Source organism: Salmo salar, chromosome 28 (genome assembly GCF_965601325.2).
Source record: "Salmo salar chromosome 28, fSalSal1, whole genome shotgun sequence".
Classification (NCBI taxonomy): Eukaryota; Metazoa; Chordata; class Actinopteri; order Salmoniformes; family Salmonidae; genus Salmo; species Salmo salar.
The window spans coordinates 38,915,401-38,987,101 of NC_138318.1; the positions used below are offsets into that span (position 1 = coordinate 38,915,401).

The following is a 71,701-nucleotide window of genomic DNA, read 5'->3' on the forward strand; positions in this document are numbered from 1 at the left end:
TTTCAATCAAAAATAATTGTTCTGAAAGCAAAAACGAGGCTTCAAAGTAAAACAATTTTTTTGCAATCAAAATATTTTGTAATAGATCGCAAAACTGTATGCATTTTATTTCAAAAACATATTTCGACAACAAAAAAATATTTGAAAACTAAACTCAAATTTAATTTCCGTATCAACCACCCTCTATTTTGGCTAGACTGCCCCCTTTGCTTACAGTGTTCTTTTTTATTATTTTTTGCTTTTGAAACTTTTTTGTTGTTGATTGAAACACCAGTTCTTAGTTCTTAGTTTGCACTTTTGACCCCACAGCGTCCATCACAATTACATGCACAATTATGCAAATTAGGGGGTTAGCCAATAGCTACTTTCCTTACTGAGGAGTAGGCAACACTGCACCTAGGAAGGACTGTGATGATGGCATCTCAGGTAAGCAGCACTGGGCGTTCTTCCGTCCAACTTCTACATAGTTGGTAGTCAGCTCCTACGATTCAATGTCGGTTCATAACATTCTACTATATCACATACTGTACATACATACCGTAGAATGATAAATCATGCCATTATTATTCTCAAGCTAATCAAAAGCATTTAGCTACGAATGCCTGTTCTCGCCATTTTCAGTTGAATTCATCTAACTTTCTTTCATGGAAACTCATAAGCCATGTCCTATTAGTTTCATAGTGGATATATAATCATTTTTCATGGCAACTCATAAGCAGACCAGACCATGTCCTATTAGTTTCATAGTCGATATATAATCATATTTCATGACAGTGTAACGGTTAGCTTTTTTTGCAGAGAAATATTACTGGGTTTCCATTAGCTAATGAAACATAGGCCCACTTTAAAACACACACTTGCACTCAGTGTTGTCATATATGCATTGTTTTTAATTGTATAACATTAAATAATTGGGATATTGTTTCATTGCAGGGAAGAATGGGAAGAAAAGGGAAGAAAAGGCTATTGATCGGGTTGAGGGATAGGTTAAGATCTATCATCACCAGATTACCCATTGATTTTGAATATCTCCTGTTTGTGTGCACACAATAGTTAGTTTGTTCGAGCCGGGGTAAATTATATTGATATTCCCACGGAGGTGGTAGATGGTGTGCAACAGTTTATTGAAGTTGTCAGCACCTATCTCACACACAATGTAGTCCCTTCACTATTTAATGAAGTTGTTATCAGTTCTTATAGTGGGAATGTAGGACGGCCAAAACTAGAAATTACTCGTGAGACACTTCAAAGTATGCTAGATACTGTTCCTCTGGCTAACTTAGCTGACATGCATGGCATTTCAAGGTCGACCATTTACAGAAGTATGAAAGAACACAATATGTATGTCAGGGAATGCTATTCTGATATGTCAGATGAAGAGTTCGACCAGAAAGTCAGGGCCGTTGCAGAACATTTGTAGCACTGTATTTTGGCAAGGACCATAAACGGAGTGAATTGTATGTCATTTCATTTACATAATTCCCATGGACTAGGATGATACAAAAAAAACACATATTGTTGATACAGCGTAACAGTCTTTACTAGTAATGGAGACACCTAAGGTTTTGGTGTTCGAAGATATATTCTGATACCAGTGTATAAAACATAATGAAAAAACTTTACAAAAAGCCCAAATACTATATCAGTCCTTCTGACTATTATTTCCAATAGTCCATCCATTCATCCATTCATCCATCATCCATCCATTCATCCATCCATCCGCCCATCCATTCATCCACCATCCATTCATCCATTCACCCATCCATCCATTCATCCACCATCCATCCATCCATCCATCCATCCATCATCCATCTACCATCCATCCATCCATTCATCCACCATCCATTCATCCACCATCCATTCATCCATTCACCCATCCATCCATTCATCCACCATCCATTCACCCTTCCATCCATTCACCCATTCATCCATTCACCCATTCATCCATTCACCCATCCATCCATTCATCCACCATCCATTCATCCACCCTTCCATTCACCCATTCATCCATTCACCCATCCATTCATCCACCATCCATTCACCCATCCATCCACCATCCATTCACCCATCCACCCATTCACCCATTGATTTAAAAATGCATCGTAATCTCTCAGATGAGCTGTGAGAAATGTTATGGTGTTGGTGCGTACACTAACAACAGGGTAACAAACAGTGTGGTTAGGCATGCGTTGTAGACACGAGTGGTCCAAAATGACCACTATCTTGAACTGTTCTCTATCTGAGACAAGCAGGTGTGTGTGTGTGTGCCTGCCCTGTCAGCCACTGCATTACACTGGGAACAGAAGAATGGTTCTCCATTGTCTTCTTTCTCTTCATTGTCTTTAGCCACAGGCAGGCTCACTTTCCCATCTGGTTTAGCATATTTATATTGGGGGGGACGACAAATGTATAAAGGGTCAGTGCAATATAAACTGAAAACAAAATAACAGTTTGAAGTGTTACATTGACATCGTTCCTATGGTGCAGCTCATTTGAGTTTAAAGACAAAAACATGACATACTACAGTAACAAAAGCAAGGAGTAAGCACAAGTAGAAACATGCTAAAAAAAATACATACCATCAAGTTCTTGGAGGAAATCTTGAAAGAAATCCAAGATTTCCATCTCTGTTTTAGAGAACCACTTTCACTCATCTCTGGGGCCAGGTTTGAGATAACGTAGTGTGCATTAACCATAGACATTGAGTTCGAGTTTTGACTATCTAAAATTCCAAGACATATATTACTTTCACTATATTTCTGATACACAGGTCACCTGACCAAAACCAGGACCCCATAAATAACAATCAGATTTAGTAGGCAGAATATTAAACAGCCCAGTTTGTTAATTACCATGTACCCAATCACAAAGAGATTGCGACATTCCTTCTGCATCTTCTGCATCACCTCAATTAGGTTGTAGACTTCAAAAGCCTTCACGCAGCTGCTGAAGCATCAGAGTAAGTTTTGTGGTTGCATGTAGTAAAATGTCTCTTTACAAAATGAAACGGATAGAGACATGGACAGTCACTGAGATTTGTATATTTTACTAGAGAAACCTTGGTGTTCTTGTATGATTGGTCATGATAATGTACTCCCCAAAAAACATATAGAATGAAATCAGTTGACACAAATTGTGGGTTGTTGCAATATAAGAATAATTGAATTTTAAAAACACAATTTCAACTCAGATCAAATGTATCAACACACGAAGGCTAACGGATGCTTTGTTAAAATAAGAAAACATTGCACATACCTTATTATGCTCTCCTTGTGATCCAAGTTGATGGGGCTTGTGTAGCCACAGTTGAGGATTCCTTCAGTGTAGGGTGACAGGTCAAAGGTCAAAGGCATCTTCGATCTGAAAGCACAGTTTATTTTTCAAACACAACTAACTAATTGCTGAAAGATTAATGACAAGAATATGCTTTCAATTTCATCAACACACCGTTTCGCTTAATGGGGACAACTCTGTGTCATGTACACTACCCTTTTTGTTAAGGTCCTTCAGGGTCACGGTCACCAGTGTGGTAACACTACTCCTGCATAAATCGTGGAGACGGTCCACCTTGTACAAGGCTCACTGCAAATATTTCACCTGATACTCTGGATATAAGAGAAGGTGAAGTAAGAAAATGTTCCTTCATAGTATTGTTTTTACATTTAGAAACGTATGTGTTTTACAGAATTTTACATGTGCCTAACCCTTCTGTACAGTACTGTATGTACTATATATCGACTATGAAACTAATAGGACATGGCCTACTTATGAGTTGCCATGAAATATGATTATATATCCACTATGAAACTAATAGGACATGGCTTATGAGTTACCATGAAATATGATTATATATCCACTATGAAACTAATAGGACATGGCTTATGAGTTACCATGAAATATGATTATATATCCACTATGAAACTAATAGGACATGGCCTACTTATGAGTTGCCATGAAAGAAAGTTAGATGAATTCAGTTGAAAATGGCGAGAACAGGCGTTCGTAGCTAAATGCTTTTGGTTAGCTTGAGAATAATAATGGCATGATTTATCATTCTACGGTATGTATGTACAGTATGTGATATAGTAGAATGTTATGAACCGACACTGAATCTTAGGAGCTAACGACTAACTTAGCTATGTAGAAGTTGGACTGAAGAACGCCCACAGCTGTGGGGTCAAAAGTGCACACGAAGAACTGGTGTTTCAATCAACAACAAAAAAGTTTCAAAAGCACAAAAAAAAAAGAACACTAAAAATATTAAAAATTACTGCATTTCATTCGATGGTTTCATGTGTCTATAAGATGTATTAGAGCGCTGACCCAAATCCCAAAGGATGCAAAGGGGGCAGTCTAGCCAAATATATTATTTATTTGAAATACATTTTTTGTTGTATAACTATTTTTGTGGAATAAAATACATACAGTTTTGCATTCTATTACAAAATATTTGATTGCAATATTTTTTACTTTGAGGCCTCATTTTGGGTTTCAGAACAATTATTTTTGAAAGAAAATTAAAAAATGCTCTCGAAAAAAAAAGACACAAAATGTACTTCCATAGGCTATGCTGGCTATTTTAACAGTAAAGTTAGAAGAATGATTAATTTAGGTGGCAATGGCATCATTAACAGGACTTATCGGCCTTTTAATAGCGTTTGACCCAAACGGCTTTCCGTATTTCAAAAACTAGCTTGTTTCCATGGTTACATACAGACACTGAAATGTCAGTCCGTCAGTGTATGTGCGACTGTTTACAGAAATCCTAGAATATAACAACAAAAAAATAGTTTCAAACAGCTTTAAAGAAAAGCTAAAATGGACAATTGTGATTTGGAGAAACTTGCAATTTCGGGACAGACGTTGCAGCCTGCGTTCAAAGCAGATGTAACAACTTACAAAGTTACTGTAACAAGCGATGTCGACCGGGTTACATTGGACCTGCTCACAAGTGACTGCGGAGCCTGTTATAAAATAGTAAGTCTCAACAAAGTAACGTTTGGATGCGAATATTTGTTTAATACTATAAGATATCCTACACTGTGTACTACGCACATCATTGTTTTCTTCATGCTCTTGCAAATCTATACATTTGATATTTTCAGCGTTGTGGTGATGGCTCAAAGTCCATCAGACTGAATGATGGGTTGAATTTGGTTGAAATAGAGGTGGTAGCCGAGGATGGCACCTCCAAAAAATATTGCATTGAAGTCACCAAACTGTCTGCGAGGACTGCAGAGTTGAGTGACCTTACAATCGAAGGAAATGTTCAATTACAACCTACATTTTCGGCAAACATCTATGATTACTCAAGTAAGTGGATATGCATTTAAAAAAAAAAGATATGAAAATAAAGTATGTATTCAATTTTATTCTCATGACTTATTCTATGACTTATATAATGTGCAGGTTTTTTTTTTTAAACCTGGAAATCTTTTTTCATTTAGGCACAGTTCCTTTCTACTGTAACTCGGTGACCATACTGCCCAAGGTTCCTGATAGAAACATGAAAGTTTCAGTGAATGAAGAAAGTGATTCACAACCTTCTCTATTGACTGTTGGAGAAACTAGCCTCAGTATCAAGGTCTTATCAGCAGATGGCAGCAATTCTCAGGTAATTACACAAACTGCTACTGTACTGGCAACATTTTTATGGAAACCTTTGCTAAATCTTTGTGGACTTTAGATATAATGATACATCAAATATTCAGTGATTTCTGATGGATTAAAGAATGTCTCTTTCAAAACCACTCCTAGATGTACTATGTGTTGGTGATACGAGAGCAGATTCCCATGGCTGTGTCTTTCAGTGATGTGAAAGAGCAGGTGTACTATGAGTGCCCTGTCACTCTGACGGCCCTCTACAGACCCATATCCATCAACCAGAGGTAGAGTTACTATAGCAGGGGTATTCTAATCCTACCCTGGAGGTAGAGATACTATAGCAGGGGTATTCTAATCCTACCCTGGAGGTAGAGTTAATATAGCAGGGGTATTATAATCCTACCAGAGGTAAAGTTAATATAGCAGGGGTATTCTAATCCCACCCTGGAGGTAAAGTTACTATAGCAGGGGTATTCTAATCCTACCAGAGGTAAAGTTACTATAGCAGGGGTATTCTAATCCTACCCTGGAGGTAGAGTTACTATAGCAGGGGTATTCTAATCCTACCCTGGAGGTAGAGTTACTATAGCAGGGGTATTCTAAATCCTACCCTGGAGGTAGAGTTACTATAGCAGGGGTATTCTAATCCTACCCTGGAGGTAGAGTTACTATAGCAGGGGTATTCTAATCCTACCAGAGGTAAAGTTACTATAGCAGGGGTATTCTAATCCTACCAGAGGTAAAGTTACTATAGCAGGGGTATTATAATCCTGCCCTGGAGGTAGAGTTACTATAGCAGGGGTATTCTAATTCTAACCTTGAAGGAAGAGTTACTATAGCAGGGGTATTCTAATCCTACCCTGGAGGTAAAGTTACTATAGCAGGGGTATTCTAATCCTACCCTGGAGGTAGAGTTACTATAGCAGGGGTATTCTAATCCTACCAGAGGTAGAGTTACTATAGCAGGGGTATTCTAATCCTACCAGAGGTAGAGTTACTATAGCAGGGGTATTCTAATCCTACCCTGGAGGTAGAGTTACTATAGCAGGGGTATTCTAAATCCTACCCTGGAGGTAGAGTTACTATAGCAGGGGTATTCTAATCCTACCCTGGAGGTAGAGTTACTATAGGAGGGGTATTCTAATCCTACCCTGGAGGTAGAGTTACTATAGCAGGGGTATTCTAATCCTACCCTGGAGGTAGAGTTACTATAGCAGGGGTATTCTAATCCTACCCTGGAGGTAGAGTTACTATAGCAGGGGTATTCTAATCCTACCCTGGAGGTAGAGTTACTATGGCAGGGGTATTCTAATCCTACCCTGGAGGTAGAGTTACTATGGCAGGGGTATTATAATCCTACCCTGGAGTTCCAGAGTACTGCTGGTGTTCTGTTCTACCTGATAATTAGTGGCACCCACTAAATTAGTCCCTGTTAGAGGGGAAGAATTAAGAAAAAAGCAGTGGGACTGACTTCGAGGTCCAGATTTCAATTTGACGGTACTATACTATAGGTTCGAACCCAGGTCTCTTACTCTTCAGGGCCCATAGTCACACAGAAGCTCAGAGCAGTGCTGATCTAGGATCAAGTCCCCCTTGTTTATAAAATGTTATTCAATATTATCTGAAAGGAAAAACTGATCCTAGATCAGCATTCATACTCTGAGTCGCTTTATGAATATGGGCCCTGGTCTCAGGCAAGGTTATTTATCAATGTGCATGGATTCTTTCTCATCAATTGAGACTCAGACACTGTTTTCTGCAGTGATCCACAGCACCTGTTCTCAGCCCCCTACATTGACATGCTGGCGAGAAGGTCGAAGGTCGACCCGCTAAACGAGTGTCCCCTCGGAGACAGATGGAAGGTTCTGGAACACGATCTGGACAAGACCATGTCTTCTGCCCTGGTCAAGTGCTTCTTTGCATACCGAGGTACACTGTCACAAGCCAGAACGATGATTACTTTCTCAAATAAGATTATTTATTATATCGAAAGAATGTTGTAATGTTCGAATTTCACTCATTATCAATATCAGCTAATCAGCAGTTAGAGAAGGGACCACATCTACTGTGTGTTTGTCATTAATCATGGAATATGTCTCTGTTACCTCTTCAAAGGATGTGAGAGTGTGATGAAACTGGCTGAAGTGGGGTCACATGCACTGGAGTGTCCACACAAACCCTCAGCGGACCTGGACCAAAAGGTCAGCATGAAACATTGACGTGTGTGTGTGTGTCTGTGTGTGTGAGTGAGTGAGTGCGCACGTATGTGCAGAGGACTGAAATCCCAGCCATCGATATCTAGGCTCTTCTCGTGCTTTAACATTGGTGCTTACCTCAGGTACGTTTCAGCCTGTAGGTTGAAGTGCTTTAACCAAATGACCGTCCCGTAATAAAACTTGCCGCATTGCATGTCTGTGTGAAATATTAATGTAATCTTAATCCCTTATTAATGCAATCTTTAATGCTGGAATACGTAATGGTGAAACTTCCACGTCCGTTTGAGATATTACAACCACAACAAAGAATACCTTTAAACAACTTACACCGTTTCCCCCCCCCCCCCCCCCCCTGACATTGACAAAACAGCAGAATATGTACTGGATGTTGTTTTTAACATGATGCTGGATTTCTATTTAACCTTTATTTAACTAGGCAATTCAGTTAAGAACAAATTCTTATTTACAATGACAGCCTTGTTCAGGGGCAGAACGACAGATTTTTACCTTGTCAGCTCGGGGATTCGATCTAGCAACCTTTCTGTTACTGACCTAACGCTCTAACCACTAGGCTACCTGCCACCCCAATGTATGCTACTCCTCCTCTCCTCCTCATCCTCTCCTCCTCCTCTCCTCCTCCTCTCCTCCTCATCCTCTCCTCATCCTTTCCTCCTCCTCTCCTCCTCCTCCTCCTCCTCTCCATCAAAACAAAAACAATAACATAACATACTGTATGTGCTGGGTTGAATAGTGGCACAGTTTCCTCTTATGTGGATTTCAGCTTTAAATGTACCTTTCTTTCAGGACGTCACTGAGACAAGCTGGTACAAGAAGCATTTTGCATCCTCGACCTGCTTGGAGATAGAGACCAAACACACCTTGGAGGTAATAAGAACACTTTACATATGGTTACCTATGATAGAGGTTTAGACTTTGAAAATGACTAAAGCTATGTAATTACAGTGCAACACTCTAGTTATGGATTACTCACTGATACAAGGTATTTATATAATTGATGTCCTACAGAGAACTGAAATATTGTAAAGCGTTGCCTATTTTTCATATCTTGCTCTGTTCGCTATCATCGTTGTTGCTAAGATTGTTCAAACCTTTGTCATCTCATCAGATAGATAGATTCTCTGCTATTGTGTTGCTGATGAAGCATCATTCATTCTGCATAAGTGAGGATATTTCCTTTGTTCTCCACAGGTGCATAACTGGGAGAAGAGACTTCAAAAGGCAATAGGACAGGATAGTGCCGATAATCTGTGTTCCCTGGCCCAGGACAATCTGAAACTCTACAGAGAGCGTCTGCCCAAACCAGGTCGGTAAGAGTTTCCATCCAACGCAGCTAAGCCAAACCTCTGTGAGCATAGCGGATTAGCCTTGTCCATTGGAAAAATACACAAAGAGAGGCTAGTTAGCGTTAGCATAGCGAATTAGCCTTGCTTATTGAAAAATACATGAAGAGAGGCTAGTTAGCATTAGCGTCAAGGGCCTATCCAGACATGATGCAGGACACTGTTTGTCTTTTTTTTTGTCCACTTGTTCCTGACTAATCACTGAATCTGAGAAGTGATATCAGAGAAGTGTTGAATGGGAATCGTTGGTCCTCATTCTGAAATCTAATCCTAAATCTAATTCAAAGCCACCTTAACAGTCTTCCATGATGGTCTTGAATGAGGAACAGTAAAGAGTCTTTCAGAGTTCAAAGTGCAAGAAGTCTAGGGAAACAAGCACCAGTTTCCTCTTTTCTATCGTGCTGATTATTCATTTAGAACGTATGGCTTTGGGGTCAGTCCACTGGGGTCAGTCCACTGGGGTCATTCCATGTAATTTCAGCAAGCTATGACACTGACCATCTCAGATTGTTCTGAAATCTTTTCTGTCGTTAGAAACAGATAAAGTTAGCATTCCTGCAACATTATTTTGTTAAAATATCATTTGATCTTTGAAGAAATTAAGCTAATTGATTGCATCCACATTGGCCATTTTAATGTATAGGATTCATATAATAGTCAATGAATATATTACCTAACATCCAATTGTGGACCAAACTTGTTTCTAACAATGAGTAAGACATGAGGAATCCCATTTTTTTTTTGAAAAGCCAAACACGGACGCCCCACACCAATCCCACCCCAACAACCGGTATACAGTATCAGTTCTCCCTGTCTGACTAGTAGTATGGAGCTGCTGCTTGGAGTATTGTTTCTTCATACTATGAAATGTATTCTCAGTGAATTTGGTGATGTTACGTTTATGTTGTTAGGTCTTACATCCTGATATTTCCAGGTTCTGACCACTAGATGGTGCTGTTCCTGCTGTTAGGTGTTTTATTTCTTTCTTTAAGAATCCCGACGCTAAAAGGAGTTTACTCAAATGACTAAATTACATATTGGGTTCCTTCCTGTGTACTCGTTGTTGGTTGGGTAGGGGGGGGGGGGGTCCGTGGGTGGCTTCTCATTGGGCACACACTGGTTCAATCAACGTTGTTTCCACGTCATTTCAATTAAATTATGTTGAACCACTGTGGAATAGACATTGAATTGACATCCTTTCCCAGTGGGTTTTGACAATTCCTTTGGATTTCTCATGTCTTACTCATTGTTATAAAAACGTTTGGTCCCAATTGGAATGTTTGGTAATATATTTATTGACTATTATATGAATCCTATAACATTAAAATGGCCCATTTGCATGCAATCAATTAGCTTAATTTCTTAGAGATCAAATTATATTCCAACAAAATAATATTGCAGGGTTACTAATCTATTTTTTTTTTCTCACTACAGAAAGTTTTAGACCAATCTGTCACGCCCTGGCCATAGAGAGGGTTTTGTTCTCTATTTTGGTTAGGCCAGGGTGTGACATGGGCATTCTATGTGCCCTTTTCTATGTTTTGTGTATTTCTTTGTTTTGGCCGGGTATGGTTCTCAATCAGGGACAGCTGTCTATCGTTGTCTCTGATTGGGAACCATACTTAGGTAGCCTTTTCCCACAGGGTTTTTGTGGGTAGTTAATTTCTGTTTAGTGTTTTGCACCTTACGGAACTGTTTCGGTTCTTCTCTTTGTTATTTTTGTTTTAGTGTTCAGTTTATTAAAGAAAGCATGAACACTTACCACGCTGCGTTTTGGTCCGATGATTCTTCCTCTTCAGACGACAAATACTGTTACACAATCTGAGATGGTGGGTGTCCAAATCCTCTTTCTTGTGCTTTTTGAGGTGGAACGACCCTTTGGTGTGTCAGGGCTATGAAGCCATAGTTAGAGAGGGAGGCTTAGATTGTTCTAGAGTGTAAAAGGCTGTAAAAGAACATGAGCGGTGGCGATACTTCCCTCATGTGTGTTAAAATAGAAGCTCTTTATTTTACTCTGGGATGCAAAGGGCTTGACAACAATGTAAAGTGACAGGGTAGATATTGCAGAAGCAATTTACACCCATTTAATATTTCATGCAAAAAGATGCAGGCGATCTTTCACAAGTGAAAGTAAAAATTAGGCTGGCACGGAATAACCCTTTTCCTCATCATGTGTGCGTGTGTGCGTGTGCGCGTGTGTGTGTGCGTGTGCCGGACCTACCCAGGTGACCTGCTGCAGTATGAGGATGGTCAGTCTCCTCTGGACTGTCTGGAGCAGGCTGCTGTCCATTATGCCTCAGCCATCAAGCTCAAGCCCCGAGACCCCAGACTCCACTTCCTCCTGGGGCTGGCCCTGGAGGAGCAACACTATGCAGCAGAGATGTACGGACTGAGGAGGAAAGTAAGTAAGCCTTGGTCAAGCCAGAAAGGCTCCTGCCCTATGGGCCAATCTCCTAATTCTGTAGCGTGAGGCAGCTTGATGTACAGTCCCCTGGACAGGACGCTAGTCTATCGCAGGGCCAAACCACTCATTGTTGAATTTGTGATTTCCAACTTGTTGTGTAATGTTTATGTCCAATGGCCGATTAGCACCAATACGTTTTATCTATTGTTTCTCTTCATTATTTTTCTATATATGACAATGATTAAAAAGGATTTGCCAGCAGATTGTCAACTTGATTCATGATGATGACTGCTAGCTAAGATTTTGAAAGTATGATGTTGACATGATCAGTCCAATCAAAGCTGCTGTACATGTAACAGTGTAGGTTCCGTCCCTCTCTTCGCCCCAACCCGGGCTCGAACCAGGGACCCTTGCACACATCAACAACTGACACCCCACGAAGCATCGTTACCCATCGCGCCACAAAAGCCGCGGCCCTTGCAACGCAAGGGGAAACCCTACTTCAAGTCTCAGAGCGAGTGACGTCACTGATTGAAATGCTATTAGCGCGCACCACCGCTAACTAACTAGCCATTTCACATCGGTTACATACATATAACATGAATTGACATCATTTTATCTGTGGCCAATGAGCTTGAGCCTTCTTGGATGGGCACTTCTAATATAACTCTATGGCAGCACACAAGGAGCTAGAATTTTTGCGCTCTTCCAATAGACTTGGCGGTGACGTAGTGTCCCCATGAGTGACAGAACACTGAGCCAATCACGGCACAAACGTTCCGTATTTTCTGCTGGCTTGCCCCACCACCACAGAAAGCACTGAGCTAGAGTGAAACACCTGTATTTTGGAGTTGCCTTAATCAATTATATAATTGAGTTAATAAAGCTCCATACAAACATGGTTTCTTTTGTGTTTTCTTGATTAAGGCAACTCCAAAATACAGGTATATTATATATATATATATATATATATATATATATATATATATATATATATATATTTTTTTACATTGTTTGCAAACTGATATGTGACACGTATTAATGCCAAAATAACGTGCAAAACAGGCAAGCCCCCCAAATAATGTGAGGCTCAGAACAGGCTCTGCCCTGCCCGCCCTGAATAACGGGTCGCCACTGACTGAAAGTAATCAGATTACACTACTGAGTTTAATTCATCCAAAAGTTAGGCTTCTGATTACTATTTTGGACAAGTAACTAGTAACTGTAATGGTTTACATTTAGAAAATAACCTACCAACCCTGTTCCTGTATAACGCACCCTTTACTCCAAAACATGACCAATTTGAATATGTGTATTTTCTTCTTCTTCTGTTTCCTCCTCCAGGCTGATGGGGACGTTGAGGACCTAAGCAGTGCCAAGTACACGGCGCGTCAGGATGACATCCTGGCTGTGTGTAAGCTGCATGGCTTCCCTGGCACGCCTACCATGGAGAACCAGCTACAGGCCCTGGACACAGAGTACCACCAGCTGAAAGAGCAGGGCCAGTCGGGCAAGGCAGACTACATCCAGACCCTGTTCATCTTCCTCTCCAAGAAGGCAGGCAAGGTCAGAGACACAATACATACAATTACAAAGATCTATATTGAGAAAGTGGTATTCACTTTTTCAGCAGGGACCCCAACCCCCCCCCCCCCCCCCCCCCCCCCCCCCCCCCACCAGAATTGCTTGCGACAACAACCCATCCCAAATCTAATGACACAACTTTCAAATCTGAAAAAAACGAAATACCCAAATTCTCCAAGATATCAACTGATAACCGTCATTACATTTTCTCTTATTAAAGACAACCAATAAATACTTTCACTCAATAAAATGTAAATTGGTCTAATAGTCTTTCTCCAAAAAAAAGGGGCAGGAAAACCCCCACAAGGGTTTTGAATACCACACTGTATTAAGCAAATATAATTCCACTACATGTATGATGATTCTGGTGTGACTGGTATTCTAGTATCAGGGACTAGGTAATATAGTATCAGGGACTAGGTAATATAGTATCAGGGACTAGGTAATATAGTATCAGGAACTGGTATTCTAGTATCAGGGACTAGGTAATATAGTATCTGGGACTAGGTAATATAGTATCAGGGACTAGGTAATATAGTATCTGGGACTAGGTAATATAGTATCAGGGACTAGGTAATATAGTATCAGGGACTAGGTAATATAGTATCAGGGACTAGGTATTCTAGTATCAGGGACTAGGTAATATAGTATCAGGGACTAGGTAATATAGTATCAGGGACTAGGTAATATAGTATCTGGGACTAGGTATTCTAGTATCAGGGACTAGGTAATATAGTATCTGGGACTAGGTAATATAGTATCTGGGACTAGGTAATATAGTATCAGGGACTAGGTATTCTAGTATCAGGGACTAGGTAATATAGTATCTGGGACTAGGTAATATAGTATCAGGGACTAGGTAATATAGTATCTGGGACTAGGTAATATAGTATCAGGGACTAGGTATTCTAGTATCAGGGACTAGGTAATATAGTATCAGGGACTAGGTAATATAGTATCAGGGACTAGGTAATATAGTATCAGGAACTGGTATTCTAGTATCAGGGACTAGGTAATATAGTATCTGGGACTAGGTAATATAGTATCAGGGACTAGGTAATATAGTATCAGGGACTAGGTAATATAGTATCAGGGACCAGGTAATATAGTATCAGGGACCAGGTAATATAGTATCAGGGACTAGGTATTCTAGTATCAGGGACTAGGTATGCTAGTATCAGGGACTAGGTATTCTAGTATCAGGGACTAGGTAATATAGTATCAGGGACTAGGTAATATAGTATCAGGGACTAGGTAATATAGTATCAGGGACTAGGTATTCTAGTATCAGGGACTAGGTATGCTAGTATCAGGAACTAGGTAATATAGTATCTGGGACTAGGTAATATAGTATCTGGGACTAGGTAATATAGTATCTGGGACTAGGTAATATAGTATCAGGGACTAGGTAATATAGTATCAGGGACTAGGTAATATAGTATCAGGGACTAGGTAATATAGTATCAGGGACTAGGTAATATAGCATCAGGGACTATGTAATATAGTATCAGGGACTAGGTAATATAGTATCTGGGACTAGGTAATATAGTATCAGGGACTAGGTATTCTAGTATCAGGGACTAGGTAATATAGCATCAGGGACTATGTATTCTAGTATCAGGGACTAGGTATTCTGGTATCAGGGACTAGGTATTCTAGTATCAGGGACTAGGTAATATAGTATCAGGGACTAGGTAATATAGCATCAGGGACTATGTATTCTAGTATCAGGGACTAGGTAATATAGTATCAGGGACTAGGTAATATAGTATCAGGGACTAGGTAATATAGTATCAGGGACTAGGTAATATAGTATCAGGGACTAGGTATTCTAGTATCAGGGACTAGGTAATATAGTATCAGGGACTAGGTATTCTAGTATCAGGGACTAGGTAATATAGTATCAGGGACCTGGTATTCTAGTATCAGGGACTAGGTATTCTAGTATCAGGGACTAGGTATTCTAGTATCAGGAACTAGGTAATATAGTATCAGGGACTAGGTATTCTAGTATCAGGGACTAGGTATGCTAGTATCAGGAACTAGGTAATATAGTATCTGGGACTAGGTAATATAGTATCTGGACTAGGTAATATAGTATCAGGGACTAGGTAATATAGTATCAGGGACTAGGTAATATAGTATCAGGGACTAGGTATGCTAGTATCAGGGACTAGGTAATATAGTATCAGGGACTAGGTAATATAGTATCTGGGACTAGGTAATATAGTATCAGGGACTAGGTAATATAGTATCAGGGACTAGGTAATATAGTATCAGGGACTAGGTATTCTAGTATCAGGGACTAGGTAATATAGTATCAGGGACTAGGTAATATAGTATCAGGGACTAGGTATTCTAGTATCAGGGACTATGTATTCTAGTATCAGGGACTAGGTATTCTAGTATCAGGGATCTGGTATTCTAGTATCAGGGACTAGGTAATATAGTATCAGGGACTATGTATTCTAGTATCAGGGACTAGGTAATATAGTATCAGGGACTAGGTAATATAGTATCAGGGACTATGTATTCTAGTATCAGGGACTAGGTATTCTAGTATCAGGGATCTGGTATTCTAGTATCAGGGACTAGGTAATATAGTATCAGGGACTAGGTATTCTAGTATCAGGGACTAGGTAATATAGTATCAGGGACTAGGTAATATAGTATCAGGGACTAGGTAATATAGTATCAGGGACTAGGTATTCTAGTATCAGGGACTAGGTATTCTAGTATCAGGGACTAGGTAATATAGTATCAGGGACTAGGTATTCTAGTATCAGGGACTAGGTAATATAGTATCAGGGACTAGGTAATATAGTATCAGGGACTAGGTATTCTAGTATCAGGGACTAGGTAATATAGTATCAGGGACTAGGTATTCTAGTATCAGGGACTAGGTATTCTAGTATCAGGGACTAGGTATTCTAGTATCAGGGACTAGGTAATATAGTATCAGGAACTAGGTATTCTAGTATCAGGGACTAGGTAATATAGTATCAGGGACTAGGTATTCTAGTATCAGGGACTAGGTAATATAGTATCAGGGACCTGGTATTCTAGTATCAGGGACTAGGTATTCTAGTATCAGGGACTAGGTAATATAGTATCAGGGACCTGGTATTCTAGTATCAGGGACTAGGTAATATAGTATCAGGGACTAGGTATTCTAGTATCAGGGACTAGGTAATATAGTATCAGGGACTAGGTAATATAGTATCAGGGACTAGGTATTCTAGTATCAGGGACTAGGTATTCTAGTATCAGGGACTAGGTATTCTAGTATCAGGGACCTGGTTTTCTAGTATCAGGGACCTGGTATTCTAGTATCAGGGACTAGGTAATATAGTATCAGGGACTAGGTAATATAGTATCAGGGACTAGGTATTCTAGTATCAGGGACTAGGTATTCTATTATCTGGGACTAGGTAATATAGTATCTGGGACTAGGTATTCTAGTATCAGGGACTAGGTATTCTAGTATCAGGGACTAGGTATTCTAGTATCAGGGACTAGGTATTCTAGTATCAGGGACCTGGTTTTCTAGTATCAGGGACTAGGTATTCTAGTATCAGGGACTAGGTATTCTAGTATCAGGGACTAGGTAATATAGTATCAGGGACTAGGTATTCTAGTATCAGGGACTAGGTAATATAGTATCAGGGACTAGGTAATATAGTATCAGGGACTAGGTATTCTAGTATCAGGGACTAGGTATTCTAGTATCAGGGACCTGGTTTTCTAGTATCAGGGACTAGGTATTCTAGTATCAGGGACTAGGTATTCTAGTATCAGGGACTAGGTAATATAGTATCAGGGACTAGGTATTCTAGTATCAGGGACTAGGTAATATAGTATCAGGGACTAGGTATTCTAGTATCAGGGACTAGGTATTCTAGTATCAGGGACTAGGTATTCTAGTATCAGGGACTAGGTAATATAGTATCAGGGACTAGGTATTCTAGTATCAGGGACTAGGTATTCTAGTATCAGGGACTAGGTAATATAGTATCAGGGACTAGGTAATATAGTATCAGGGACTAGGTATTCTAGTATCAGGGACTAGGTAATATAGTATCAGGGACTAGGTATTCTAGTATCAGGGACTAGGTATTCTAGTATCAGGGACTAGGTATTCTAGTATCAGGGACCTGGTTTTCTAGTATCAGGGACCTGGTAGGGACCATTGAGATGAATCTATGTATCGCTATAATGTCAGAGAGACATCCAATGGATGTGGGACCCAGTTGACGTGTGACATTTCAACAGCCTGTGAAGGGCCTCTGAACGGCTTTGATCTCTCACTCATTGATCTCGGAGTAAGTAGAGCGGCACAGAGATCACTCGACCTGGCTGGCTCCCGGTGGAACAGCCCCATTCAAATCAATTATAGAACAGAATGATCAGTTAGTTCAAGATTACGTTTGAGCGCTGTTGGTGCAGACCCAGACTGGGGGTTGACGTTCCTGCCCTTGTACCTCAGGATGGCAGTGCGGGCGTAGGGGACGAAGAGAGCTGTATTCACCGGGCCCTGCTGAAGTACCTGGATGCCTGGTCGCTGAACAAGGACTTCTGGGAGTACAATCTCCATGTGGGGCGTATGCTGCTGCTGCAGAAGAGGAACACTGAGGCACTGCAGCACCTGCAGACCGGACTGGCCCTGCGGCCCTCACAGCCAGCACTTAGGTCAGCACACGCTGTAGTATGTTTAACGCAGTTGGTTCTGGGAACCAGACTTGCTTTAACTCCTCAAGCTAAATCCTTGGCTTTAGCTCAGCGGGCTACGACAAATCTGTAGCATGCAGGAGACCTGGGTTGGCCCTATTGGTCACATTGCCAGGGGTAGGTAACTCATGAACGTGTGTGTGTGGGCAGGTTCTTCACAGGTCTGGCTCTACTGCTACAGGAGGAAGCCTCAGAGGCTGTGGAGGAGGAGGCAGCTCTGTTTTTACAACAAGGCCTGGAGCATGTTATAGCACAGTACTGCAACACGGAGAACAACTACAGGTGAGAGAGAGAGAGAGAGAGAGAGAGAGAGAGACTTGATTTACAGACTTCCTAAAGTACACTTCTACGTGATGTGCAGTCAGTGTTTCTTTGTAAGCTAAAAGGTCCCCTTTTTTCCTGCCGTGACATGAACTCAGTGGTTTGGAGCAGAGCGTGACAGACCCTCTGTCCAGTGTGAGAACACAGTTCCTGCGTGGCTGCCTCACCCTTGGTGCCCTCCTCCACCAGAAGAACACTCTCTCTCAGAAGCCAATGAGCGCAGAGCAGGTCTATCACAGGTGAGTTTTATATTGCTTACCTGGTTCAAATCTCTTTGTTCTGTCTTGCCAAGTCTCTATGTATGTATACTGAACTAAAATATAAACACGGAAGTGTTGGTCCCATGCTTCATGAGCTAAAATTGTAAAAAATCCAGAGATATTTCATACGTACAAAAAAGCTTATTTTTCTCAAATTGTGTGCATAAATTTGTTTACATCCCTGTTAGTGAACATTTCTCATTTGCCAAGATAAATCCATCCACCTGACAGGTATGGCATATCAAGAAGCTGATTCAACAGCATGATCATTACACAGGTGCACCTTGTTCTTGGGACGATAAAAGGCCACTCTAAAATGTGCATTTGTGTCACACAACACAATGCCACCGATGTCTCAAGTTTTGAGGGAGCGTGTAATTGGCATGCTGACTGCAGGAATGTCCACCAGAGCTGTTGCCAAATAATTGAATGTTCATTTCTCTACCATAAGCCAGCTCGTTTTAGAGAGTTTGGCAGCACGTCCAACCGATCTTACGACCGCAGACCACATGTAACCACGCCAACCAAGGACCTCCACATCCAGCTTCTTCACCTGTGGTATTGTCTGAGACCAGCCACCCGGACAGCTGATGAAACTGTGGGTTTGTCTGAGACCAGCCACCCAGACAGTGGATGAAACTGTGGGTTTGTCTGAGACCAGCCACCCAGACAGCTGATGAAACTGTGGGTTTGTCTGAGACCAGCCACCCAGACAGCTGATGAAACTGTGGGTTTGTCTGATACCAGCCACCCAGACAGCTGATGAAACTGTGGGTTTGTCTGAGACCAGCCACCCAGACAGCTGATGAAACTGTGGGTTTGCACAACTGAAGAATTTCTCCACAAACTGTCAGAAACAGTCTCAGGGAAGCTCATCTGAGTGCTCGTCATCCTCACCAGGGTCTTGACCTGACTGCAGTTCGGCGTCGTAACTGACTTCGGTGGGCAAACGCTCACCTTCAATGGCCACTGGCACGTTGGAGAAGTGTTCTCTTCGCGGATGAATCCTGGATTCAACTGTACCGGGCAGATGGCAGACAGCGTGTATGGTGTTGTGTGAGCTAGCGGTTTGCTGATGTCAACGTTGTGAACAGAGTGCCCTGTGGTGGTGGGGTTTATGGTATGGGCAGGCATAAGCTACAGACAACAAACACAATTGCATTTTATTGATGGCAATTTGAATGCACAGAGGTACTGTGAAGAGATCCTGATGCCCATTGTCGTGCCATTCATCCGTCGCCATCACGTCACGTTTCAGCATGATAATGCACAGCCCCATGTCGCAAGGATCTGTACACAATTCTTGGAAGCTAAAAATCACCCAGTTCTTCCATGGTCTGCATACTCACCAGACATGTCACTTATTAAGCATGTTTGGAATTCTCTGGATCGATGTGTACGACAGCATGTTCCAGTTCCCGCCAATGTCCAGCAACTTCTCACAGCCATTGGAGAGGATGGGGGAGCAACATTCCACAGGCCACAATCAACAGCCTGATCAACTTGTCTATCACAGTGCCATCCTTTTTGTCACCAAATCCACATAAACTACCCACCACTGCGACCTGTACGCTCTCGTTGGCTGGCCCTCGCTTCATATTCATAGCCAAACCCACTGGCTCCAAGTCATCTATAAATATCTGCTAGGTAAAGCCCCGCCTTATCTCAGCTCACTGGACACCATAGCAGCCCCCACCCGTAGCACGCGCTCCAGCAGGTATATCTCACTGGTCAACCCAAAGCCAACACTTCCTTTGGCCACCTTTCCTTCCAGTTTTCTGCTGCCAATGACTGGAACGAATTGCAAAAATCACTGAAGCTGGAGTCTTATATCTCCCTCACTAGCTTTAAGCACCAGCTGTCAGAGCAGCTTACTGTACCTGTACACAGCCAATCTGTACCTGTACATAGCCAATCTTGTCACGTCCTGACCATATACTTAGGTATTTTTGTATTATATTTGGTCAGGACGTGGCAGAGTTATGTTTGGTTATGGTATAGTGGGGTTGTGAGTGTGGGTTTAGGTTCTAGGTTAGGTTTTCTATGTGTAGGTTGGGTGCTGGACTCTCAATTGAAGGCAGGTGTGTTGAGTTGCCTTTGATTGGGAGTCCTATATTAGTAGGGTGTGTTTGTCTGTGTGTTTGTGGGTAATTGTATTTTACACTGTGTTTCGTTTCACCTGTGAAACTGTCACCTTTCTCCTTTGCGTGTTTATTTTGTTTTGTCGTTTCCATCTATAATAAATATGATGTGGAACAGTCAACCCGCTGCGTATTGGTCATCGAGTGATTTCGACATATCTTCCGATGAGGGAGAATACGAGGAACGTGACAAATCTGTAAATAGCTCACCCAACTACCTCATCCCCATATTGTTATTTATCCTCTTGCTCTTTTGCACCCCAGTATCTCTACTTGCACATCATCATCTGCACATCTATCACTCCAGTGTTAATGATAAATTGTAATTATTTCACCACTATGGCCTATTTATTGCCTTACCTTCCTCCTCTTCTACATTTGCACACACTGTATGTAGATTTTTCAATTGTGTTACTGACTGTACGTTTGTTTATGTGTAGTTCTGTGTTTTTGTATGTTGTCGAACTGCTTTGCTTTATCTTGGCCAGGTCGCAGTTGTAAATGAGAACTTGTTCTCAACTGGCCTACCTGGTTAAATAAAGGTGAAATAAAATTAAAAAAACTCTATGCAAAGGAGATGTGTCGCGCTGCATGAGGCAAATGGTGGTCACACCAGATACTGGCTGTTTTTCTATCCACACTCATACCTCTGTTGAGGACAGAATTTAAGTATATATGCAGGAAACTACAACAATTCTGGTCTGCCTCTGTCTTAGTGTGTGTGTGTGTGTGTGTGTGTGTGTGTGTGTGTGTGTGTGTGTGTGTGTTTGTTTGTACCCATCTTCCTTTACACCCCCATAACAGTGTTGTGGTGCTGGCAGCCCGCGGTGTGTGTCGGTGCGTGTGTCGGGACGAGGTGGCTCAGCAGCTGGAGTGGGTGTTGCTAGATGCCCACTTTGCCCTCCTCCAGAGCCTCATTCAACAAAAGAAGGCTGCTGGGTTAACCCAGGGTCAGGGCAAGCAGGGAGAGACAGAGAGACAGGCCTGGGTGACCAAGAGATGTCAGGCTCTCACAGGTCTGATCCTCCTCACCTCCATCCCCGCCTGCAGGGAGCTGCTGGACATGCAGGAGAAGGTTAGACTGGAGAAGTTGACCCAGTGTTTCCCAAACACGGTCCTGGGTACCCCAAGGGGTACACATGCTGAAATTAAATCATCTATAAATCTATTTATCATCAAGCTTTGACTATATGAATCAGTTGGTGTACTCGTGCAAAAAAACTTTAAAAAAAACAATGAAATACCCCTTGGGGTCTTCAGGACATGATTTGGGAAACGTTGCCTTACCTACTGATACTGCATCAGATATTCTTCCATCCCCAGAATCAGATTGAGGGTTAATCTGATCCTGGATCTGTGTGGTGTCGTCTCATATTTACTTACCTACTGATACTGCATCAGATATTCTTCCATCCCCAGAATCAGATTGAGGGTTAATCTGATCCTGGATCTGTGTGGTGTCGTCTCATATTTACTTACCTACTGATACTGCATCAGATATTCTTCCATCCCCAGAATCAGATTGAGGGTTAATCTGATCCTGGATCTGTGTGGTGTGTGATCATTGGTGTGTTGCATACAAACAAATAAACAAACAAAACAAAAACTCCCATCGGCGGTGTCCAGGTCTGCCAGGTCGCCGTGGTAACGGCTCCTCGTGACAGCCACGCGCTGTGCCTCCTGGGGCTGGCCCAGCTGGCTCAGTGTGACAACGACCACAGCGCCCAGAGGTTAGAAGGAGCCATTGCCAACGCCTGCCTCAGCTTCCAGGCAAGCATCGAACTGGAGGACAAACCTCAGAGCGGAGAGCCACCCACACAGCTCACCAGTGAGACAAATAGTGTGTGTGTGGGGATATTAATGAAGTGTGTGTGTGTGTGTGTGTGTGTGTGTGTACATGCTTCTGTGTGTGTGGGGATATTAATGAAGTGTGTGTGTGTGTGTGTGTGTGTGTGGTGATATTAATGAAGTGTGTGTGGGGGGATATTAATGAAGTGTGTGTGTGTGTGTGTGTGTGTGTGTGTGTGTGGGGATATTAATGAAGTGTGTGTGGGGGGATATTAATGAAGTGTGTGTGTATGTGTGTGAGGATATTAATGAAGTGTGTGTGGGGGGATATTAATGAAGTGTGTGTGTGTGTGTGTGTGTGTGTGTGTGTGTGTGTGTGTGTGCACGTTGATATATGCAACTGAGCCTTGTGCCATCCCTCCCCCTCCCTCAGAGCAGCAGTGGTGGCAGGACAGGCTGGCAGCAGACAAGGAGAAGGCAGTCAAGGAGACAGACAGCCAGGGAGCGGGCGGGGGTGGCTCTGGGCCTTCTGACACTGCAGTGGCTGCCGGGAGAGGATGTGGGCGTGGCATGGGAGGTCCTGCTGGAGGGGGCACTGCGGCTGCAGCCAAGACCCCCACGAGAGGAGGCAAGACTGCCCCTCTAGCCAAAAACACCCCCTCTACTGCCCCTCCAGCCAAAAACACCGTCTCTCCAGCCAGGTCAGTCGGATAGACTTTAGACGTGTTGAAGAGCATAAATGTTACGCAGTCGCTGATTTCTGTTGCTGCAGATGCACCTCCCCTGACTGTAAACGCCTGCTTTTAAGGCTTTCAGTATTTGATGTAGAACACGGCCTAGTAAGAGGTCTAGTAAGAGGCCTAGTAAGAGAGGTCTAGTAAGAGGTCTAGTAAGAGGTCTAGTAAGAGGCCTAGTAAGAGGCCTAGTAAGAGAGGCCTAGTAAGAGAGGCCTAGTAAGAGAGGCCTAGTAAGAGAGGCCTAGTAAGAGGCCTAGTAAGAGAGGCCTAGTAAGAGGCCTAGTAAGAGGCCTAGTAAGAGGCCTAGTAAGAGGCCTAGTAAGAGAGGCCTAGTAAGAGAGGCCTAGTAAGAGAGGCCTAGTAAGAGGTCTAGTAAGAGGCCTAGAAAGAGGCCTAGAAAGAGGCCTAGAAAGAGGCCTAGAAAGAGGCCTAGTAAGAGGCCTAGTAAGAGGCCTAGTAAGAGGCCTAGTAAGAGGCCTAGTAAGAGGCCTAGTAAGAGGCCTAGTAAGAGGCCTAGTAAGAGGCCTAGTAAGAGGCCTAGTAAGAGGCCTAGTAAGAGGCCTAGTAAGAGGCCTAGTAGTAGGCCTAGTAGTAGGCCTAGTAAGAGGCCTAGTAAGAGGCCTAGTAAGAGGCCTAGTAAGAGGCCTAGTAAGAGGTCTAGTAAGAGGCCTAGTAAGAGGCCTAGTAAGAGGTCTAGTAAGAAGCCTAGTAAGAGGTCTAGTAAGAGGCCTAGTAAGAGGCCTAGTAAGAGGCCTAGTAAGAGGCCTAGTAAGAGGCCTAGTAAGAGGCCTAGTAAGAGGCCTAGTAAGAGGCCTAGTAAGAGGTCTAGTAAGAGGCCTAGTAAGAGGCCTAGTAAGAGGCCTAGTAAGAGGCCTAGTAAGAGGCCTAGTAAGAGGTCTAGTAAGAGGCCTAGTAAGAGGCCTAGTAAGAGGCCTAGTAAGAGGCCTAGTAAGAGAGGCCTAGTAAGAGAGGCCTAGTAAGAGGCCTAGTAAGAGGCCTAGTAAGAGGCCTAGTAAGAGGCCTAGTAAGAGGCCTAGTAAGAGGCCTAGTAAGAGGTCTAGTAAGAGGCCTAGTAAGAGAGGTCTAGTAAGAGGCCTAGTAAGAGGCCTAGTAAGAGAGGTCTAGTAAGAGGCCTAGTAAGAGAGGTCTAGTAAGAGGCCTAGTAAGAGGCCTAGTAAGAGGCCTAGTAAGAGGCCTAGTAAGAGGCCTAGTAAGAGGTCTAGTAAGAGGCCTAGTAAGAGGCCTAGTAAGAGGCCTAGTAAGAGGTCTAGTAAGAGGCCTAGTAAGAGGCCTAGTAAGAGGCCTAGTAAGAGGTCTAGTAAGAGAGGCCTAGTAAGAGGTCTAGTAAGAGGTCTAGTAAGAGGCCTAGTAAGAGGCCTAGTAAGAGGCCTAGTAAGAGAGGTCTAGTAAGAGGCCTAGTAAGAGGCCTAGTAAGAGGCCTAGTAAGAGGCCTAGTAAGAGGCCTAGTAAGAAGCCTAGTAAGAGGTCTAGTAAGAGGTCTAGTAAGAGGCCTAGTAAGAGGCCTAGTAAGAGGCCTAGTAAGAGGCCTAGTAAGAGGCCTAGTAAGAGAGGCCTAGTAAGAGAGGCCTAGTAAGAGAGGCCTAGTAAGAGAGGCCTAGTAAGAGAGGCCTAGTAAGAGAGGCCTAGTAAGAGGTCTAGTAAGAGGCCTAGAAAGAGGCCTAGAAAGAGGCCTAGAAAGAGGCCTAGAAAGAGGCCTAGTAAGAGGTCTAGTAAGAGGCCTAGTAAGAGGTCTAGTAAGAGGTCTAGTAAGAGGTCTAGTAAGAGGTCTAGTAAGAGGCCTAGTAAGAGGCCTAGTAAGAGGCCTAGTAAGAGGCCTAGTAAGAGGCCTAGTAAGAGGTCTAGTAAGAGGCCTAGTAAGAGGCCTAGTAAGAGAGGCCTAGTAGTAGGCCTAGTAAGAGGCCTAGTAAGAGGCCTAGTAAGAGGCCTAGTAAGAGGCCTAGTAAGAGGTCTAGTAAGAGGCCTAGTAAGAGGCCTAGTAAGAGGTCTAGTAAGAGAGGCCTAGTAAGAAGCCTAGTAAGAGGTCTAGTAAGAGGCCTAGTAAGAGGCCTAGTAAGAGGTCTAGTAAGAGGCCTAGTAAGAGGTCTAGTAAGAGGCCTAGTAAGAGGCCTAGTAAGAGGCCTAGTAAGAGGCCTAGTAAGAGGTCTAGTAAGAGGCCTAGTAAGAGGTCTAGTAAGAGGTCTAGTAAGAGGCCTAGTAAGAGGCCTAGTAAGAGGCCTAGTAAGAGGCCTAGTAAGAGAGGCCTAGTAAGAGAGGCCTAGTAAGAGGCCTAGTAAGAGGCCTAGTAAGAGGTCTAGTAAGAGGCCTAGTAAGAGAGGTCTAGTAAGAGGTCTAGTAAGAGGCCTAGTAAGAGGCCTAGTAAGAGAGGTCTAGTAAGAGGCCTAGTAAGAGAGGTCTAGTAAGAGGCCTAGTAAGAGGCCTAGTAAGAGGCCTAGTAAGAGGCCTAGTAAGAGGCCTAGTAAGAGGTCTAGTAAGAGGCCTAGTAAGAGGCCTAGTAAGAGGCCTAGTAAGAGGTCTAGTAAGAGGCCTAGTAAGAGGCCTAGTAAGAGGCCTAGTAAGAGGCCTAGTAAGAGGTCTAGTAAGAGAGGCCTAGTAAGAGGTCTAGTAAGAGGTCTAGTAAGAGGCCTAGTAAGAGGCCTAGTAAGAGGCCTAGTAAGAGGCCTAGTAAGAGAGGTCTAGTAAGAGGCCTAGTAAGAGGCCTAGTAAGAGGCCTAGTAAGAAGCCTAGTAAGAGGTCTAGTAAGAGGTCTAGTAAGAGGCCTAGTAAGAGGCCTAGTAAGAGGCCTAGTAAGAGGCCTAGTAAGAGGCCTAGTAAGAGGTCTAGTAAGAGGCCTAGTAAGAGGTCTAGTAAGAGGTCTAGTAAGAGAGGTCTAGTAAGAGGTCTAGTAAGAGAGGCCTAGTAAGAGGCCTAGTAAGAGGCCTAGTAAGAGGTCTAGTAAGAGGCCTAGTAAGAGGCCTAGTAAGAGGTCTAGTAAGAGGCCTAGTAAGAGGCCTAGTAAGAGGCCTAGTAAGAGGCGTGGGCCTAGTAAGAGGCCTAGTAAGAGGCCTAGTAAGAGGCCTAGTAAGAGGCCTAGTAAGAGGTCTAGTGAGAGGCCTAGTGAGAGGCCTAGTGAGAGGTCTAGTGAGAGGCCTAGTGAGAGGCCTAGTGAGAGGCCTAGTGAGAGGCCTAGTGAGAGGCCTAGTGAGAGGCCTAGTGAGAGGCCTAGTAAGAGGCCTAGTAAGAGGCCTAGTAAGAGGCCTAGTAAGAGGCCTAGTAAGAGGCCTAGTAAGAGGCCTAGTAAGAGAGGTCTAGTAAGAGGTCTAGTAAGAGGCCTAGTAAGAGGCCTAGTAAGAGGCCTAGTAAGAGGCCTAGTAAGAGAGGTCTAGTAAGAGGTCTAGTAAGAGGCCTATAGTAAGAGGCCTAGTAAGAGAGGCCTAGTAAGAGGTCTAGTAAGAGGCCTAGTAAGAGGTCTAGTAAGAGGCCTAGTAAGAGGCCTAGTAAGAGGTCTAGTAAGAGGCCTAGTAAGAGGCCTAGTAAGAGGCCTAGTAAGAGAGGTCTAGTAAGAGGCCTAGTAAGAGGCCTAGTAAGAGGCCTAGTAAGAGGCCTAGTAAGAGGCCTAGTAAGAGGCCTAGTAAGAGGCCTAGTAAGAGAGGTCTAGTAAGAGGCCTAGTAAGAGAGGTCTAGTAAGAGGTCTAGTAAGAGGCCTAGTAAGAGGTCTAGTAAGAGGCCTAGTAAGAGGCCTAGTAAGAGGCCTAGTAAGAGAGGCCTAGTAAGAGGTCTAGTAAGAGGTCTAGTAAGAGGCCTAGTAAGAGGCCTAGTAAGAGGCCTAGTAAGAGGCCTAGTAAGAGGCCTATAGTAAGAGGCCTAGTAAGAGGCCTAGTAAGAGGCCTAGTAAGAGGCCTAGTAAGAGGTCTAGTAAGAGGCCTAGTAAGAGGCCTAGTAAGAGAGGTCTAGTAAGAGGCCTAGTAAGAGGCCTAGTAAGAGGCCTAGTAAGAGGCCTAGTAAGAGGTCTAGTAAGAGGCCTAGTAAGAGGTCTAGTAAGAGGTCTAGTAAGAGGTCTAGTAAGAGAGGCCTAGTAAGAGGCCTAGTAAGAGGCCTAGTAAGAGGTCTAGTAAGAGGCCTAGTAAGAGGCCTAGTAAGAGGTCTAGTAAGAGGCCTAGTAAGAGGCCTAGTAAGAGGTCTAGTAAGAGGCCTAGTAAGAGGCCTAGTGAGAGGCCTAGTGAGAGGCCTAGTGAGAGGCCTAGTGAGAGGCCTAGTGAGAGGCCTAGTGAGAGGTCTAGTGAGAGGCCTAGTGAGAGGCCTAGTGAGAGGCATAGTGAGAGGCCTAGTGAGAGGCCTAGTGAGAGGCCTAGTGAGAGGCCTAGTGAGAGGCCTAGTGAGAGGCCTAGTGAGAGGCCTAGTAAGAGGCCTAGTAAGAGGTCTAGTAAGAGGCCTAGTAAGAGGCCTAGTAAGAGGTCTAGTAAGAGGTCTAGTAAGAGGCCTAGTAAGAGGCCTAGTAAGAGGTCTAGTAAGAGGTCTAGTAGGAGGCCTAGTAAGAGGTCTAGTAAGAGGCCTAGTAAGAGGCCTAGTAAGAGAGGCCTAGTAAGAGGTCTAGTAAGAGGTCTAGTAAGAGGCCTAGTAAGAGGCCTAGTAAGAGGTCTAGTAAGAGGTCTAGTAAGAGGCCTAGTAAGAGGCCTAGTAAGAGAGGTCTAGTAAGAGAGGTCTAGTAAGAGGCCTAGTAAGAGGCCTAGTAAGAGGCCTAGTAAGAGGTCTAGTAAGAGGCCTAGTAAGAGGCCTAGTAAGAGGCCTAGTAAGAGAGGTCTAGTAAGAGGCCTAGTAAGAGGCCTAGTAAGAGACCTAGTAAGAGGCCTAGTAAGAGGCCTAGTAAGAGAGGCCTAGTAAGAGAGGTCTAGTAAGAGGCCTAGTAAGAGAGGTCTAGTAAGAGAGGTCTAGTAAGAGAGGTCTAGTAAGAGGTCTAGTAAGAGGCCTAGTAAGAGGCCTAGTAAGAGGCCTAGTAAGAGAGGCCTAGTAAGAGGCCTAGTAAGAGGCCTAGTAAGAGGCCTAGTAAGAGAGGTCTAGTAAGAGGCCTAGTAAGAGGTCTAGTAAGAGGCCTAGTAAGAGGTCTAGTAAGAGGCCTAGTAAGAGGTCTAGTAAGAGGCCTAGTAAGAGGTCTAGTAAGAGGCCTAGTAAGAGGCCTATAGTAAGAGGCCTAGTAAGAGAGGTCTAGTAAGAGGCCTAGTAAGAGGCCTAGTAAGAGGCCTAGTAAGAGGTCTAGTAAGAGGCCTAGTAAGAGGCCTAGTAAGAGAGGTCTAGTAAGAGGCCTAGTAAGAGGCCTAGTAAGAGGCCTAGTAAGAGGTCTAGTAAGAGGTCTAGTAAGAGGCCTAGTAAGAGGCCTAGTAAGAGGTCTAGTAAGAGGTCTAGTAAGAGGTCTAGTAAGAGAGGCCTAGTAAGAGGCCTAGTAAGAGGCCTAGTAAGAGGTCTAGTAAGAGGCCTAGTAAGAGGCCTAGTAAGAGGCCTAGTAAGAGGTCTAGTAAGAGGCCTAGTAAGAGGCCTAGTAAGAGGCCTAGTAAGAGGTCTAGTAAGAGGCCTAGTAAGAGAGGTCTAGTAAGAGGCCTAGTAAGAGGCCTAGTAAGAGGCCTAGTAAGAGGCCTAGTAAGAGGCCTAGTAAGAGGCCTAGTAAGAGGCCTAGTGAGAGGTCTAGTGAGAGGCCTAGTGAGAGGTCTAGTGAGAGGCCTAGTGAGAGGCCTAGTGAGAGGCCTAGTGAGAGGCCTAGTGAGAGGTCTAGTGAGAGGCCTAGTGAGAGGCCTAGTGAGAGGTCTAGTGAGAGGCCTAGTGAGAGGCCTAGTGAGAGGCCTAGTGAGAGGCCTAGTGAGAGGCCTAGTGAGAGGCCTAGTAAGAGAGGTCTAGTAAGAGGTCTAGTAAGAGGCCTAGTAAGAGGCCTAGTAAGAGGCCTAGTAAGAGGCCTAGTAAGAGGCCTAGTAAGAGGTCTAGTAAGAGGCCTAGTAAGAGGTCTAGTAAGAGGCCTAGTAAGAGGCCTAGTAAGAGGCCTAGTAAGAGAGGTCTAGTAAGAGAGGTCTAGTAAGAGGCCTAGTAAGAGGCCTAGTAAGAGGCCTAGTAAGAGGTCTAGTAAGAGGCCTAGTAAGAGGCCTAGTAAGAGAGGTCTAGTAAGAGGCCTAGTAAGAGACCTAGTAAGAGGCCTAGTAAGAGGCCTAGTAAGAGAGGCCTAGTAAGAGAGGTCTAGTAAGAGGCCTAGTAAGAGAGGTCTAGTAAGAGAGGTCTAGTAAGAGAGGTCTAGTAAGAGGTCTAGTAAGAGGCCTAGTAAGAGGCCTAGTAAGAGGCCTAGTAAGAGAGGCCTAGTAAGAGGCCTAGTAAGAGGTCTAGTAAGAGGTCTAGTAAGAGGCCTAGTAAGAGGTCTAGTAAGAGGCCTAGTAAGAGGCCTAGTAAGAGGCCTAGTAAGAGGTCTAGTAAGAGGCCTAGTAAGAGGTCTAGTAAGAGGCCTAGTAAGAGGCCTATAGTAAGAGGCCTAGTAAGAGAGGTCTAGTAAGAGGCCTAGTAAGAGGCCTAGTAAGAGGCCTAGTAAGAGGTCTAGTAAGAGGCCTAGTAAGAGGCCTAGTAAGAGAGGTCTAGTAAGAGGCCTAGTAAGAGGCCTAGTAAGAGGCCTAGTAAGAGGTCTAGTAAGAGGCCTAGTAAGAGGCCTAGTAAGAGGTCTAGTAAGAGAGGTCTAGTAAGAGGTCTAGTAAGAGAGGCCTAGTAAGAGGCCTAGTAAGAGGCCTAGTAAGAGGTCTAGTAAGAGGCCTAGTAAGAGGCCTAGTAAGAGGCTCTAGTAAGAGGCCTAGTAAGAGGCCTAGTAAGAGGCCTAGTAAGAGGCCTAGTAAGAGGCCTAGTAAGAGGTCTAGTAAGAGGCCTAGTAAGAGAGGTCTAGTAAGAGGCCTAGTAAGAGGCCTAGTAAGAGGCCTAGTAAGAGGCCTAGTAAGAGGCCTAGTAAGAGAGGTCTAGTAAGAGGTCTAGTAAGAGGTCTAGTAAGAGGTCTAGTAAGAGGCCTAGTAAGAGGCCTAGTAAGAGGCCTCTAGTAAGAGGTCTAGTAAGAGGCCTAGTAAGAGGCCTAGTAAGAGGCCTAGTAAGAGGCCTAGTAAGAGGCCTAGTAAGAGGCCTAGTAAGAGAGGTCTAGTAAGAGGTCTAGTAAGAGGCCTAGTAAGAGGCCTAGTAAGAGGCCTAGTAAGAGTTCTAGTAAGAGGCCTAGTAAGAGGCCTAGTAAGAGAGGTCTAGTAAGAGGTCTAGTAAGAGGCCTAGTAAGAGGCCTAGTAAGAGGTCTAGTAAGAGGCCTAGTAAGAGGTCTAGTAAGAGGCCTAGTAAGAGGTCTAGTAAGAGGTCTAGTAAGAGGCCTAGTGAGAGGCCTAGTGAGAGGCCTAGTGAGAGGCCTAGTGAGAGGCCTAGTGAGAGGCCTAGTGAGAGGCCTAGTGAGAGGCCTAGTGAGAGGCCTAGTAAGAGAGGTCTAGTAAGAGAGGTCTAGTAAGAGGCCTAGTAAGAGGCCTAGTAAGAGGCCTAGTAAGAGGCCTAGTAAGAGGCCTAGTAAGAGGCCTAGTAAGAGGTCTAGTAAGAGGCCTAGTAAGAGGTCTAGTAAGAGGTCTAGTAAGAGGCCTAGTAAGAGGCCTAGTAAGAGAGGCCTAGTAAGAGGTCTAGTAAGAGGTCTAGTAAGAGGCCTAGTAAGAGGCCTAGTAAGAGGCCTAGTAAGAGGCCTAGTAAGAGGCCTAGTAAGAGGCCTAGTAAGAGGCCTAGTAAGAGGCCTAGTAAGAGGCCTAGTAAGAGGTCTAGTAAGAGGCCTAGTAAGAGGCCTAGTAAGAGGCCTAGTAAGAGAGGTCTAGTAAGAGACCTAGTAAGAGGCCTAGTAAGAGGCGCCTAGTAAGAGAGGCCTAGTAAGAGAGGCCTAGTAAGAGAGGCCTAGTAAGAGAGGTCTAGTAAGAGGCCTAGTAAGAGAGGTCTAGTAAGAGAGGTCTAGTAAGAGGCCTAGTAAGAGGCCTAGTAAGAGAGGCCTAGTAAGAGGCCTAGTAAGAGGCCTAGTAAGAGGCCTAGTAAGAGGCCTAGTAAGAGGTCTAGTAAGAGGCCTAGTAAGAGGCCTAGTAAGAGAGGCCTAGTAAGAGGCCTAGTAAGAGGCCTAGTAAGAGGCCTAGTAAGAGGTCTAGTAAGAGGCCTAGTAAGAGGCCTAGTAAGAGGCCTAGTAAGAGGCCTAGTAAGAGGTCTAGTAAGAGGCCTAGTAAGAGGCCTAGTAAGAGGCCTAGTAAGAGGTCTAGTAAGAGGCCTAGTAAGAGGTCTAGTAAGAGGTCTAGTAAGAGGTCTAGTAAGAGGCCTAGTAAGAGGTCTAGTAAGAGGCCTAGTAAGAGGCCTAGTAAGAGGCCTAGTAAGAGTTCTAGTAAGAGAGGTCTAGTAAGAGAGATCTAGTAAGAGAGGCCTAGTAAGAGGCCTAGTAAGAGGTCTAGTAAGAGGCCTAGTAAGAGGCCTAGTAAGAGAGGTCTAGTAAGAGGCCTAGTAAGAGAGGTCTAGTAAGAGGCCTAGTAAGAGGTCTAGTAAGAGGTCTAGTAAGAGGCCTAGTAAGAGGCCTAGTAAGAGGCCTAGTAAGAGGCCTAGTAAGAGAGGCCTAGTAAGAGGTCTAGTAAGAGGCCTAGTAAGAGGCCTAGTAAGAGGCCTAGTAAGAGAGGTCTAGTAAGAGGCCTAGTAAGAGGCCTAGTAAGAGGTCTAGTAAGAGGCCTAGTAAGAGGTCTAGTAAGAGGTCTAGTAAGAGGCCTAGTAAGAGAGGTCTAGTAAGAGGTCTAGTAAGAGGCCTAGTAAGAGGTCTAGTAAGAGGCCTAGTAAGAGGCCTAGTAAGAGGCCTAGTAAGAGAGGTCTAGTAAGAGGTCTAGTAAGAGGCCTAGTAAGAGGTCTAGTAAGAGGCCTAGTAAGAGGCCTAGTAAGAGGCCTATAGTAAGAGGCCTAGTAAGAGAGGTCTAGTAAGAGGTCTAGTAAGAGGCCTAGTAAGAGGCCTAGTAAGAGGCCTAGTAAGAGAGGTCTAGTAAGAGGTCTAGTAAGAGGCCTAGTAAGAGGCCTAGTAAGAGGTCTAGTAAGAGGCCTAGTAAGAGGCCTAGTAAGAGGTCTAGTAAGAGGTCTAGTAAGAGGTCTAGTAAGAGAGGTCTAGTAAGAGGCCTAGTAAGAGGCCTAGTAAGAGAGGCCTAGTAAGAGAGGTCTAGTAAGAGAGGTCTAGTAAGAGGTCTAGTAAGAGGTCTAGTAAGAGGTCTAGTAAGAGGCCTAGTAAGAGGCCTAGTAAGAGGCCTAGTAAGAGAGGTCTAGTAAGAGGTCTAGTAAGAGGCCTAGTAAGAGGTCTAGTAAGAGGTCTAGTAAGAGGCCTAGTAAGAGGCCTAGTAAGAGGCCTATAGTAAGAGGCCTAGTAAGAGAGGTCTAGTAAGAGGTCTAGTAAGAGGCCTAGTAAGAGGCCTAGTAAGAGGCCTAGTAAGAGGCCTAGTAAGAGAGGTCTAGTAAGAGGTCTAGTAAGAGGCCTAGTAAGAGGCCTAGTAAGAGGTCTAGTAAGAGGTCTAGTAAGAGGCCTAGTAAGAGGTCTAGTAAGAGGTCTAGTAAGAGAGGTCTAGTAAGAGGTCTAGTAAGAGGCCTAGTAAGAGGCCTAGTAAGAGGTCTAGTAAGAGGTCTAGTAAGAGGCCTAGTAAGAGGCCTAGTAAGAGGTCTAGTAAGAGGCCTAGTAAGAGGTCTAGTAAGAGGTCTAGTAAGAGGCCTAGTAAGAGGCCTAGTAAGAGGCCTAGTAAGAGGCCTAGTAAGAGGCTAGTAAGAGGCCTAGTAAGAGGCCTAGTAAGAGGCCTAGTAAGAGGCCTAGTAAGAGGCCTAGTAAGAGGCCTAGTAAGAGAGGCCTAGTAAGAGAGGCCTAGTAAGAGAGGCCTAGTAAGAGGTCTAGTAAGAGGTCTAGTAAGAGGTCTAGTAAGAGAGGTCTAGTAAGAGGTCTAGTAAGAGGCCTAGTAAGAGGCCTAGTAAGAGGCCTAGTAAGAGGCCTAGTAAGAGGCCTAGTAAGAGAGGTCTAGTAAGAGGCCTAGTAAGAGGCCTAGTAAGAGAGGCCTAGTAAGAGAGGCCTAGTAAGAGAGGCCTAGTAAGAGGTCTAGTAAGAGGTCTAGTAAGAGGTCTAGTAAGAGGTCTAGTAAGAGGTCTAGTAAGAGGCCTAGTAAGAGAGGTCTAGTAAGAGGTCTAGTAAGAGGCCTAGTAAGAGGCCTAGTAAGAGGCCTAGTAAGAGGCCTAGTAAGAGAGGTCTAGTAAGAGGCCTAGTAAGAGGCCTAGTAAGAGGTCTAGTAAGAGGTCTAGTAAGAGGCCTAGTAAGAGGTCTAGTAAGAGGTCTAGTAAGAGAGGTCTAGTAAGAGGTCTAGTAAGAGGCCTAGTAAGAGGCCTAGTAAGAGGTCTAGTAAGAGGTCTAGTAAGAGGCCTAGTAAGAGGCCTAGTAAGAGGTCTAGTAAGAGGCCTAGTAAGAGGCCTAGTAAGAGGTCTAGTAAGAGGTCTAGTAAGAGGCCTAGTAAGAGGTCTAGTAAGAGGTCTAGTAAGAGGCCTAGTAAGAGGCCTAGTAAGAGGCCTAGTAAGAGGTCTAGTAAGAGGCCTAGTAAGAGGCCTAGTAAGAGGCCTAGTAAGAGGCCTAGTAAGAGGCCTAGTAAGAGGCCTAGTAAGAGAGGCCTAGTAAGAGAGGCCTAGTAAGAGAGGCCTAGTAAGAGGTCTAGTAAGAGGTCTAGTAAGAGGCCTAGTAAGAGGTCTAGTAAGAGGCCTAGTAAGAGAGGTCTAGTAAGAGGTCTAGTAAGAGGCCTAGTAAGAGGCCTAGTAAGAGGCCTAGTAAGAGGCCTAGTAAGAGGCCTAGTAAGAGGCCTAGTAAGAGAGGTCTAGTAAGAGGCCTAGTAAGAGGCCTAGTAAGAGAGGCCTAGTAAGAGAGGCCTAGTAAGAGGTCTAGTAAGAGGTCTAGTAAGAGGTCTAGTAAGAGGCCTAGTAAGAGAGGTCTAGTAAGAGGTCTAGTAAGAGGCCTAGTAAGAGGCCTAGTAAGAGGCCTAGTAAGAGGCCTAGTAAGAGAGGTCTAGTAAGAGGCCTAGTAAGAGGCCTAGTAAGAGACCTAGTAAGAGGCCTAGTAAGAGAGGCCTAGTAAGAGAGGTCTAGTAAGAGGCCTAGTAAGAGGTCTAGTAAGAGGCCTAGTAAGAGGTCTAGTAAGAGGCCTAGTAAGAGGCCTAGTAAGAGAGGTCTAGTAAGAGGTCTAGTAAGAGGCCTAGTAAGAGGTCTAGTAAGAGGCCTAGTAAGAGGTCTAGTAAGAGGCCTAGTAAGAGGCCTAGTAAGAGGCCTATAGTAAGAGGCCTAGTAAGAGAGGTCTAGTAAGAGGTCTAGTAAGAGGCCTAGTAAGAGGCCTAGTAAGAGGCCTAGTAAGAGGCCTAGTAAGAGAGGTCTAGTAAGAGGTCTAGTAAGAGGCCTAGTAAGAGGCCTAGTAAGAGGTCTAGTAAGAGGTCTAGTAAGAGGCCTAGTAAGAGGTCTAGTAAGAGAGGTCTAGTAAGAGGTCTAGTAAGAGGCCTAGTAAGAGGCCTAGTAAGAGGTCTAGTAAGAGGTCTAGTAAGAGGCCTAGTAAGAGGCCTAGTAAGAGGTCTAGTAAGAGGCCTAGTAAGAGGCCTAGTAAGAGGTCTAGTAAGAGGTCTAGTAAGAGGCCTAGTAAGAGGTCTAGTAAGAGGCCTAGTAAGAGGCCTAGTAAGAGGTCTAGTAAGAGGCCTAGTAAGAGGCCTAGTAAGAGGCCTAGTAAGAGGTCTAGTAAGAGGCCTAGTAAGAGGCCTAGTAAGAGGCCTAGTAAGAGGCCTAGTAAGAGAGGCCTAGTAAGAGAGGCCTAGTAAGAGAGGCCTAGTAAGAGGTCTAGTAAGAGGTCTAGTAAGAGGCCTAGTAAGAGGTCTAGTAAGAGGCCTAGTAAGAGAGGTCTAGTAAGAGGCCTAGTAAGAGGCCTAGTAAGAGGCCTAGTAAGAGGCCTAGTAAGAGGCCTAGTAAGAGAGGTCTAGTAAGAGGCCTAGTAAGAGGCCTAGTAAGAGACCTAGTAAGAGGCCTAGTAAGAGGCCTAGTAAGAGAGGCCTAGTAAGAGAGGCCTAGTAAGAGAGGTCTAGTAAGAGGCCTAGTAAGAGGCCTAGTAAGAGGCCTAGTAAGAGGCCTAGTAAGAGGCCTAGTAAGAGGCCTAGTAAGAGGCCTAGTAAGAGGCCTAGTAAGAGGTCTAGTAAGAGGCCTAGTAAGAGGTCTAGTAAGAGGTCTAGTAAGAGGCCTAGTAAGAGGTCTAGTAAGAGGGGTATCGGAAGGAATGGGAACAACATGCTTTTGGACACGTGTGTTGTTTTATCAATCGTTAGTTTTCCCAGTCAGGGTTGAGTAAAATGATATTTAAATTCAGTCATTTCAGGAAGTATACTGAAATTCCAGTCTGAATTGTTTTAATTGAAATGGAAATTGAGCCCAACCCTAATCCAAGTAGTTTCTGTTTGTACTCAGCAGGGGGCAAGGTGGAGCAGCCAAAACCCTTGGCCCTGCCAAGCCCAGCAGCTCCAAGACTCAGCTCATCTCCCCCAGCAAGTCTAAACCAGACTGCTCCCCAAGCCCAGCCAAACCTGGGCCCACAGAAGGTAGGCTACCAACCAGGGTAGCAATTATACTCAAGGGTATCCAGTCTTTGGCCTAGTAACACTGGGGAGCGCTATTGGGTTTAGCCCACTGTTCATTTCATTGATTGTGTCATTTTCTGTGTGTGGGCTACTTAGTATTTCTCCATTTGGAACCGATTGCTCCATCTGTGGGTTGTGTCTCTATGACTACAGAATCAGCTGTGGCAGAGAGTGGCAACGGTCTCCCCAAAGCTCGGTTGAACCATCGATCCCATGCCCCTCGCCTCGGCTTGGCCCGCGCCCTCTCCCGCTCCGCAGACAGCCACGACCAGGCACGCCAGCTCTACCAGGAGGTCATCACCATGGCACCAGAGGTCACATATTACTATCAGTTATTATACAGCTAGTAAAGCTCTTCCTGTTATTGTTGGCTCCATCCAATGACTGGTCAGTCTGGAGTGTTCTTCCTGTTATTGTTGGCTCCATCCAATGACTGGTCAGTCTGGAGTGTTCTTCCTGTTATTGTTGGCTCCATCCAATGACTGGTCAGTCTGGAGTGTTCTTCCTGTTATTGTTGGCTCCATCCAATGACTGGTCAGTCTGGAGTGTTCTTCCTGTTATTGTTGGCTCCATCCAATGACTGGTCAGTCTGGAGTGTTCTTCCTGTTATTGTTGGCTCCATCCAATGACTGGTCAGTCTGGAGTGTTCTTCCTGTTATTGTTGGCTCCATCCAATGACTGGTCAGTCTGGAGTGTTCTTCCTGTTATTGTTGGCTCCATCCAATGACTGGTCAGTCTGGAGTGTTCTTCCTGTTATTGTTGGCTCCATCCAATGACTGGTCAGTCTGGAGTGTTCTTCCTGTTATTGTTGGCTCCATCCAATGACTGGTCAGTCTGGAGTGTTCTTCCTGTTATTGTTGGCTCCATCCAATGACTGGTCAGTCTGGAGTGTTCTTCCTGTTATTGTTGGCTCCATCCAATGACTGGTCAGTCTGGAGTGTTCTTCCTGTTATTGTTGGCTCCATCCAATGACTGGTCAGTCTGGAGTGTTCTTCCTGTTATTGTTGGCTCCATCCAATGACTGGTCAGTCTGGAGTGCTCTTCCTGTTATTGTTGGCTCCATCCAATGACTGGTCAGTCTGGAGTGTTCTTCCTGTTATTGTTGGCTCCATCCAATGACTGGTCAGTCTGGAGTGTTCTTCCTGTTATTGTTGGCTCCATCCAATGACTGGTCAGTCTGGAGTGTTCTTCCTGTTATTGTTGGCTCCATCCAATGACTGGTCAGTCTGGAGTGTTCTTCCTGTTATTGTTGGCTCCATCCAATGACTGGTCAGTCTGGAGTGTTCTTCCTGTTATTGTTGGCTCCATCCAATGACTGGTCAGTCTGGAGTGTTCTTCCTGTTATTGTTGGCTCCATCCAATGACTGGTCAGTCTGGAGTGTTCTTCCTGTTATTGTTGGCTCCATCCAATGACTGGTCAGTCTGGAGTGTTCTTCCTGTTATTGTTGGCTCCATCCAATGACTGGTCAGTCTGGAGTGTTCTTCCTGTGCTCTCCAACTGTTGCACTCCCAAGCTGTGTTTAGCTAAGTCCAGGTTGTGTCTAGATTATGTTTAGTTAAGTCCAGGTTGTATCTAGATTATGTTTAGTTAAGTCCAGGTTGTATCTAGATTATGTTTAGTTAAGTCCAGGTTGTATCTAGATTATGTTTAGTTAAGTCCAGGTTGTGTCTAGAATATGTTTAGTTAAGTCCAGGTTGTATCTAGAATATGTTTAGTTAAGTCCAGGTTTTGTCTAGAATATGTTTAGTTAAGTCCAGGTTGTATCTAGAATATGTTTAGTTAAGTCCAGGTTGTATCTAGAATATGTTTAGTTAAGTCCAGGTTTTGTCTAGAATATTGGTAAACACCTTTGAAATACAATGTGATTGATTTTCATTGGTAGATTGATGAATGACTTGGTGGACTGTGATTGATTTTCATTGGTAGATTGATGAATGACTTGGTGGACTGTGATTGATTAACAGGTCCACGATGCGTACATTGAGCTAGCAGAGATGCTGGGGCAGTCAGACCCCCTGGCTGCTGTAGAGGTGTACTGTCGGTTCCCCCTGAAGCCCGTCTCAGAGCAGAACTTTGACGACGCCTTCATCACTGGAGAGATCGTACGCATCCTGATGAAACAAGGCCTCTACGAGCACCCAGAGCTGGGACACAACCTCATCGCCTACGGGAAAGTCATGGGCCTGGGTGAGTTATGTCTTGGAACCGTCTTGCATCAGATGGTTTTTAGATCATACAATGGTTCTTTAAACTTTTTTAGCTCAAGACGCAAATCAGAAATGTACTCAAAATATTCCTCCTGTAGCTCAGTTGGTAGAGCATGGTGTTTGCAACGCCAGGGTTGTGGGTTCGATTCCCACGGGGGGCCCAGTACGGGGAAGAACATTTTTTTTAAAGAAAAAATAAATATATGAAATTAAATTAAATGTATGCATTCACTACTGTAAGTCGCTCTGGATAAGAGCGTCTGCTAAATGACTCAAATGTAAATGTAAGAAGACAGTGTGTGATTTATAGATGTATTCTCATAATTCGTGACCCATATTCTCACATGCCCAGGATCCACTTTTCTGTCCCAATCCATAGAGCAGGATTAAATCCGTATTGCTGCAGTATCGCAGAAGATTTGCGTTGAAATTAAGGTAATTTCAGGATGAGCCATCATTTTTGTCGGTGTTTAACGTGAATGCAGGAACATTGCCTTTAAAATTTTAAACGAGCTATAACACGGATCTTCTGCTATACGGATTGAACTGAGCCCTCCTTCCTGTATGCAAATACAGAAATAGAACATTTGGAAGAGAAATTAAATACAGATGTACGATCTTAATTTGACCAGTTTCTCACAGCAGGAAAATAATCCTGCAGCAACAGGAAATGTGAATTATTGTGAGGATTATAGTTAATTAACATTTTTGTAGGGGTTCATACTGTCACGTCCTGACCAGTAAAAGGGTCATTTTGCCTTAGTAGAATGGTCAGGGCGTGGCAGGGGGGGGTTGTTTTGTGTGTTTTGGGGTTGGTTTGTTTCTAGGGGAATTTGTTCTAGTTTTCTATTTCTAGGTTTCGTTTTCCATGTTTGGCCGAGTATGGTTTCCAATCAGAGGCAGGTGTCTTTCGTTGTCTCTGATTGGAAGCCATACTTAGGCAGCCTGTTTTTCCTTTGGGGTTTGTGGGTGGTTGTTTTCTGTTTAGTGTCTTAGGATACCTGACAGAACTGTTTGGCTGTCATTTGTTTTTTCTTTGTGAAGTGCTTTTTTTTCATTCAAAAATAAAAGGTGAGCACTCAACACGCTGCGCCTTGGTCTGTTCACTACGACGCCTGTGACACACACATTTTTTTGTTTGGCCAAATCAAGGCTGAAATTTTAAAGTGGAAGTTTAATACAGTATCTCTAAAAGCCTTTTTAAACCTAGAATACACTACAAGTTAGCATTTCCTGCGGTGCAGCAAATTTCCTGCAACAGGGTGATCAAATTAAGATCCTACATCTGTATAGCAGGCAGACGCTAAAGGGAAGGATGTCTTTTTTAAATACAATCTCTTACTGTATTCTCTTCGAAAAGTCTTACTACTTAAAATTGTATAAATAATATTAGTGAATGTTAAGGGTAATGCTTCAGCCTCATCAGATTGTGTTGTTTGTTTGTTTGTTTGTTTGTTTGTATGTGAAGGTTGCCTTGAGAAATACATCGACATCCTTGAAGGGAAGTTCATGAGCAGCCTTCTAAAGAGAGTGTATGCTGGGATACATGATAAATCAGTAGAAGACAAGGATCTGCAGGACTTCTTCAAGTTCAAGTGCTGGATATGAACTTTCCTTTCATAAAGAGACGGGCTGTTTATTCCTTGATCAAAGTATGAATGTATCTTTTTAGACCAATAGACTAGTCACATCATCTTTAGACCAATAGGCTAGTCACATCATCTTTAGACCAATAGACTAGTCACATCATCTTTAGACCAATAGACTAGTCACATCATCTTTAGACCAATAGACTAGTCACATCATCTTTAGACCAATAGACTAGTCACATCATCTTTAGACCAATAGGCTAGTCACATCATCTTTAGACCAATAGGCTAGTCACATCATCTTTAGACCAATAGGCTAGTCACATCATCTTTAGACCAATAGACTAGTCACATCATCTTTAGACCAATAGGCTAGTCACATCATCTTTAGACCAATAGGCTAGTCACATCATCTTTAGACCAATAGACTAGTCACATCATCTTTAGACCAATAGACTAGTCACATCATCTTTAGACCAATAGGCTAGTCACATCATCTTTAGACCAATAGGCTAGTCACATCATCTTTAGACCAATAGGCTAGTCACATCATCTTTAGACCAATAGGCTAGTCACATCATCTTTAGACCAATAGACTAGTCACATCATCTTTAGACCAATAGGCTAGTCACATCATCTTTAGACCAATAGACTAGTCACATCATCTTTAGACCAATAGGCTAGTCACATCATCTTTAGACCAATAGACTAGTCACATCATCTTTAGACCAATAGGCTAGTCACATCATCTTTAGACCAATAGGCTAGTCACATCATCTTTAGACCAATAGGCTAGTCACATCATCTTTAGACCAATAGGCTAGTCACATCATCTTTAGACCAATAGGCTAGTCACATCATCTTTAGACCAATAGGCTAGTCACATCATCTTTATAGGCTAGTCACATCATCTTTATAGGCTAGTCACATCATCTTTAGACCAATAGACTAGTCACATCATCTTTAGACCAATAGACTAGTCACATCATCTTTAGACCAATAGACTAGTCACATCATCTTTAGACCAATAGACTAGTCACATCATCTTTAGACCAATAGACTAGTCACATCATCTTTAGACCAATAGGCTAGTCGACAGAGTGAAACAGCTGTCGTTGTTAAACCCCCCCCCCCCCAACAACAACAGCTTCCCTGGCGCCCAATCTGGCAGTCCCCCGCACCTCTCCGATTCAGAGGGGTTGGGTTAAAAGCAGAAGGGAGGGGTTGGACCTTGTGCAATTAAAGGTAAAAAAAAATGTATGTAATCCTTTAAAGAATATTAACTGTTACTATTCCTTGGGTTATGCCTACACCAGGAAAAATGAGGTCGCCGACGAGTTAAAATAAAAGAAAGCAAATAACACAATACTTTGATGGTTTTCTCAAAAAGGCCATTTCAATCTGGATCACTTCATCCCCTGTAGGCTGTTTTATAACAGTGTCACAGTAAGAACATCAGTAGGTAAAACTGGAGGCATGTGTCAATGAAACATCCTGTCTAGCAGAAGAATATCTTAACTTTAGTTAGCAAAGCAGTTTGTTCAGAGTACAACATTCTGCCATGGGAATGAACAGGAGAAAGGATGAGGAGACAGGATGACAGGGAGAAAAAGGATATTGAGTCCCACACAATCCTTACTACTACTACGTTACTCTCTCCTAACAACTTAATAGAAGCTGTTTAAAACCTGTTAGGGCTAGGGGGCAGCATTGACACGGCTGGATAAAAAACATACCCGATTTAATCTGGTTACCACTCCTACTCAGTAACTAGAATATGCATATACTTATTACATATGGATAGAAAACACCCTAAATTTTCTAAAACTGTTTGAATGGTGTCTGTGAGTATAACAGAACTCAAATGGCAGGTCAAAACCTGAGAGATTCCTTTACAGGAAGTGGCCTGTCTGACCATTTCTGGAACTTCTTTGCCATCTCTATCATTTACTAAGGATCTCTGCTCTAACGTGACACTTCCCACGTCGTCCATAGGCTCTCATAGCCCGGGAAAAAAGAGAATGTCGTCATTCCAGCCCCAGGCTGAAACACATTATCGCCTTTCTCAAGTGGCCCATCAAGAGACACTAGCTTATGCGCGTGACCCCGACCGCCCCCGCCTTTGGGATTTTTTCCTCTGTTTGCCGAAAAGGAGATTCCCTGTCGGAATTTTACCGCTTTTCTACGAGAAAAATGACGTAAAAATTGATTTTAAACAGCGGTTGACATGCTTCGACGTACGGCAATTGAATACTTTGAATTTTATTGTCAGGAATTGCGCCAAGCGCGCGACACTTCTTTACTATTTCGGATAGTGTCTGGAACGCACGAACAAAACGCCGCTATTCGGATATAACGATGGATTATTTTGGACCAAACCAACATTTGTTATTGAAGTAGACGTCCTGGGTGTGCATTCTGACGAAGACAACAAAAGGTAATGACATTTTTATAATAGTAAATATGATTATGGTGAGTGCTAAACTTGCCGGATGTCTAAATAGCGAGCCCGTGATGCCTGGGCTATATACTTAGAATATTGCAAAATGTGCTTTCACCAAAAAGCTATTTTAAAATCGGACATATCGAGTGCATAGAGGAGGTCTGTATCTATAATTCTTAAAATAATTGTTATGCTTTTTGTGAACGTTTATCGTGAGTAATTTAGTAAAATGTTAGCGAATTCCCCGTAAGTTTGCGGGGGGTATGCTAGTTCTGAACGTCACATGCTAATGTAAAAAGCTGGTTTTTGATATAAATATGAACTTGATTGAACAAAACATGCATGTATTGTATAACATAATGTCCTAGGGTTGTCATCTGATGAAGATCATCAAAGGTGAGTGCTGCATTTAGCTGTCTTCTGGGTTTTGGTGACATTATATGCTGGCTTGAAAAATGGGTGTCTGATTATTTCTGGCTTGGTACTCTGCTGACATAATCTAATGTTTTGCTTTCGTTGTAAAGCCTTTTTGAAATCGGACAGTGTGGTTAGATTAACGAGAGTCTTATCTTTAAATGGCTGTAAAATAGTCATATGTTTGAGAAATTGAAGTAATAGGATTTTGAAGATTTTGAAAATCGCGCCACAGGCTGGCAGTGGATGTTACGTAGGTGGGACGAATTCGTCCCGCCGGTCCCATAGAGGTTAATAAGAGAGCGAGGTTAGAGAGAGACTGGAGAGAGAGAGTGAGGCTAGAGAGAGAGACTGGGGAGAGAGAGAGACTGGAGAGAGAGAGAGAGAGAGAGAGACTGGGGAGAGAGAGAGACTGGAGAGAGAGAGAGGCTAGAGAGAGAAGCTAGAGAGAGAGACTGGGGAGAGAGAGAGAGAGAGAGAGACTGGAGAGAGAGAGCCCCTGGAGAGAGAGAGACTGGAGAGAGAGCCCCTGGAGAGAGAGAGACTGGAGAGAGAGAGAGACTGGAGAGAGAGACACTGGAGGGGGAGAGAGACGGGAGAGGGACTGGAGAGGGAGAGCGAGAGACTGGATAGAGAGCGACTGGAGAGACTGGAGAGAGAGGTAGAGACTGGAGCGAGGGAGAGAGAGAAAGAGAGACTGGAGAGAGAGGGAGAGAGATTGAGAGGGAGAGAGAGACACTGGAGAGAGAGAGGGAGGGAGAGAGACTGGAGAGGGACTGGAGACGGAGAGAGAGAGACTGGAGAGAGAGAGACTGGAGAGAGAGAGCCCCTGGAGAGAGAGAGAGAGAGAGAGAGAGATTGGAGAGAGATTGGAGAGAGAGAGACTGGAGAGAGCCCCTGGAAAGAGAGAGGGAGAGAGAGAGAGAGAGAGTCTCTAAAGGATGTGGCACTTGGTAGACAAACACCCCATGCCGCACTGGACAGAGGACCACCCAGAGAACCCTACCAGACCACTGCACCACCAAGGTGCCCCAGGCCCCTTCAACGCCACACCAGACCCAGCGCACCCCACAGGCCCCACCCACCACCAGAGCATCACCACTTATCCAGACTGGACCGGGCCCAGCTTACTACCCCGCACCAGACCACCACCTCTACCAGACCAGAGAGGAAGCCCCACGGCCCAGACCTGGCCCCCCTCCACTCCACAGAGCCCAGCCTACTACCAGACCACCACCTCTACCAGACCAGAGAGGAATCCCCACGGCCCAGACCTGGCCCCCCTCCACTCCACAGAGCCCAGCCTACTACCAGACCACCACCTCTACCAGACCAGAGAGGAATCCCCACGGCCCAGACCTGGCCCCCCTCCACTCCACAGAGCCCAGCCTACTACCAGACCACCACCTCTACCAGACCAGAGAGGAAGCCCCACGGCCCAGACCTGGTCCCCCCTCCACTCCACAGGGCCCAGCCTACTACCAGACCACCACCTCTACCAGACCAGAGAGGAAGCCCCCACGGCCCAGACCTGGCCCCCCTCCACTCCACAGGGCCCAGCAGCAGGACCAGCGCAGCTACGCAGAGGTCGTCAGAGGACAGGAGAACCCTGTAGGATTAAGTGAGATTAAACAGCTCCTCCAATACATCTGCACTAAACTGCACTAAACACACACACACACACACACACACACACACACACACACACACACACACACACACACACACACACACCTATTGTACTAGAATTTACTTGATCAATGAATAGGAATATTTATATAATATATATAACAGAAAGATGGTTAGCTGTTATCCTGTTTTATCTATTAACAACTTATTAGTTAGTAGTTACTGTATTTCTGACTGCTATTCTTTCTTTTTGCAACATGAAATCCCTATCAGTTAGCATGTGGAACATTCAGGGTCTAAACTCATCAACCTATCAGTTAGCATGTGGAACATTCAGGGTCTAAACTCATCAACCTATCAGTTAGCATGTGGAATATTCAGGGTCTAAACTCATCAACCTATCAGTTAGCATGTGGAACATTCAGGGTCTAAACTCATCAACCTATCAGTTAGCATGTGGAACATTCAGGGTCTAAACTCATCAACCTATCAGTTAGCATGTGGAACATTCAGGGTCTAAACTCATCAACCTATCAGTTAGCATGTGGAACATTCAGGGTCTAAACTCATCAACCTATCAGTTAGCATGTGGAACATTCAGGGTCTAAACTCATCAACCTATCAGTTAGCATGTGGAACATTCAGGGTCTAAACTCATCAACCTATCAGTTAGCATGTGGAACATTGAGGGCCTAAACTCATCAACCTATCAGTTAGCATGTGGAACATTCAGGGTCTAAACTCATCAACCTATCAGTTAGCATGTGGAACATTCAGGGTCTAAACTCATCAACCTATCAGTTAGCATGTGGAACATTCAGGGCCTAAACTCATCAACCTATCAGTTAGCATGTTGAACATTCAGGGTCTAAACTCATCAACCTATCAGTTAGCATGTGGAACATTCAGGGTCTAAACTCATCAACCTTCAGACTGAAGAGTTTAACACTGGAGCTCAACAAAAATCTTAAAGATGTTGATGTCATTTTTCTGCAGGAGACATGGCGTAAGGCTGACATTGTCACTCACTGTCCCACAGGCTACAGAGAGGTCATTGTGCCGTCACAGAAACACAGCTCTGTCAATAGAGGCAGAGACTCTGGAGGACTGATCATTTGGTACAAATCCGAACTACAAAATCGAATTAATCCCCTCAAAATTGGTAAATATCACATTTGGTTAAAACTAAAAAAAGAACTTGTACTGACAGGAAAAAATGTGTGCCTTTGCACAATATATACTGCTCAAAAAAATAAAGGGAACACTTAATCAACACATCCTAGATCTGAATGAAAGAAATAATCTTATTAAATACTTTTTTCTTTACATAGTTGAATGTGCTGACAACAAAATCACACAAAAATAATCAATGGAAATCCAATTTATCAACCCATGGAGGTCTGGATTTGGAGTCACACTCAAAATTAAAGTGGAAAACCACACTACAGGCTGATCCAACTTAATGTAATGTCCTTAAAACAAGTCAAAATGAGGCTCAGTAGTGTGTGTGGCCTCCACGTGCCTGTATGACCTCCGTACAACGCCTGGGCATGCTCTTGATGAGGTGGCGGATGGTCTCCAGAGGGATCTCCTCCCAGATCTGGACTAAAGCATCCGCCAACTCCTGGACAGTCTGTGGTGCAACGTGGCATTGGTGGATGGAACGAGACATGATGTCCCAGATGTGCTCAATTGAATTCAGGTCTGGGGAACGGGCGGGCCAGTCCATAGCATCAATGCCTTCCTCTTGCAGGAACTGCTGACACACTCCAGCCACATAAGGTCTAGCATTGTCTTGCATTAGGAGGAACCCAGGGCCAACCGCACCAGCATATGGTCTCACAAGGGGTCTGAGGATCTCATCTCGGTACCTAATGGCACTCAGGCTACCACTGGCGAGCACATGGAGGGCGGTGCAGCCCCCCAAAGAAATGCCACCCCACACCATGACTGACCCACCGCCAAACCGGTCATGCTGGAGGATGTTGCAGGCAGCAGAACGTTCTCCACGGTGTCTCCAGACTCTGTCACGTCTGTCACGTGCTCAGTGTGAACCTGCTTTCATCTGTGAAGAGCACAGGGCGCCTGTGGCGAATTTGCCAATCTTGGTGTTCTCTGGCAAATGCCAAACGTCCTGCACGGTGTTGGGCTGTAAGCACAACCCCCACCTGTGGACGTCGGGCCCTCATACCACCCTCATGGAGTCTGTTTCTGACCGTTTGAGCAGACACATGCATATTTGTGGCCTGCTGGAGGTCATTTTGCAGGGCTCTGGCAGTGCTTCTCCTGCTCCTCCTTGCACAAAGGCGGAGGTAGCGGTCCTGCTGCTGGGTTGTTGCCCTCCTACGGCCTCCTCCACGTCTCCTGATGTACTGGCCTGTCTCCTGGTAGCGCCTCCATGCTCTGGACACTACGCTGACAGACACAGCAAACCTTCTTGCCACAGCTCGCATTGATGTGCCATCCTGGATGAGCTGCACTACCTGAGCCACTTGTGTGGGTTGTAGACTCCGTCTCATGCTACCACTAGAGTGAAAGCACCGCCAGCATTCAAAAGTGACCAAAACATCAGCCAGGAAGCATAGGAACTGAGAAGTGGTCTGTGGTCCCCACCTGCAGAACCACTCCTTTATTGGGGGTGTCTTGCTAATTGCCTATAATTTCCACCTGTTGTCTATTCCATTTGCACAACAGCATGTGAAATGTATTGTCAATCAGTGTTGCTTCCTAAGTGGACAGTTTGATTTCACAGAAGTGTGATTGACTTGGAGTTACATTGTGTTGTTTAAGTGTTCCCTTTATTTTGTTGAGCAGTGTATATCCCCCCCTCAGAATCCCCATATTACTCAGAGGAGATCTTCCCCAGCCTTGAGGAAGAGACGGTTCATTTCCAGGACCAGGGAAATGTGCTCGTCTGTGGAGATACAAATGCGCGCACAGGAACACTACCTGATCTAACGAGCACACGAGGGGACAGCTTTATTACAGGCCATACTGTTTCTAACTGTCTTCATCTCCCCCATAGAAACAACAGTGACAGCACCGTCAACAACAACGGAAGGGATCTGTTGCAGCTCTGTAGAAGACTGGGTCTGTATTTTGTCAATGGTAGGTTATGGAGGGACTCTTTGGGGAGATTCACCTACTGCTCACCTCTTGGCCACAGCACAGTAGACTATATGATTACAGACATTGACCCTTTCTCTCTCAGCTCATTCACTGTCAAGTCACTAACACCTCTGTCTGATCACAGCCAAATTACGTTGTTCCTCAAAATAACAGACATGGAAACAACCACACATTCACAGCCCAGTAAGCTGTACGACATCAGAAATTCATACAGATGGGCCCAAAACAGCACAGAAGAATACCAAAAAGCAACCAGTAACCAAAATATCCAAACACTCTTAGATAACTTTCTGGATACCACATTCACTCACAGTAAAGAAGGCATCAATCTAGCAGTAAAAAAAACATAAACTACATATTCAGGCAAACGGAAAAAGAAGCACAATTGAAAGTGATAAAAAACAAAACAAAAAAGACCACAGATGACAACTGGTTTCATGCCGATTGTAAAATTATAAGGAAAAAACTTAGAACACTATCCAACCAAAAGCACAGAGACCCAAATAATGTTGAATTACGCCTTCATTACTGTGAGACTTTAAAACTCTATAAATGTACACTCAGAACCAAAAAAGCACAGTACAACAGCAAGCAGCTGACACTAATTGAGGAGTCCATAAACACAAACAACTTCTGGCAAAATTGGAAAAAACTAAAAAAAAATCTAAACAAGAGGAATTAGCGATACAAAATGGTGACATATGGACGACCCATTTTAAAACACTCTACAACACCGTTCAAATTGACACAAACGCAGAACAACGCCAAATTCATGAGAAGTTGAATGGATTAGAAAAAGCTATAAAGGACAATCAAAATCCATTGGACTCCAAGAAAATAACAGAATTCTTTAACCAGGGGTGGGGCCTTCGTCAGGGTTGTAATCTGAGCCCTGCACTCTTCAATATTTACATTAACGAATTGGCCACTATTCTAGAAAAATCCTCAGCCCCTGGTGTTAGTCTCCACAATTCAGAGGTTAAATGCCTACTCTTCGCAGATGACCTATGCCTGCTGTCACCCACAGCACCTGGCATACACAGCAGAGCCTGGACCTGCTAGAGCAGTACTGCCAGACCTGGGCCCTGGCAGTAAACCCCCACAGCACCTGGCCTACAGCCTGGACCTGCTAGAGCAGTACTGCCAGACCTGGGCCCTGGCAGTAAACCCCAAAAAGACTAAAATAATGATTTTCCAGAGAAGATCCAGATCTCAGGGAATTAGACCAAAGTTCTCAATTGGTACAAAATATATAAAGTACAGCACACACTACAATTACTTAGGTTTAAAAATAAGCTCAACTGGACACCTTAATGATGCAGTGAATGAACTGAGAGAGAAAGCACGCAGGGCATTCTACGCCATTAAAAAGCAAATACAAATTGAAATACCTATTAAAATTTGGATAAAACTAATTGAATATGTCATTGAACCAATTACACTTTATGGCAGTGAGGTGTGGGGTCCACTTGCAAAACAAGATTTCATCAAATGAGACAAACACCCCATTGAAACCATGCTTTCAGAGTTCTGTAAGATTCTCCTACATGTCCAGAGGAAAACTACAAACAATGCATGCAGGGCAGAATTAGGCCAATATCCACTAATAATAAAAACTCAAAAAATAGCAATTAAGTTTTGGAAACATCTAAAATACAGTGACCCCCTCTCATATCATTACCAAGCCCTGCAATGCCAAGAGCTGAGCAAAGAAAAGAGTCCCCTCATCCAGCTGGTCCTGGGGCTGAGTTCACAAACCTGTTCTACAAACACACTGAAGCCTCAGGACCAGAACATCCAATCAATCAGAATAAACCAAATTACAACACAGTCAAAACAAAACTACATTGCTTATTGGGAAACACAAGCACAAACACAAAGCAAAATGCAGTGCTATCTGGCCCTAAATCGACAGTACACCGTGGCTAAATATTTGACCATGGTTACTGATCAAAACCTTGACAAAGTACAGGCTCAGTGAGCACAGCCTTGCCATTGAGAAGGGTAGACACAGGAAAACCTGGCTCCCTGTAGAGGAAAGGCTGTGCAACCACTGCACCACAGCAGAACCTGAGACAGAGCTGCATTTCCTGACAAAATGTCAAAAATATAAAACAATTAGAGAGTGTCATTTCCCCAAATTTGAAACCCTTATTCAAGGTTTCAAAGACCTCTCTGATGAGGATAGGCTACCCGTCCTGTTGGGGGAGGACGCAGAGAGCTGTGGGTTGGCAGCGCACTACATTGCTGCCTGCCATAAGTTGAGGGACAGTGTCTGACAGACCAATAAACCTGTACATGTCCTCTACTGTATGCTTATTGTTGAATGTATGGTTATTTTGACCCTTGGTTATTGTTGTTACTGTTGTCCTGTTGACAATTTTGATTCTCATTACTTTTCATATTGTAAATATCCAAAGTAAGCTTTGGCAAAATGTACATTGTTACGTCATGCCAATAAAGCAAATTGAATTGAGAGACTGGAGAGGGACTGGAGAGAGAGAGAGAGAGACTGGAGAGAGAGAAAGACTGGAGAGAGAGAGAGACAGAGAGAGAGACAGAGAGAGACTGGAGAGAGAGAGAGAGAGAGAGACTGGAGACAGAGAGCGAGAGAGACAGAGAGCGAGAGAGACAGAGAGCGAGAGAGACAGAGAGCGAGAGACAGAGAGAGAGAGAGAGAGAGAGAGAGAGGTGGGGGGGAAATGCAGAACTGAACCCAGATCACCGTCTATGTGCAACTTCCCCCTACACCTCACACACGGTTGAGCTTGGTCACGATGAGGATGTGGACAGACAAGTCAAAGGCAGAGCAGACAGAGACAAAAAAGAGACAATTATTTTTTCATGCCAGGAGAGGTACCGGATTCTGGTAAATGGGTTCCGGAACAAAACAGTCCAAAACTGAGAAGTGCCAGATTCTGTTCCGGAAGGATCTGGCTCAAATTAAGCACTGCGCATAACTCAGACTTTCACATACAGTGAGTGCATCATGCACTGATACCAATTATTGTCACGTGTGCTTCCTCTCTGGCCTCTAGGTCACCAGGCTGCTCGTTATGGCGCACCTGTGTGTCCTCAGACTCACCTGGACTCCATCACTTCCTTGATTACCTGCCCTATATGTCACTCCCTTTGGTTCCTTCCCTATATATGTCACTCCCTTTGGTTCCTTCCCTATATATGTCACTCCCTTTGGTTCCTTCCCTATATATGTCACTCCCTTTGGTTCCTTCCCTATATATGTCACTCCCTTTGGTTCCTTCCCTATATATGTCACTCCCTTTGGTTCCTTTCCTATATATGTCACTCCCTTTGGTTCCTTCCCTATATATGTCACTCCCTTTGGTTCCTTCCCTATATATGTCACTCCCTTTGGTTCCTTCCCTATATATGTCACTCCCTTTGGTTCCTTCCCTATATATGTCACTCCCTTTGGTTCCTTCCCTATATATGTCACTCCCTTTGGTTCCTTCCCTATATATGTCCCTCCCTTTGGTTCCTTCCCTATATATGTCACTCCCTTTGGTTCCTTCCCTATACATGTCACTCCCTTTGGTTCCTTCCCTATATATGTCACTCCCTTTGGTTCCTTCCCTATATATGTCACTCCCTTTGGTTCCTTCCCTATATATGTCACTCCCTTTGGTTCCTTCCCTATATATGTCACTCCCTTTGGTTCCTTTCCTATATATGTCACTCCCTTTGGTTCCTTCCCTATATATGTCACTCCCTTTGGTTCCTTCCCTATATATGTCTCTCCCTTTGGTTCCTTCCCTATATATGTCACTCCCTTTGGTTCCTTCCCTATATATGTCACTCCCTTTGGTTCCTTCCCTATATATGTCACTCCCTTTGGTTCCTTTCCTATATATGTCACTCCCTTTGGTTCCTTCCCCAGACGTCGTTGTTTGAGGTTCTTGTTTTGTATTATGTTCCATTTATTTGATTAAAAACACTCCCTGAACTCGCTTCCCGACTCTCAGCGCACATCGTTACAATTATGCACATTTATCTCAAGTTATGATTCAGATCATATACTGTACCAGCAGTGTCCCTCCAGAACCACTCATTTAACTCTTAACTAATCATGTTGGATGTTCCTGTAACATTATAGAAACATGTTTCTGAGGTTATGGATTTAAATCCATTTGACTGTTAGTAGAGAATAGATAAAGTTACTTACTATTTCCATAAATGAAGGTTTCCAGCTCCTCCTGCTGTCAGAAAGATGTCTCTGTCCTGGGGGAAGATGTCTCTGTCCTGGGGGCAGATGTCTCTGTCCTGGGGGCAGATGTCTCTGTCCTGGGGGCAGATGTCTCTGTCCTGGGGGCAGATGTCTCTGTCCTGGGGGCAGATGTCTCTGTCCTGGGGGCAGATGTCTCTGTCCTGGGGGCAGATGTCTCTGTCCTGGGGGAAGATGTCTCTGTCCTGGGGGCAGATGTCTCTGTCCTGCGGGAAGATGTCTCTGTCCTGGGGGAAGATGTCTCTGTCCTGGGGGAAGATGTCTCTGTCCTGGGGGAAGATGTCTCTGTCCTGGGGCAGATGTCTCACTTGCCAGATATGCCTGGAATGAAATGGAAAGAATCCATAAGATACAAAACTATGTACTTCAACATGTTTAAATGATATTTATTATCTATGCAAGCATTGAAATACAATTCATAAAAAAAGGGGATCCTCATTGAAGTTAATGGGTGGTGATTCTCTATCTATGAATGCAAGTTCACAGGGGTATCGCACAATGATTAGCTGACCGACTGGACAGCATGCTCCTTACTCCCTAGAAATCACACAAACCAAAAGTCTAGTTGCATATTCAGTCAACGGTTCGTAATGTTGGAATGACTGTGGTAGATGTACAACCCTACAACCTTGATCAGAGGAAAGGGGGGGATGAAACTAGAAATAATTCAGGCTTTTTAAAAGAAACACAAAAAAATCTAAGTGGATTGAAAAACGCTTCCAACTTCCAACCTTTTAAAATGCCATCCGAAATGAGGTTAGACATATTATGTGACGACTGTTGATCGCTCAATGAATTACACAAACATTTGATGAGCAATGCCCCAGACCACAAAACGGGGACGAACGAGGCCAGGGTTGCGTGCTAAATGTCACACTATTCCCTATAAAGTGTACAAATTTTGATCAGGGCCCATAAGGCTCCAAAGTAATGTACTAATGTAGGGAATAAAGTGTGTTTTTTATTTCACGGGGGCATGATTGGAAAAAGCCACACTCTTCCTCTCCACCGGCTCGGCGTGATCTTTGGCAGGCAGCTTCACGGCCACGAGCGTGTTAAACAAACATGGCCGCCAAACTAATCCAGCTGCGAAAACACCCAACTGACCTTCTCTCTCCCCCGTCTCCACAACGGACTCACCACCACTGGAGGATGAAAAATAACTTTTTGACACGTTTTCCGTCGACAGGAGCCAAGTTCCATCTACCCTTTCAATTCGGCTAATTACCTTTTTCGTGAAACGGAGTCGAAGCCCTTGGTAGGGTGCTGGGTCCTCATGTCAATGACGTGGAATTTCCCCTCCAACGAAGTGGCCACTAGCTTGTTCATATTGATATACTTCCTGTCCAACTTCACGTGGCACACCTGCCAGACAGGTACAGGATGGAGTGGACAGCCGAGCCATCACCTCCGTAGAACTACCTTCAGCTCCTAGCGCTGCGTTACTGTTAGCGTCAGAGTTTGTTGAAGTGTAATTACAGTGAACATATAGTAATAATTAAAATACTGAAGAAAAAACACTCATTTAAAGTACACTTCATAAGTGTATTGAGGTGAAATGATAGTATAGTATACTTAAAGATGTACTTTTCTAGTATATCTCATATTTGAAGTATATTCTATTAATTTGTAGTATATTTAAGTATACATGTAATATTTTAAAATATTGGGTCTCAGTGAGTACGGTTACATACACACAATGCGATTATTGTGGATAGTCAGATGAATATAATAGTTTGATTAAAACGTTTACATGCTTTGCAAGAAGGACGATTTCGCCAATAATCCTGTTTACGTGGACATATCTGAAATCAGGCTCCCTGATGGCACTCTGATAAATCGGCAATCAAAACAACCATTCTTGTCACGTCCTGACCATAGTAAGATGTTATTTTCTATGGTAGAGTAGGTCAGGGCGTGACGGGGTGTGTTTCTATGTTTTCTATATCTATGTGTAGTTCTAGTTTTCTATTTCTATGTTTTTTTGGGGGGGATGATCTCCAATTAGAGGCAGCTGGTCCTCATTGTCTCTAATTGGAGATCATACTTAAGTAGGGGTTTTTTCCACCTGTGTTTGTGGGTAGTTATTTTCTGTTTAGTTATCTGTTACCTGACAGAACTGTTGGCTGTCTCGTTATTTTGTCTTTAGTGTTTTTGAGTTAAAATAAATGTTCATCATGAGCACTCAACACGCTGCGCTTTTGTCCCCTCTCTACGACAGTCGTTACAATTCTACCACAGCGACCATGTTATTTTTGGGAAGCACATTTGATTCTGAGTTCGAACATATGAAAGCTTTTAGGCGCACGCACAAATCAAATACACCGCTGGAATGCCGATAAAGGTGTTTACATGTCCTAATAATTAGAACGATTGCTCAGAAAACCAGGTGTTTTTAAATCGTCGCATGCCTACTCCGATTATGACCTCACGCCGATTAAGATACGCACAGTAAGGTGTTTACACGAATATTGCATAATCTGTCATAATGCCTACTGTCATAATCAGTTTGATATCAAAGTATTACTGTGCTCACCAGGGAAACAGATCCCCCCCCACTACTCACCAGGGAAACAGAACCCCCCCCACTACTCACCAGGGAGACAGAACCCCCCCACTACTCACCAGGGAAACAGAACCCCCCCCCACTACTCACCAGGGAAACAGAACCCCCCCCCCTACTCACCAGGGAAACAGAACCCCCCCACTACTCACCAGGGAAACAGAACCCCCCCCCCCACTACTCACCAGGGAAACAGAACCCCCCCCACTACTCACCAGGGAAACAGAACCCCCCCCCCCACTACTCACCAGGGAAACAGAACCCCCCCCACTACTCACCAGGGAAACAGAACCCCCCCACTACTCACCAGGGAAACAGAACCCCCCCCCTACTACTCACCAGGGAAACAGAACCCCCCCCCCCCACTACTCACCAGGGAAACAGAACCCCCCCCACTACTCACCAGGGAAACAGAACCCCCCCACTACTCACCAGGGAAACAGAACCCCCCCCACTACTCACCAGGGAAACAGAACCCCCCCCCCCACTACTCACCAGGGAAACAGAACCCCCCCCACTACTCACCAGGGAAACAGAACCCCCCCACTACTCACCAGGGAAACAGAACCCCCCCCCCCCACTACTCACCAGGGAAACGGATCCCCCCCCCCCTACTCACCAGGGAAACAGAACCCCCCCCCACTACTCACCAGGGAAACAGATCCCCACCCCCACTACTCACCAGGGAAACAGAACCCCCCCCCCCACTACTCACCAGGGAAACAGAACCCCCCCACTACTCACCAGGGAAACAGAACCCCCCCCCCCACTACTCACCAGGGAAACGGATCCCCCCCCCCACTACTCACCAGGGAAACAGAACCCCCCCCCCCACTACTCACCAGGGAAACAGACCCCCCCCCCCCCCACTACTCACCAGGGAAACAGAACCCCCCCCCCCACTACTCACCAGGGAAACAGAACCCCCCCCCCCCCCCCACTACTCACCAGGGAAACAGATCACCCCCCACTACTCACCAGGGAAACAGAACCCCCCCCTACTACTCACCAGGGAAACAGAACCCCCCCCCCCACTACTCACCAGGGAAACAGAACCCCCCCCACTACTCACCAGGGAAACAGACCCCCCCCACTACTCACCAGGGAAACAGAACCCCCCCCACTACTCACCAGGGAAACAGAACCCCCCCCCACTACTCACCAGGGAAACAGAACCCCCCCCCACTACTCACCAGGGAAACAGAACCCCCCCCACTACTCACCAGGGAAACAGAACCCCCCCCCCCCCACTACTCACCAGGGAAACAGATCACCCCCCACTACTCACCAGGGAAACAGAACCCCCCCCCCCCCACTACTCACCAGGGAAACAGATCACCCCCCACTACTCACCAGGGAAACAGAACCCCCCCCTACTACTCACCAGGGAAACAGAACCCCCCCCCCCACTACTCACCAGGGAAACAGAACCCCCCCCACTACTCACCAGGGAAACAGAACCCCCCCCTACTACTCACCAGGGAGACAGACCCCCCCCCCACTACTCACCAGGGAAACAGAACCCCCCCCACTACTCACCAGGGAGACAGAACCCCCCCACTACTCACCAGGGAGACAGAACCCCCCCACTACTCACCAGGGAAACAGAACCCCCCCACTACTCACCAGGGAAACAGAACCCCCCCCACTACTCACCAGGGAGACAGAACCCCCCCACTACTCACCAGGGAAACAGAACCCCCCTCACTACTCACCAGGGAGACAGAACCCCCCCACTACTCACCAGGGAAACAGAACCCCCCCCCCCCACTACTCACCAGGGAAACAGAACCCCCCCCACTACTCACCAGGGAAACAGAACCCCCCCCCACTACTCACCAGGGAGACAGAACCCCCCCCCCCCCACTACTCACCAGGGAAACAGACCCCCCCCCCCACTACTCACCAGGGAAACAGACCCCCCCCCCCCACTACTCACCAGGGAAACAGAACCCCCCCCACTACTCACCAGGGAAACAGAACCCCCCCCACTACTCACCAGGGAAACAGAACCCCCCCCCTACTACTCACCAGGGAGACAGACCCCCCCCCCACTACTCACCAGGGAAACAGAACCCCCCCCACTACTCACCAGGGAGACAGAACCCCCCCCACTACTCACCAGGGAGACAGAACCCCCCCCACTACTCACCAGGGAAACAGACCCCCCCACTACTCACCAGGGAAACAGACCCCCCCCCCCCCCCACTACTCACCAGGGAAACAGAACTCCCCCCACTACTCACCAGGGAAACAGAACCCCCCCCACTACTCACCAGGGAAACAGACCCCCCCCCCCCACTACTCACCAGGGAAACAGAACCCCCCCCCACACTACTCACCAGGGAAACAGAACCCCCCCCCCCACTACTCACCAGGGAAACAGAACCCCCCCCACACTACTCACCAGGGAAACAGAACCCCCCCACTACTCACCAGGGAAACAGAACCCCCCCACTACTCACCAGGGAAACAGAACCCCCCCACTACTCACCAGGGAAACAGAACCCCCCCACTACTCACCAGGGAAACAGAACCCCCCCCACTACTCACCAGGGAAACAGAACCCCCCCCCCCCACTACTCACCAGGGAAACAGAACCCCCCCACTACTCACCAGGGAAACAGAACCCCCCCCCACTACTCACCAGGGAAACAGAACCCCCCCCCACTACTCACCAGGGAAACAGACCCCCCCCCCCCACTACTCACCAGGGAAACAGAACCCCCCCACTACTCACCAGGGAAACAGAACCCCCCCCCCCCCCCCCCACTACTCACCAGGGAAACAGACCCCCCCCACTACTCACCAGGGAAACAGACCCCCCCCCCACTACTCACCAGGGAAACAGAACCCCCCCCCCCCCCCCCCCCCACTACTCACCAGGGAAACAGACCCCCCCCACTACTCACCAGGGAAACAGACCCCCCCCCCCCACTACTCACCAGGGAAACAGAACCCCCCCCCACTACTCACCAGGGAAACAGACCCCCCCCCCACTACTCACCAGGGAAACAGAACCCCCCCCCCACTACTCACCAGGGAAACAGAACCCCCCCCACTACTCACCAGGGAAACAGACCCCCCCCACTACTCACCAGGGAAACAGAACCCCCCCCCACTACTCACCAGGGAAACAGAACCCCCCCACTACTCACCAGGGAAACAGACCCCCCCCACTACTCACCAGGGAAACAGAACCCCCCCCACTACTCACCAGGGAACAGACCCCCCCCCACTACTCACCAGGGAAACAGAACCCCCCCCCACTACTCACCAGGGAAACAGAACCCCCCCCACTACTCACCAGGGAAACAGACCCCCCCCACTACTCACCAGGGAAACAGAACCCCCCCCCTACTACTCACCAGGGAGACAGACCCCCCCCCCCCCCCACTACTCACCAGGGAAACAGAACCCCCCCCCACTACTCACCAGGGAGACAGAACCCCCCCCACTACTCACCAGGGAGACAGAACCCCCCCCCCCCCCCCCCACTACTCACCAGGGAAACAGAACCCCCCCACTACTCACCAGGGAAACAGACCCCCCCCCACTACTCACCAGGGAAACAGAACCCCCCCCCCCCCCCCCACTACTCACCAGGGAAACAGACCCCCCCCACTACTCACCAGGGAAACAGAACCCCCCCCCCACTACTCACCAGGGAAACAGAACCCCCCCCCACTACTCACCAGGGAAACAGACCCCCCCCCCCACTACTCACCAGGGAAACAGAACCCCCCCCACTACTCACCAGGGAAACAGACCCCCCCCCACTACTCACCAGGGAAACAGAACCCCCCCCCCCACTACTCACCAGGGAAACAGAACCCCCCCCACTACTCACCAGGGAAACAGACCCCCCCCACTACTCACCAGGGAAACAGAACCCCCCCCCCACTACTCACCAGGGAAACAGAACCCCCCCCACTACTCACCAGGGAAACAGACCCCCCCCCCCCACTACTCACCAGGGAAACAGAACCCCCCCCCACTACTCACCAGGGAAACAGACCCCCCCCCACTACTCACCAGGGAAACAGAACCCCCCCCACTACTCACCAGGGAAACAGACCCCCCCCCACTACTCACCAGGGAAACAGAACCCCCCCCCACTACTCACCAGGGAGACAGAACCCCCCCCCCCCCACTACTCACCAGGGAAACAGAACCCCCCCCACTACTCACCAGGGAAACAGAACCCCCCCCCACTACTCACCAGGGAAACAGAACCCCCCCCACTACTCACCAGGGAAACAGAACCCCCCCCCTACTACTCACCAGGGAGACAGACCCCCCCCCCCCCCCACTACTCACCAGGGAAACAGAACCCCCCCCACTACTCACCAGGGAGACAGAACCCCCCCCACTACTCACCAGGGAGACAGAACCCCCCCCACTACTCACCAGGGAAACAGAACCCCCCCCACTACTCACCAGGGAAACAGAACCCCCCCCCCCTACTACTCACCAGGGAAACAGACCCCCCCCCCCCCACTACTCACCAGGGAAACAGAACCCCCCCCACTACTCACCAGGGAAACAGACCCCCCCCCACTACTCACCAGGGAAACAGAACCCCCCCCCCCCCACTACTCACCAGGGAAACAGACCCCCCCCACTACTCACCAGGGAAACAGAACCCCCCCCCCCACTACTCACCAGGGAAACAGAACCCACCCCACTACTCACCAGGGAAACAGAACCCCCCCCCCACTACTCACCAGGGAAACAGACCCCCCCACTACTCACCAGGGAAACAGACCCCCCCCCCCCCCACTACTCACCAGGGAAACAGAACTCCCCCCACTACTCACCAGGGAAACAGAACCCCCCCCACTACTCACCAGGGAAACAGACCCCCCCCCCCCACTACTCACCAGGGAAACAGAACCCCCCCCCACACTACTCACCAGGGAAACAGAACCCCCCCCCCCACTACTCACCAGGGAAACAGAACCCCCCCCACACTACTCACCAGGGAAACAGAACCCCCCCCACTACTCACCAGGGAAACAGAACCCCCCCACTACTCACCAGGGAAACAGAACCCCCCCACTACTCACCAGGGAAACAGAACCCCCCCACTACTCACCAGGGAAACAGAACCCCCCCCCACTACTCACCAGGGAAACAGAACCCCCCCCCCCCACTACTCACCAGGGAAACAGAACCCCCCCACTACTCACCAGGGAAACAGAACCCCCCCCACTACTCACCAGGGAAACAGAACCCCCCCCCACTACTCACCAGGGAAACAGACCCCCCCCCCCCACTACTCACCAGGGAAACAGAACCCCCCCACTACTCACCAGGGAAACAGAACCCCCCCCACTACTCACCAGGGAAACAGAACCCCCCCCCCACTACTCACCAGGGAAACAGAACCCCCCCACTACTCACCAGGGAAACAGAACCCCCCCACTACTCACCAGGGAACCCCCCCCCCCCCCACTACTCATCAGGGAAACAGAACCCCCCCACTACTCACCAGGGAAACAGAACCCCCCCCACTACTCACCAGGGAAACAGAACCCCCCCCCACTACTCACCAGGGAAACAGAACCCCCCCACTACTCACCAGGGAAACAGAACCCCCCCACTACTCACCAGGGAAACAGAACCCCCCACTACTCACCAGGGAAACAGAACCCCCCCACTACTCACCAGGAAGACAGAACCCCCCCCCCCACTACTCACCAGGGAAACAGAACCCCCCCCACTACTCACCAGGAAGACAGAACCCCCCCCCCCACTACTCACCAGGGAAACAGAACCCCCCCACTACTCACCAGGGAAACAGAACCCCCCCCACTACTCACCAGGGAAACAGAACCCCCCCCCACTACTCACCAGGGAAACAGAACCTCCCCCACTAATCACCAGGGAAACAGAACCCCCCCACCCCACTACTCACCAGGGAAACAGAACCCCCCCCCCACTACTCACCAGGGAGACAGAACCCCCCCCCCCCACTACTCACCAGGGAAACAGAACCCCCCCCCACTATTCACCAGGGAAACAGAACCCCCCCACTACTCACCAGGGAAACAGAACCCCCCCACTACTCACCAGGGAAACAGAACCCCCCCCCCCCACTACTCACCAGGGAAACAGAACCCCCCCCCCCCACTACTCACCAGGGAAACAGAACCCCCCCCACTACTCACCAGGGAAACAGAACCCCCCCCCCCACTACTCACCAGGGAAACAGAACCCCCCCCACTACTCACCAGGGAAACAGAACCCCCCCACTACTCACCAGGGAAACAGAACCCCCCCACTACTCACCAGGGAAACAGAACCCCCCCACTACTCACCAGGGAAACAGAACCCCCCCCACTACTCACCAGGGAAACAGAACCCCCCCACTACTCACCAGGGAAACAGAACCCCCCCACTACTCACCAGGGAAACAGAACCCCCCCACTACTCACCAGGGAAACAGAACCCCCCCACTACTCACCAGGGAAACAGAACCCCCCCCCTACTACTCACCAGGGAAACAGAACCCCCCCCTACTACTCACCAGGGAAACAGAACCCCCCCACTACTCACCAGGGAAACAGAACCCCCCCACTACTCACCAGGGAAACAGAACCCCCCCCCCCCACTACTCACCAGGGAAACAGAACCCCCCCACTACTCACCAGGGAAACAGAACCCCCCCACTACTCACCAGGGAAACAGAATCCCCCCCCCCACTACTCACCAGGGAAACAGAACCCCCCCCCACTACTCACCAGGGAAACAGAACCCCCCCACTACTCACCAGGGAAACAGAACCCCCCCCCCCTACTACTCACCAGGGAAACAGACCCCCCCCCCCCCACTACTCACCAGGGAAACAGAACCCCCCCACTACTCACCAGGGAAACAGACCCCCCCCCACTACTCACCAGGGAAACAGAACCCCCCCCCCACTACTCACCAGGGAAACAGACCCCCCCCACTACTCACCAGGGAAACAGAACCCCCCCCCCCCCACTACTCACCAGGGAAACAGAACCCCCCCCACTACTCACCAGGGAAACAGAACCCCCCCCCCCACTACTCACCAGGGAAACAGACCCCCCCCACTACTCACCAGGGAAACAGACCCCCCCCCCCCCCACTACTCACCAGGGAAACAGAACTCCCCCCACTACTCACCAGGGAAACAGAACCCCCCCCACTACTCACCAGGGAAACAGACCCCCCCCCCCCCCACTACTCACCAGGGAAACAGAACCCCCCCCCCCCTACTCACCAGGGAAACAGACCCCCCCCCCCACTACTCACCAGGGAAACAGAACCCCCCCCCCCACTACTCACCAGGGAAACAGAACCCCCCCCACTACTCACCAGGGAAACAGAACCCCCCCCCACACTACTCACCAGGGAAACAGAACCCCCCCACTACTCACCAGGGAAACAGAACCCCCCCACTACTCACCAGGGAAACAGAACCCCCCCCACTACTCACCAGGGAAACAGAACCCCCCCCCCCCCCCCCACTACTCACCAGGGAAACAGATCACCCCCCCACTACTCACCAGGGAAACAGAACCCCCCCCACTACTCACCAGGGAAACAGAACCCCCCCACTACTCACCAGGGAAACAGAACCCCCCCACTACTCACCAGGGAAACAGAACCCCCCCACTACTCACCAGGGAAACAGAACCCCCCCCCCCCCCCACTACTCACCAGGGAAACAGAACCCCCCCCACTACTCACCAGGGAAACAGAACCCCCCCCACTACTCACCAGGGAAACAGATCACCCCCCACTACTCACCAGGGAAACAGAACCCCCCCCACTACTCACCAGGGAAACAGAACCCCCCCCACTACTCACCAGGGAAACAGACCCCCCCCCCCCCCACTACTCACCAGGGAAACAGAACCCCCCCACTACTCACCAGGGAAACAGAACCCCCCCCACTACTCACCAGGGAAACAGAACCCCCCCCCCCACTACTCACCAGGGAAACAGAACCCCCCCACTACTCACCAGGGAAACAGAACCCCCCCACTACTCACCAGGGAAACAGAACCCCCCCCCCACTACTCACCAGGGAAACAGAACCCCCCCACTACTCACCAGGGAAACAGAACCCCCCCCACTACTCACCAGGGAAACAGAACCCCCCCCCCCACTACTCACCAGGGAAACAGAACCCCCCCACTACTCACCAGGGAAACAGAACCCCCCACTACTCACCAGGGAAACAGAACCCCCCCCACTACTCACCAGGAAGACAGAACCCCCCCCCCCCACTACTCACCAGGGAAACAGAACCCCCCCCACTACTCACCAGGAAGACAGAACCCCCCCCCCACTACTCACCAGGGAAACAGAACCCCCCCACTACTCACCAGGGAAACAGAACCCCCCCACTACTCACCAGGGAAACAGAACCCCCCCCACTACTCACCAGGGAAACAGAACCCCCCCCACTACTCACCAGGGAAACAGAACCCCCCCCACTACTCACCAGGGAAACAGAACCCCCCCCCCCCCCCCCACTACTCACCAGGGAAACAGAACCCCCCCCACTATTCACCAGGGAAACAGAACCCCCCCCACTACTCACCAGGGAGACAGAACCCCCCCCCCCCCACTACTCACCAGGGAGACAGAACCCCCCCCCCCCCACTACTCACCAGGGAAACAGAACCCCCCCCACTATTCACCAGGGAAACAGAACCCCCCCCACTACTCACCAGGGAAACAGAACCCCCCCACTACTCACCAGGGAAACAGAACCCCCCCCCCCCACTACTCACCAGGGAAACAGAACCCCCCCCCCCCACTACTCACCAGGGAGACAGAACCCCCCCCCCCACTACTCACCAGGGAAACAGAACCCCCCCCCCCCACTATTCACCAGGGAAACAGAACCCCCCCCCCCACTACTCACCAGGGAAACAGAACCCCCCCCACTATTCACCAGGGAAACAGAACCCCCCCCACTACTCACCAGGGAAACAGAACCCCCCCACTACTCACCAGGGAAACAGAACCCCCCCACTACTCACCAGGGAGACAGAACCCCCCCCCCCCACTACTCACCAGGGAAACAGAACCCCCCCCCCCCACTACTCACCAGGGAAACAGAACCCCCCCCCCCCACTACTCACCAGGGAAACAGAACCCCCCCCACTACTCACCAGGGAAACAGAACCCCCCCACTACTCACCAGGGAAACAGAACCCCCCCACTACTCACCAGGGAAACAGAACCCCCCCACTACTCACCAGGGAAACAGAACCCCCCCCACTACTCACCAGGGAAACAGAACCCCCCCCCTACTACTCACCAGGGAAACAGAACCCCCCCACTACTCACCAGGGAAACAGAACCCCCCCCCCCCCCACTACTCACCAGGGAAACAGAACCCCCCCCACTACTCACCAGGGAAACAGAACCCCCCCACTACTCACCAGGGAAACAGAACCCCCCCACTACTCACCAGGGAAACAGAACCCCCCCCACTACTCACCAGGGAAACAGAACCCCCCCACTACTCACCAGGGAAACAGAACCCCCCACTACTCACTAGGGAATAAAGTGATCACAATACTCACAATGTTTCAAAGTGTTTTTATTTGTTATTGTCATACAGTATCACGTTTCCAACAGTCCCACAGCATCAGATGCAGCATGCAGAGAAAGGGGGAAAAGAAATCTCAAACTTAAACCATTTTCAGTTTCCACATACTAAAAAAAACAAAAAAAAACAGTCTCCTTCAAAGAAAATAGAAAAAGTAGCCGTTATAAAACTAAGGAGCGGTCTGAACTATAAGGACGACAGAACAGAAAGCTGGAACTGCATTTAATAAATACGTATATACAAAACCAACAACATCGTATCTCCCCGTGAAAGCAGAGTTGACATAGGAATTGACCTTTTTAACTGGGAAAAAGAACAATGATGTCGTTGATTCGGGAGGAAAATACTAAACACACTTAAATAGTTCAGTTGGTTTTGGATTACTGCTCATAATGTGTACATTTACCAACGTTTGGCAACATCCATATTGTACCCCCAGTGGATGATTAAATATCATAATTACTAACGTCACCATTCATGTGTTAACAAGAGCATTATTTGAAATGGATTATCTACATGCACAACCAAAATCATGCAAGCAAATGGGAGGCCTTATGACCAGAGTCCTATGAGCCCTGGTCAAAAGTAGTGCACTACACATCCAATGACTCTCCAACTCAATGTTTCTCACTAAAAATCATTGGTGTCCAAACCAGGAAATCAGGTCACTCAAAGTCAACCTGACACCAAATCACTGGTGTCCAAACCAGGAAATCAGGTCACTCACCTGACACCAAATCACTGGTGTCCAAACCAGGAAATCAGGTCACTCACCTGACACCAAATCACCTGGTGTCCAAACCAGGAAATCAGGTCACTCACCTGACACCAAATCACTGGTGTCCAAACCAGGAAATCAGGTCACTCACCTGACACCAAATCACCTGGTGTCCAAACCAGGAAATCAGGTCACTCAAAGCCAATCCGACACACCATTTTGTTATTATTTTTGCCAGGGATGCCCACCTCCCCTTATATACGGTAGTTTGGTAATGCTTGTGTTAATCTCCCTGCTTTGAATACCACAGAGAGAGAGAGAGGAACGATGAGGCGTCCATGATTGGAAAAAAAGTGGTGAAAGAAGATACGTTTTTGAAATGTACAAACAACAAAATGTACACCATCCCATTTGCACATTGATTACGCCAACATGTGGAGTAACTCCGTTGTTACATTAGAAAGAACTCTGTAGTTTAACAGCACTACTCAGGAGGGCTTTGACATCTAACTAAACAAACATTGACCTAATCCAGTATACACTGAGTGGACAAAACATTAGGAACAACTACTCTATCCATGACATAGGCTGACCAGGTGAAAGATATGATTCCCTTATTGAAGTCACTTATTAAATCTCCTTCCGAGTGGCGCAGCGGTCTAATGTACTGCATCTCAGCATCCCTGTGGAACGCTTTCGACACCTTGTTGAATCCAAGCCCCGACGAATTGAGGCTGTTTTGAGGGCAAAGGGTGGAGGGTTGCAACTCAATATTAGCAGGGTGTTCTTAATGTTTTGTACACTCAGTGAATATTGTTACAAAACGAACAATGCGGCCTACAGGTGAGTCTCAATATGATGCCTTGACATTATTTATACCATGGCGTTGTTGGATACTCGTTTCTGATTGGCTTGAAGGGCATTCTAGAGCGTGGATTATTTCCCTATAACACACAGTATATCAGCACGGTAGAATTCAATGCAATTGAAAACGGCATCGTTGAATTCGATTTTCATCATAGCAAGCTTGGACTGATGGTTTGGTTAACTAAACTAGCAAGTCTCTTTTTGTTTGGTTACCGTGGCAAGTTTCTAGCTACTTTGCAAATGAACACATTTCTAGCGGCAAATGTGTTAAATTATTAGCCGTGTTATAAAAGGAATAATCAACTCAGGTTCTCTGGAAAATAAATGACTCAGTGGTTAGTTTCCCTCCGTTAGAGCGTCGTGCATTATTTTCCATAGAGCTGCTCATAGCCTCTCGTTGATTATCCCTTACACACGTTTGTCTCAATAACACACTTACATTTATAATCTACGTCGATCATTTTTCATCTCGATGTCATAGGTTCAGCATATTCCTCCAAACTTCAGTTCAAAATGTAATACAATAGATATACATAGATGCGCTCCAGGCCACTTTATTCAAGGTGTAACTGAAACGTGACTATTCCAAAAGCCTCTGAAAGACACAAACACAGGTTGGAGCAAGAGACTGCCATGCCAACGAGCCCGTGGAGCGGTTGTTGTTGTGGGGGGTTAAGTGCCTTGCTCAAGGTCACAACGGCAGGCAATGGCATCTAGGATTTTGATACCAGTAACCATCTCGTTTCCTGCTCACTTCCTTCCCATCTGATTTTTCCTATCAGACCTCGGGAATACAAAACGGGCAACCCTCTGGTTGCTGGCTAACCTCTAACCTCTAACTGCCAGGCTACCTGTTACTCTGCATTTGAGGGACTGTTATGTGGACCGAAACAGACTGTTCAACGTAAAAACATGTCATCAAAGTGAATAAATGACAAAACCACTTTCTTGGTATCTGTCTCTACTTGACATTTCGGTTTGTTTTTTTGTTCCTCTCTTCAGAAAGTCTGACAAGAAACAGAATAATAATTTCCAACAATATAAGTAACTATAAATAGAACATTCTATCACTCGTGTTACAATAATAACATTGCATTTATTGTACGTTTCATGTGATTGGAAGTTTAACTGATCTAATCACAACTTGCTCAAGAGTCAAATGGAAACAAAAGAAATGGTTGTTTATTTGTGAAAATAAACTGTGCATCTAACCATCATGTGATGATGTAGCGAGTGCTTGACTTATCACAGACTAGTCATCCATCACTGTCAGCGATGCTGGATGGTTAATAATAACAATATCATCTGCTTTCTGGATATGTCCTGGTTGGCACTTCACACCCTACTTTTTGTAACTGAAATCAAGTATATTATTTAATGTTACACCTCAGATAATGACACATTTAACCACGAGAGAGCCATTATAAGATATACATGTGTATTTGTGTATTTAAAAAAAAAAGAAAAGAGACCAGAACAAAAATAAATATTTAAAAAAGAAAATTAATGAACTAAATATAAACAAGCAAACCTTTCTCCCCCCCCCTCCTCCCTCCAACTGGGATGCTCTTTACAAACAAGAATATCTGTCTCTCTTCGGGTTATTCAGAGGATCGGAGTTCAATAACACTTAAAAGTTGGCTTCACGAGGCTCGTGGTTTCTTAAGAAAAAAAGTGGCTTCAAGGAGAGAGAGAGAGAGAGAGAGAGAATACTTCCATTGAAATACACTGAGAGCGTTTGTCAGATGTCTTGAGCAGCTCTTCAGAGACAGACGGAGAAGAAAGCGAGGGGAGGGGAGAGAAGCGGAGGGACGGGCTCACACGTCCACCACCATCTTTTTGTGTATGTCAAGGCCACCTACCACCTAGGAGAAGAGAGGAGGAACACAAGTATTGAGTTAGAATTATTATTCTAGTTCTAATTCCAATTCTAATTCCAATTCCAATTCCAATTCTAATTCTAATTCTTATTCCAAAAGCAGGTTGGAACAGATTGATTCTTAATGCTATTGGCTACATTTGTGAACTTCAAAATCATGCAACATGGTTCTACCTAAGAGAGACAACTCACTACTTGAAAAACTACTGTATGCTGTTAACCCCTTAGTACTAGTATAACTACTGTATGCTGTTAACCCCTTAGTACTAGTATAACTACTGTATGCTGTTAACCCCTTAGTACTAGTATAACTACTGTATGCTGTTAACCCCTTAGTACTAGTATAACTACTGTATGCTGTTAACCCCTTAATACTAGTATAACTACTGTATGCTGTTAACCCCTTAGTACTAGTATAACTACTGTATGCTGTTAACCCCTTAGTACTAGTATAACTACTGTATGCTGTTAACCCCTTAGTACTAGTATAACTACTGTATGCTGTTAACCCCTTAATACTAGTACAACTACTGTATGCTGTTAACCCCTTGTCTTGTTCTGTAATACTGTCCTGCACTCTCAGCTATTTTTATGAATGAGTCTCTTCAAATGAAGCCACACAATCCCTCCACAACAACCTGGTCCAGCTCAAACCAATTCTAACCATGGTCCAACCAGCTCAAACCAATTCTAACCATGGTCCAACCAGCTCAAACCAATTCTAACCATGGTCCAACCAGCTCAAACCAATCCTAACCATGGTCCAACCAGCTCAAACCAATCCTAACCATGGTCCAACCAGCTCAAACCAATTCTAATCATGGTCCAACCAGCTCAAACCATGGTCCAACCAGCTCAAACCATGGTCCAACCAGCTCAAACCAATTCTAACCATGGTCCAACCAGCTCAAACCAATTCTAACCATGGTCCAACCAGCTCAAACCAATTCTAACCATGGTCCAACCAGCTCAAACCAATTCTAACCATGGTCCAACCAATTCTAACCATGGTCCAACCAGCTCAAACCAATTCTAACCATGGTTCAACCAGCTCAAACCAATTCTAACCATGGTTCAACCAGCTCAAACCAATTCTAACCATGGTCCAACTAGCTCAAACCAATTCTAACCATGGTCCAACCAACTCAAACCAATTCTAACCATGGTCCAACCAGCTCAAACCAATTCTAACCATGGTCCAACCAATTCTAACCATGGTCCAACCAGCTCAAACCAAATTCTAACCATGGTCCAACCAGCTCAAACCAAAAATAATACTCACACAAGGACAGAGCATTTTAGTTGAAGGCTTTAGAGAAACATACCAGAGTGAAACAGAATACAGAATGTTCAGATAGAAACTGGCTCGAGTCATGTCATCTCTATACATAGCATTTCTAATGTTACACTAAATATGTTTTTCCCCCCTCGTCAATCTACACACAATACCCCATAATGACAAAGCAAAAACAGGTTTTTACACATTTTTGCTCATTTATAAAAAAAATATCACAATTACATAAGTATTCAGACCCTTTGCTCAGTACCTTGTTGAAGCACCTTTGACAGTGATTACAGCCTCGAGTATTCTTGGGTATGATGCTACAAGCTTGGCACACCTGTTTTTGGGGAGTTTCTCCCATTCTTCTCTGCAGATCCTCTCAAGCTCTGTCAGGTTGGATGGGGAGCGTTGCTGCACAGCTATTTTCAGGTCTCTCCAGAGATGTTCGATCGGGTTCAAGTCCGGGCTCTGGCTAGGCCACTCAAGGACATTCAGAGACTTGTCCCGAAGCCACTCGTGCGTTGTCATGGCTGTGCTTAGGTTCGTTGGAAGGTGAACCTTCGCCTTTAGGGATGGTAGGGCTAAAGAGTTCAGTCTTGGTTTCATCAGACAAGAGAATCTTGTTTCTCATGGTCTGAGAATCTTTAGATGCCTTTTGGCAAACTCCAAGCGGGCCGTCACATGTGCCTTTTACTGAGGAGGGGCTTCCATCTGGCCACTCTACCATAAAGGTCTGATTGGTGGAGTGCTGCAGAGATGGTTGTCCTTCTGGAAGGTTTTCCCATCTCCTCAGAGGAACTCTGGAGCTCTGTCAGAGTGACCATCGGGTTCCTGGTCACCTCCCTGACCAAGGCCCTTCTCCCCTGATTGCTCAGTTTGGCCGGGCGTCCAGCTCTAGGAAGAGTCTTGGTGGTTCCAAACTTCTTCCATTTAAGAAAAATGGAGGCCACTGTGTTCTTGGGGACCTTCAATGCTGCAGAAATGTTTTGGTACCCTTCCCCAGATCTGTGCCTTGACACAATCCTGTCTTGGAGCTCTACAGACAATTTCTTTGAACTCTTGGTTTTTGCTCTGACATGCACTGTCGACTGTGGGACCTTATATAGACAGGTGTGTGCCTTTCCAAATCATATCAATCAATTGAATTTACCACAGGTGGACTCCAATCAAGTTGTAGAAACATCTCAAGGATGATCAATGGAAACAGGATGCACCTGAGCTCAGTGTTGAGTCTCATAGCAAAGCGTCTGAATACTTATGTAAATAAGATATTTCTGTTTTAGTTTTTTTTATATAAATTAGCAAAAATGTCTACAAATCTGTTTTCATTTTGCCATTATGGGGTATTTGTGTGTAGATTGCTGAGGATTTTTATTTATTTAATCTATTTTAGAATAAGGCCGTAACGTAACAAAATGTGGAATAAGTCAAGGGATCTGAATACTTTCCGAAGGCCCTGTAAAAAAAGGATGAGCCATGACTAGAATACAGTATTTACATATGAAGTGGGTAAAATAGTATGTAAACATTGAAGTGACCAGTGTTCAATGTCTCTATATACATTGGGTCAGCAATACATTAGGTCAGCAACCATAGCAACCCTCCATAGCAACCCTCCAGAACAACCCCCCGAATAGGGTTGCACAGTTCTGGAACATTTCCTCATGCTCTATCCCTGCTTGTTCCTTCCAGATACCAGGAATCCTCCAACCAGAATTTTGGAAAAACCTGGGGAACTTTCGAAAAAAATGTCAGAGATTTTGTTTAACCGCCCCACCACAGTTCCCCCGGACATCAAGACCTCAGACTTACTAAGCAGAACTCTTCGAAGGATATCCTGCCGTCCCCGTCCTTGTCTGCGTTGATGATGGTCTTGTCCACGATCTGCTGCAGCTGTGTGTCCTTCAGGTTGTTTCCTACCATCATCTTCAGCACCTGGAAGAGCTCCCCGTTGGAGATGTAGCCATCCTTGTCCATGTCGTAGATCCGGAAGGCGACTGGAGAGGGGGAGGTAGAGAGAGAGAGGGGTGGAGAGTGAGGGACAGGGGGGTAGGAGAGAGGGGGAAGGAGAGAGGGGGTAGGAGAGAGGGGGTAGAGGGAAGGAGTAGAGAGGTCAGGGTCAAGGAGGGAGAGGGGGGGTAGGAGAAAGAGGTGGAGGAGGGAGAGAGAGGGGTGGAGAGGGGGGTAGGAGAGAGGGGTAGAGGGAAGGAGTAGAGAGGTCAGGGTCAAGGAGGGAGAGGGGGGGTAGGAGAAAGAGGTGGAGGAGGGAGAGAGAGGGGTGGAGAGGGGGGTAGGAGAGAGGGGTAGAGGGAAGGAGTAGAGAGGTCAGGGTCAAGGAGGGAGAGGGGGGGTAGGAGAAAGAGGTGGAGGAGGGAGAGAGAGGGGTGGAGAGGGGGGTAGGAGAGAGGGGTAGAGGGAAGGAGTAGAGAGGTCAGGGTCAAGGAGGGAGAGGGGGGGTAGGAGAAAGAGGTGGAGGAGGGAGAGAGAGGGGTGGAGAGGGGGGTAGGAGAGAGGGGTAGAGGGAGGGAGTAGAGAGGTCAGGGTCAAGGAGGGAGAGGGGGGGTAGGAGAAAGAGGTGGAGGAGGGAGAGAGAGGGGTGGAGAGGGGGGTAGGAGAGAGGGGTAGAGGGAGGGAGTAGAGAGGTCAGGGTCAAGGAGGGAGAGGGGGGGTAGGAGAAAGAGGTGGAGGAGGGAGAGAGAGGGGTGGAGAGGGGGGTAGGAGAGAGGGGTAGAGGGAGGGAGTAGAGAGGTCAGGGTCAAGGAGGGAGAGGGGGGGTAGGAGAAAGAGGTGGAGGAGGGAGAGAGAGGGGTGGAGAGGGGGGTAGGAGAGAGGGGTAGAGGGAGGGAGTAGAGAGGTCAGGGTCAAGGAGGGAGAGGGGGGGTAGGAGAAAGAGGTGGAGGAGGGAGAGAGAGGGGTGGAGAGGGGGGTAGGAGAGAGGGGTAGAGGGAGGGAGTAGAGAGGTCAGGGTCAAGGAGGGAGAGGGGGGGTAGGAGAAAGAGGTGGAGGAGGGAGAGAGAGGGGTGGAGAGGGGGGTAGGAGAGAGGGGTAGAGGGAGGGAGTAGAGAGGTCAGGGTCAAGGAGGGAGAGGGGGGTGGGAGAGGGGTAGAGGGAAAGGGGTCAGGGAGGGAGAGGGTGTGGCGAAGGGAGAAAGAGGTGGAGGGGGAGAATGCAGGAATGCGTGTGTAAATAGACAACAATGGTTTGAACACAGAGCTTTGGTTTGGTGTTTTGGAGAATGCCTCATCATTAATGCCATCAGACATTCTGTTTCTACTGTGGCGACTGGAGGAGGGGGACGGAAGAAGGAACGTGTGTAAATACAAAATAAACAACAGTAGT

General features: G+C 46.4%; 2 protein-coding genes across 3 annotated transcripts in view; one reads left to right on the forward strand and one right to left on the reverse strand.

Moving 5' to 3' along the window:
- Positions 1-4,682: 4,682 nt before the first annotated feature.
- Positions 4,683-40,952, forward strand: LOC106590859 (uncharacterized). 2 transcript variants are annotated; one of them, XM_082970593.1, is made up of 20 exons: positions 4,683-4,977; positions 5,106-5,313; positions 5,448-5,614; positions 5,758-5,888; positions 7,367-7,533; positions 7,720-7,805; positions 8,625-8,705; positions 9,030-9,144; positions 11,407-11,582; positions 12,930-13,151; positions 17,656-17,858; positions 18,048-18,179; positions 18,317-18,457; positions 21,424-21,694; positions 22,246-22,447; positions 22,841-23,108; positions 35,631-35,758; positions 35,951-36,111; positions 37,763-37,985; positions 39,474-40,952. In XM_082970593.1, exons 1-20 carry the CDS (start codon positions 4,819-4,821, stop codon positions 39,611-39,613), a joined length of 3,381 nt encoding a protein of 1,126 aa, XP_082826719.1. In that variant the 5' UTR covers positions 4,683-4,818; the 3' UTR covers positions 39,614-40,952. The 2 variants fall into 2 exon arrangements, with proteins under 2 accessions (XP_082826719.1, XP_045566242.1); XM_045710286.2 differs by having other exon boundaries at positions 4,684-4,977; positions 35,628-35,758.
- A 22,639-nt stretch (positions 40,953-63,591) lies between these two features.
- LOC106589933 (calcineurin subunit B type 1) overlaps positions 63,592-71,701 on the reverse strand; it is a 17,798-nt gene continuing 9,688 nt past the window's right edge. The window contains 2 exon segments of the mRNA XM_082970384.1: positions 63,592-67,066; positions 70,175-70,359. Of these exon segments, the coding sequence (XP_082826510.1) occupies positions 67,019-67,066; positions 70,175-70,359 (233 nt within the window). The 3' untranslated portion in view covers positions 63,592-67,018.

Bases quoted from the DNA above. Each gene is read 5' to 3' on its own strand.
- LOC106590859 (XM_045710286.2), top strand. From the start codon at position 4,819: ATGGACAATTGTGATTTGGAGAAACTTGCAATTTCGGGACAGACGTTG. The intron at 17,859-18,047 runs GTCAGCACACGC...GTGTGTGGGCAG, and splicing joins CCCTCACAGCCAGCACTTAG to GTTCTTCACAGGTCTGGCTC. The intron at 22,448-22,840 runs GTGAGACAAATA...CCCCTCCCTCAG, and splicing joins GCCACCCACACAGCTCACCA to AGCAGCAGTGGTGGCAGGAC.